The following is a 72089-nucleotide window of genomic DNA, read 5'->3' as shown; positions in this document are numbered from 1 at the left end:
TCTGTCTTTTGGGTGTCAAGAAGATTGACCTCTTTTATGAGGTCTGGTTCTAGGGTAGGACTGAATTCAGCCACGAAGTCTGCTAGTGCCTGAGATTTAATTGCCGTCCTGGGTTCAAAAGTTATATCATAGGTGCTAATTTGTACTGACCATTTTGCCATTCTACCTGACAACTCAGGCTTTCTTAGGACAGATTTGATAGGCAGGTTGGTTCTTACAATAATTGGGTGACTCTCAAAATAAGGTCGAAGTTTAGTGCAGGACATTACTAAAGCAAGTATATATTTTTCAAGTAAGCCATACCTGGTTTCTGCGTCTAGGAGACTTTTACTTACATAGTAAACTGTATGCTGTTGGCCATCAATTTCTTTGGTCGGGACTCCACTTATCATTTTTGTGTGAGATATGTAGACCGTCGGGGTTCTCCTTTGTCTGGTTTGGCAAGTAGTGGAGGTGTAGTCAGGTATGTTTTGAGCTCCTGGAAGGCTGTCTCGTGTTCAGGCAACCATTTGAATGCCTTGTTCTTCCTGAGTAGGTCATAGAATGCCTTGCACCTTACTGATGATCTGGAAATGAATCTATTCAGTGGCTGCAACTCGTCCCGTCGGTTTTTGAATATCTTTGGTCGACTTGGGGATTCGGTTCTAGTATGGCTCTTATTTGTTCTGGGCTGGCTTCTATTCCTCTTTTGGTCACCATGTAACCTAGGAATTTGCTCAAGATACTCCAAAATGGCATTTGGATGGGTTAAGTTTCATATTAAATTCTTCCAGGATCTTAAAGGTTGTCTCCAAGTCCCTGACATGATCTTCAGCTTTCTTTGATTTAACTACCATGTCATCCATATAGACTTCCATGGTGTCTCCTATTTGGTCTTTAAACATTGTATTGATCAGGCGTTGGTATGTTGCCCCTGCATTTTTCGTGCCAAAGGGCATTCTTTGTGTAGCAAGATATGCCTCTTTCCGTGATAAATGCAAAGTATGTTCTGATCGAGATGGGTGCATCTTAATTTGATTGAATCCACTTGAGGCATCCATAAATGTCAGGAGTTCATGCCCGCTTTGTAGCATCCACCATTGCGTCTATGTGTGGGAGCGGAAATGGGTCTTTTGGGCAGGCTTTATTGAGGTCTGTGTAATCTACACAAACTCTCCACTTGCCATTCTTCTTTTGTACCACCACTACGTTGGCTAGCCAGTTAGGGTACATGACTTCTCTTATCATCCCCATGTCCAATAGTTTGTCCACTTCTTCATTAATGATAGCATGTCTTTTGTGGCAAACTTTCTTCTTTCTCATTTTGGACAGGCTTATAAGACTCATCTATATTTAGTTTATGTGTAATAATATTGGCATCTATACCGGTCATATCAAAATGTGACCAGGCAAAACATGAAGATTTACCTTTAAGAAAATTTACTAATTTGGCCTCGATGTTATCGGGGACATCGAGATCCTACCAAGACGTGCCTGTCGTGGTACTCGTGGTCTAAAATTACTTGATCGTTTCCATTTTGGTTTTCGCCACATGAGTTGTCTGACAGGTACTCGTAATTGCTAGGCGAGAGACTTACCCGCCTTGGAAGGCTTCATGACTCAAAGTATAGCATTCTGGGCGATTTATGTTCACCTTTTATGGTTGCTACTCCCCATTCTGTTGGTATTTTGATGCATTGGTGATAGGTGGAGGGTATGGCCCTTACGTTGTGGATCCATGGTCTTCCCAATATGGCATTGTAGGATGACAGGCAGTCCAGGACTCCGAATCTTTCGTATGAAGATACTCCTTCCACGTATGTGGGCAGGTGTATTTCTCCCAGTGTGTTCCTTGTTTCTCCACTGAATCCTACTAGGACATTAGACTTCTTTATGATTTGGCTTTCATCAATCTTCATTGCTTTAAGGACATCAAGCATGATCAGGTTACTGAACTGCCTCCATCGACCAGGATTCTCATGACACGTGCAGTCCCTATTTGCATGGTGATGACCAGGCTATCATGGTGGAGGTCTGGAATGCCCTGCATATCAGTGTCGTCAAAAGTAATTTGAGGTAAATTGATAGGTTTAAAAGGAGATTTCATTTTTGACTCCCTGGCAATTTTCTTTGCGTTTGAAATGGTCAGCCACAAATTTCTGATCCTCCATTGATGAATTTGACTTCATAGATGGGTGGTGCAGGGGGTAAGTCACGTTGTTGCCTTTCTGTGTTTTTTCTTGTTCCATCATCTTCCTTGTTCATTGTTGGCATCAAGTCTTTCAGGTATCCTTTCTTTAGCAGGTAAGCCACTTGTCTGCGTAATCCCAGGCATTCTTCTGTTGTGTGCCCTATGTCCATGTGAAATTCGCACCACCTGGTGGTGTCCTTCCTTGAGTTGGGGTTGTCTGACTTCTTTGGCCACTTGGCAATGTCTCCCATATGGTCAAGTCTCTTGATCAGTCCTGCAATGTCAACAGAGAAGTTATATTCCTGGACAGGAGGATAAGTATAGGAGTTACCTCGTTGTTCATGTGTATAGTTGACTTCGATGTCGGGTCTCGTGTAGGGAGATGGCCTGGAACCGCTTCCTCGTGGTTAGAGCTTTTTTCGTTGGTTTTGTCATATCCTCGAGTTGTTGTCGCATTATCTCGCCTTGTAGCCTTTGTCTTCTTCGGCTGATATAGCCTATGGCTAATGCTTGGACATCTTCAAAGGTATGACAGGGGTTCATGGTCATTGCATCGTAGAAATCACTTTGTCCCGGGGGTAGCCCTTGCTGAAAGCTTCAACGGCTGTTCCAACATCACATCTGGGGATTGAAACCTTTTCTTTGTTGAATCTTGTCATGTAGGATCAGATGGATTCTCCAGGCTTTTGTTTAACCCTGTATAGGTCACTGGATCTCTTTTCTAGTTCCCCTGCCGCTTTGCAAACCGATGATTGAAAGAGTTGACCGGGTCGTGCAAAGGACTTGATGCTTCCATTTGGCAGGTTTATGTACCATTGCGGGGGCAGATCCGTTTGAGTTGTTCCAAATCCCTTACACATGCGGACTTGACGTAGTTCACCGGGAATTGATCTTTGCCAAGTATCCTTTGCTTGTAATAGGCAACATGGTTTTGTGGATCTGTGGTTCCATCATAGATTCTCATTGAGGGAATCACAAATTTCTTTGGCAGGTCTATTTTTGCTATTTCATCCACAAAGGGTGAATCAACATAGCTCTCTGGATTTGCTTCTTCAATTGGGGTAGGAACTCCTGGAATCTTTTCAAATCTCTCATGAAGTTTTTGGATTTCCTGGAGCATAGCCATCATAATGGCCGTGTTAGTACGATCGATGAGGTCTCTTCATTTTGGAGTTCTCTGAGTCTGTCCCTTCTCCGCTTTGGACTTTGATAGAGTAGGAGTACCAATATTGGAGAAATCAATGTTCCTTATGATTGAGGAGAATGGTGTGCCGGTGGACTTTCAACTTTGATCCTGAAGCTTTTTCTCCTTTTTTTTGTAATTTTAATTTGGATTCGATTCTTTCAATTTTGCCACTTCGCTTCACTGGACCATTTTTGTTTCGGTTGTTCCATCTCCAACAATGTTGTTGGCAAAAGCAGACTAATTGTTGCTCAACGCTATCTCCTGCCATCTTTTCTTAGTTTTTTGTGGTGTTTAGTTATGGGCTTTGATTATTTTTGAGCTAGATGCCCCACGGTGGGCGCCAATTGTTTTGTGGGGTTTTTACTTGATCTAGATTGTCTGCCAGGGATTTATATGTAGGGTGATCTAACTCAAACAACTCGTCTGATTGGTATAGTTAAGTGCAAAATGAAATAAATAATGACACAAAGATTTTTATACGTGGAAAAACCCTGGGAATAAGGGAAAAAACCACGGGCACCAAGCCAGGAGTGATTGTTACTATGGTTTTAGATAGCCTGACAGAGTGTTGTTATATCAGGCGTGACAGGCGAATAGATTGCTTAAGAATACAAAAATATAAGTAAAAGTGAGGGTATATCTGATGATCCTTCTGATCTTCTCTTCTTTTCTATTTATAGTTGATTTCCCCTTCCTTCTTATGCCGTTTAGGGTTTCCTGGTAAATAGGGAATGTGTCCTATTTACCCGGAGGTGGTTGCCTTTAGATTTAGCCGTTGCTTTGACTGCTTCCTATATCTTTGCTTTCTGGAATTGGTCTTCCTTTTTCGTAGGGAACATATATAAACTGCCTGTTTGTCACCTGCAGTAGCCTGGTGCTTTTCCTTTTCAGGCTGCTGGTTATCTTTCACCTGTCTTTTATCAACTCATGCTTGGTGCATGTCCGTGTTGAATCAATGCCTGGTTTCAGATGTCTTTTGCCTGGAAGTTGTCCTTGGCTGTTGCCTGGCCTATGTCAGGTCAGGCAGGATAATTTTGGGCCCAACAGAAGGTAAAGGTGGAGGCAACCTACCCGACACAGTGGTCAAAGGTGAAAGACGGGGTAGGTCGGGAAACGGTAAGGTCACGGACTCGGAGCCACGGATCTTCCAAGTCCGCTGGTCCTTAGCTAACCAAAATATCGCCTGCATGGCGTTAATATCTAGGTACACATCCTTATCTACATGTGTTAGGCCTCGGGGGAAGTCAGTGAAGAGGGTACGGGAAATTTAGGATGATATCCCCCCACAGGAAATCGTGCCCGTCCTCTTCTTCCCGACAACATTAAAATGTTGAGCTGTCAAATCAGCAATGTTAAGAACGAAGGGGCCAATGCTATCAATGTTCAAATAGCCCCCTAAAAATAAACAACTCAACGTTGTTAACGTTGTTAGGCTCGCGACGGTCAAAGATCGTCCCTCCTACGAGACGAAGAAAGTAACGGGCTGGGGGAAGATGGACGTGAGCCACCTTCCTCTGGTCGTAGGGAGTCTGTGCAATAGTAGGCCAAAGTAAAGATATGATCTTCATCCTAAAAGGTGTGCTTAATAGATTCAACTCCATTTGTAGAAGTACTTATGAGATGGGAGTGTGGATTTTATTAGGGTTCCCATGGTGAGTTGGGAGAAGGTTTGCTCACCAAAGGAGGAAGGGGGACTGGGCATTAAGGATAGTCAGTCCTGGAACATAGCTGCCATAGGAAAGTTAGTGTGGTGGATATACTATAGTCCAAATAGATTGTGGGTTAAGTGGGTCAACCAGATTTATCTGAAAGGAGCTGACTGGCAGGAATATCAACCCAGTGGGAACATGAGCTGGGGATGGAAATCCATTTGTAGAGTTAAAGATAGGTTAGCTTCTGGATATCAAAATGGTCAGTGGTTAATTGACAACAAAGGATACACTATGTGTAGTGGGTATGAGCTGGTGAGACATAGCTTTCAGTCTGTCCAATGGCATCAATATGTTTGGAATGGGTGGTGTCTGCCTAGACATCAATTCATTGGCTGGCTCATTGCTAGAGAAGATTTGCAGCTAAAAGTGAAATTATTTGCGCTGGGAATAGCTGCTCATGAAGACTGCCTGCTATGTGGTAGTGCTCCTGAGACTCATGTTCATTTGTTTCAGGAGTGTACTTATGGCAGGAGGGTATTTTCTGAGATTGGCAAGATGTGTAGCCTGTCTGTCCCTACGTCTAATCATTTGCACTGGGCTGGGAATGGGCATGGTTCACAACTGAAGAAGGGTATTCTTTTGTGCATAGTTATGGCCACATACTATCACATTTGGATGCAAAGAAACAAAGCAAGGGTGGAGGGATGTATCCTAAGACCGGAGCTTATTAGCAATCAGATCAGAAGAGAAGTGAAAGCAGGATTACAGCACGTCTTCTACCAGAGATAGATAGAAGGGACTTAGATTGGTTGAAGAGTGTAAAGATGTATTTGTAAACCCAGTATGGGTATTGAAATTGTATTTGTCAGAATGGTGTAATTTGTATTAGATTACTTGTTTTAATGAAAGCTCTTCCTAGGAGCATCCTGATGGCCATGATAAGACAAACCCAACCTCTTCCTGAACTCAGCTAAGGTCCCAGTGAAGGTTTGGTTAAATAGTCTAAAAGAAACATAAGAACTCTCCGAGTCAGTGGCATAGGCAGCGGATGAGAACGCAAAGGAGCTAAAGAAATCGAGGGTCACTTGCTCATAGGTCAATGCTCTCATCATGGTCAAACCCGTCATCCCCGTCCCGTTCAATAACTCAGCCACGAGTTCTAAAATCCCCAACTTATCTAATGAAGAACGACACGGAAATTTTGTAGAGGTAATGTACCAGGCCATCAAATGCTAAAAACGCTTACGGTGAAGTGAGTTAACGAAGCGTACCTCAGGATAGTCGGGAAGCGAGTCCAGAGAGTCATCGGCTACAAACCTGGCAGCAGTGCACCCAGCAGCTGTGGAACCCCCTCCTCGTCCCCGTCCACGTGAACCTGAGGCAGCGGTAGCATCTAGGGCAGAGGCAGCTAGGGCAAGAGCACGGCCAGAGACTGGTCGAGGTACGAGAGCAAACGGTGTAACTATGATAGAGGGTATCAACACAGCAGGGGTCGACACCAAGGATGGTACAGGGGCAGTAGTAACAGTAGTGGCAACAGGAGCAGCAACTGTAATAGTAGCAGTAATAACAGGGCTGGTGATGGTGGTGGCAGCAGGGACCACCGTCTCGGAGCTAGACGGAACAGTAGTAGAACTAGAGGCGAACAAAGAACTATTATCCATCCTATTAAACAAACTAGGTCCTAAAATCAGAGCACAATCCAACAACAAAACGATTTTTCCCATATTTCAAAATTTTCAAAACCCTAATGCTAAGTTAAGGCCAAAAAAATCAATTAAACAATAAGAAAAAGGGAGAAGGGCTTACTTGTGAATTACCCAAGAAGAAATTACAAATAAAATCAACAAATTAAGCACAAAATCAATCGGAAACCGTTCGATTTTTCGAACCCTAGAACCCTCAGGAAACCGCAATAAACACGAATTTTAAAAGGAAATTAAGGGGCTTTAGTCGAGATTATTGCGAAGAACAAATTGTGGGTAATTAATTTGGTAAAATAAGAAGAAAAATGGGTATTTGGGGGATTTGGGATGGTTTATCGTGAAAAATAAGAATAACGAAGAAGAAGAAGAAATAAAATAAAATAATGGAATTAGAGATTCCCTTGCGTGTTATAAGCAATAGTCACTTGATCGAGTGATTTGAAACCACTCGATCGAGAGCTTTCTTCTCCAGTCTACTCGATCGAGTAAAATACCTTTCGATCGAGAACCTTTCAATTAGGGCCCTTCGATCGAGAAAAAGAAACCTCTCGATCAAAACCTTTTCCTAGGCATTCCTCTCGATCGAGTACAAAAAGTGCTCGATCGAGATGGTTTCCTTTGGCACACATCCCAATGCAGTGTATCTTCCTCAAACCTGGATAAAAACAAAGCAAAATACTTTCTGAAAATACCAAATCCAAAATACGCAATCTATATTCGGTCTTACGCTAAAAACTAACTACGTTATTGTCTAAAGTCTAAAAGCAAATTAAAAAGTCTAACAAAAATTCAAATTACAAAGTTTTTACAACGGGACATTTCCCGTTTATCTTTCGAAGCACTTTAACAGCCCAAAAGAGGGCTTCTGACTGGAGGAGGTCCCCACAACATCGCAGACCATCCTCTTGGATCGCCATGAGCTTGAACTGGTTGAAGAAGAATAGTTCGCGTCCACATACGCTTTCACTTTCTTCTTTCCTTTGTCTTTCTTGTTGGCATCTTCCTTGGAATCATTCCCATCAGTGAGCTTGACTTTCACTGTACCATTATCGACGGACGCTCCAATGTCCATTCTGTTCATACCTGTAACAATAGAAACAACAGAATGGTCCTACATATTACTCTCAGTCTGAGGCGGAGGTGTCAGTATAGCAGCACATGACTCAATATTATCAACTGGAGAATCTGTGTCGGGGTCTATAGAGGGTAGGGCATTACAAGGTTGAACCTGCATAGGAGCCCTACGAACATTGGACTGATAGAAAATAAGCTCCTCATCACCTACCTGAAAAGTAAGGGTCTTCCCCCCAACATCGATTAATGCGCGTGCAGTAAATAAAAATGGTCGTCCTAATATGATAGGAGTGTAAGAATCCTCGAGGATGTCTAAGACTACAAAGTCAGCGGGAATAAAAAATTTCCCGATCTTTACAAGTATGTCCTCTAAGACACCTAGGGGCCGTTATAAAGTACGGTCGGCCATCTGCACAGTCATATTGGTACAGTGAAGTTTAGCCAAACCCAGTCTCTTGGCGAGAGACAATGGTAGGACACTCACGCTAGCTCCCAAGTCACATAACGCATTATCAATCAGATGGGTCCCTATATGGAATGGAATAGAAAAGTTACCCGGGTCAGACAGTTTGGGTGGTGTCTTATTTTGAATTAGGACAAAGCCCACTTCAGTCAAAGCCACCATATCGTGGTCATTAATATTTCTTTCATAAATTTCATGTAAGAGGGTACCTGGGTAAGCAATTCCGAAGGGAACATTGACGTGAAGGCTCTTTAAAATATCAGTAAATTTTCCGAACTGTTGTTCAGCCTTCCTGTTCTGCAATCGTCTCAGGAAAGGGACCGTGATGGGAATTTCCAAACCTTTATTTCTTTCTGCTAAAGTTTCAACACGATCAGCAACAATTTTACTCGATCGAGCATGCTTGTCATTCGATCGAGTAGTTTCTTCATCATTTTCACTCGGTCGAACACTATTACCCGTTCGATCGAAATCTCTCTTTTCTACATTACTCGATCGAACAACAGAACCATTCAATCGAGCATCTTCCTTAGCAGTTCCTCTCGATCAACCACCTGAAATGAGTCGATCGAGTACTTTTCTCGGGTTCAGCATATTTTCATCCAAGGACGACTGTTCACGCTCAGCAACATTGATTTCCGGGTCTGATTTGTCCTCATCTGTCGACATTCTAGGTCCCTCATAGGAAAGACCGCTTCTCAAATTAATAAAATTCATCGCCTCATGATGTTTCTTATCTGGTTGGGACAGTAAATGACCCGGCTGCCTCGAAGCTTGATTAGTGGCGAGTTGAGCTATTTGTGACTCGAGTGACTTGATTGATGCATCTTTTTGTTGGTCACTCTTTTACAATTGAACAGTCAACGCTTGTATCATTGACTTCAACTCCGTCATCTCACTTATACCACTAGAGGAAGCACCTTGTTGCGGCGGTGGAAAAGATGGAGGCTTTTGAAAGCCTTGTTGAGCTTCATGAGGTGGAACATAGACTTGTTGTTGTTGATGTGGTGGAGGTGTGGGATTCAAGACATTCTGACTAGTCCATCTCAAGTTAGGATGGACTCCACTCTGATTGTTGTAATAGGAGCCCCTTGCCTATATTGTTAAAAGGCATAAACCTGCTCCTTCTCAGCTAGACAGTCAACAGCACTGTGACCATCTTCTCCTCCACATCTCTCACATGAAACGGTTTCTTGTCTAGTCAACAAGTGAACCGTCTGTTGATCTCCCGCATTCTGCAACTCCAACTTGTCAAACCTCGCATTCATGGCTTTCAGCTGAGCCACAACTGCACTATCAATAGAAGAAACTGTTCTAATTCCTCCTCTTGGGTTCCCATATTCAGCACAATGGGTAGCCATCTCCTCAATAATCCCCCCATCCTTTGTCATCGTCATTATTTTTCTGGAATCGACCATTTGATGAGGCATCCAAAATAGCACGATGATCGTCATACAACCCATTATAAAACTGGTTGCATAGAAACCACTAATCGAAACCGTGATGAGGAAGAGACCGCACCAATTTCTTAAACCGGCTCCACGCTTCATAAAAGTTCTCATCTGGCGTTTGCTTGAAACTTGTAATCTTTCCTCTCAGCTGATTAGTTCGTCGTGGAAGAAAGTAGGGTTGAGCAAAACCGGTTACCCGACCCGGTTTTGCAAATCGGTTCGGTCCCCGGTTTTAAAAAACCTTAAATTTCTTAAACCTCACCCGCACCTCTTTTAATCCGGGTAACCGGTTTTTCTGAAATTTTCATACCGGATTTGAAAAGCGGTTACCCGAACCGGTTTCCAAACCTGGTTTTTGGTTGAATGCTCTTGAATGGAACAATAATTATGCTGCCAATTTGACTTTTGAAGTCCGTCGTTGTCAAATGTTAAAATTACTTCATAAAAAAGTCATATATATTAAAGTTCAAAGAGTCATAGACATGTAAATGGTGTTCAAAACTACAATTAAAGAGTCACAGACATCTAAAATTACTTCATAAAGAAATAGGCTTTTGATGTTTTGGGCCTAAGTCTTGGCTTGGGTGTGTTTAACTCATAAATGAAATTATGTTTATGAGAAAAAAGTCAATCCGGTTTTAAAAGCGGTCTCCGGTTTGGTTTTATTTAGACCAGCACCCGCACCTCATTTATGCTTAAAAATTCGGTTCGGGCCCCGCACCGGAAAAAACCCGAATTTTCCGGTCTCCATTATTCGGGTTTCGGTTCGGTTTCGGTTTAAAAATACGGTTCGGCTTTTTTCGCTCAGCCCTAGAAGAAAGTACCTTTAATAGAAAGCTAGGGACAGGGTCTCCCTAATACTAAAAAAACATTCATCCAAATGACTAATAAAAATGCATTATGGAAAATGCCATGCTAAATCGTCTTACTTACCAACAATGATCATTGAGCTTGCCTTGACGGAATTTTTACCAATAAAAATTCATAATCAATTCTTAAAACAATTTTAAGACTTAATAATCATACTAATCTGGTCTAATATCAAAATAATTATTCTCAATAATTAATTTGAATTTATATGGGATTTAAAGAATAAATTATGACAAAAATGATATAATAATTCACAATTATCATATAAAAATTCCATTTAATTAAAGAAATTTATGGAAAATAAAATTTCAAGGCCATGAACATTCTGGTCTTGCACCAAAAATGTCATGCAATGGAAAATTTTTGGTTTTAAAATTTATTTAAAACAATTTTACAATTTAATCGGTAAAACGACAATTTTTACGATTTAATTCTAAATCAAACCATAAAAATTGAAATGACTTAAAATAAAATATTTTATATTTTGGAAAAATTTTCAGGAGATAAAAATTCAAAAATTTCGAGCCCTAAAATTAAAGCAATATTTATTTGCAAAATAACCATTATTTACCAATTTTTATCAAGTAAAAATCAATAAACTACCTAAATTAATCACATTAATTTAAAGTTTCTATTTTTCTCATAAATAGAACATGCATGTCAATATTTCTAAATAAATATGCATAAAATCCAAATTTAATTAACTCTTAATTAATTTTAATGCATTTTTACTCAATTTTATGTCATTTTAAGTTATAAAAAGTGAAAAAATATAACAAAAATAAAATTTTCGTCCGATATCAATATAAGACCAGATTATTTACATGCAAGACCATATTATGTGATAAAACCAATTTTAATAACATAATATCAATTTTATTAACTTATCTCATAAATTACTAAAATCGTCTTAAGACAACAAGCATGTATTTAACAATGCTCTGATACCACTTGTTAGTTATTTAGACCAAATAAGACTATCTTAGTGATAATAAAATTACATACTAATTTTATTATGTGGTTTAAATCTACATGCATGCAAAGATTTAAAGGATAGAAAGTTTATTTACATTGGGATAAGGCAAATTTGGGCACTACAAAGGTCTCCTACCTTTGTAGTTCTTGAGCTATAACAAAAGGATGATCCTTCTTAGTCTTCTAGTACTCAAGATAGAGTACCTCATATGGTGGCACCCAAGAATCAACCCAAGAGTACTACAAATAATATTAACTAGATATTATTTGAGTATATATATGTATATTTGATGTACTAATAAATATTATTAGTTTGATAATATTATTAGTTAATATTTATATGTGTTTTTGGAAGAAAATGATGAACAAAATAAGAAGAAAATTGATCTTCAAATGAGGAAGAAAGAACCGAAATTTTCCACTCTCAAAAGACCAAATTTTCTTCAAATTTTTCCAACTAGTGAAATGGGTGAATAGTTGGGTATTTATAGGCAAATAAGGGGACAAAAGGAAGTGCAAAATTGCCACATATTGGACACATGGAGTCCTCTAAAAACCAGTATATGTGGACTACTTTTGGTCCATTTCGATTTTCGATATTTGCCCCACAAATGCTTATAAGTCTTATATTTAATTATCTTACATAATTAAATATTAATTTAATTTATTTAACACTTAAATAATATAAATTAACTACCAATGATTACTTAACTATTAAGTAATCATAAGACCATTTTATCAACATACAATGCATCAATATTAACCCACTTAGCTAATTTTACAACCTCTTGTAAAATTTAATAGCTAATTAATTCCACCTCAAAACATATACACATATCGTATAAAATTAATTAATTAACAATTAATTAATAAATTCTAATTAATTTATTTATTATTTAAATATCACATAATTAAATAATAAATCTCCTTGTCCCGAGTTCGTAACCCGTCATCAAATAATACATTTACGTGACTAATTAAAAGTCAAATAATACAAGGAATTAATTATCTCGTATCTCATACAAACAATTAATTCTTTCTTTTCTTGGGTATCATCCTATAGGTGTGACCTAAAGGGATCAGCTGATCACCGCCGTCACACGACAGTAATGTCAAACTCTAGTCAGCCAATCATTACTGATTAACGATGACCAGCTGACAAATAAATAAATAAATCCATGATATTCCTTTTACGAGATTTAATATGTAAACGCACTTAATGTGGAGGACACTACTCCAACAATCTCCCACTCGTCCGACACAAGTGTGCGTTACCAATTCTCTTGTCCAATAATATCTCCCACTCAATGCAAGATGTCTTTCAGGTCGTTCTTGCACGTGATCATATCATAAAGTGGTTTCCTCGATTAGGAGAATGACTGTCTGACCGGACAATCTACTATAGATCTGATCTGAGCGTGGCCACGCATTTAAAATCACCTCTCCTCGAGTGGCCTTGAGATAAAATATGACATAAATGGACAATCCCGTTGACCTATTTCCTTCGTTCGATACGGATCACAATGACCCAGTAAATGCTCATCGGCCTCCTTTTACGGTGCGACCTAGAACAAAAACCAAAGCCACCGGAAAACCGCACCAACTCAGACAAATAGTCATCAGTCTAAATAATTGACTCGTAGGAATATATAGAAATCCTCGCCACGACCCAGCAACAAAAGGACTCTACAAACGGTCACTGTCCGACAAATTGTCTCACAATCTGCCTATGTAATCGGCCAGCCATCACTATGACCATATGACAGTCGAACCTGTCATCTATCGCCTTACAATATAGTCACTCCGAGACGTCACCTCATTAAGTAACTAGGGACAAAATACAATGTTAATCCAGTTCACTTTAATATGGTTTGACATTGTCACTACAACCTATTTGGATAAAAACAAAGTATATAAAATTCGGACATAAAACTGAATATAACGATAAATGCAACTATCATATATGAAATAATAAATACAATATTTTGATTATTACATATCATATAATTTACAACAGTTCTGGCATTCGTCTCAACCCCATCGAAACTACATGACTATCATGTTTAGCTTGAGACAAAGGCTTGGTTAAAGGATCGATGTTGTCAAATTTGTCTCAACCTTACAAACTGTAATTTCTTTCCTTTCGATTAAATCTCTAATTACATGAAATTTCCTAAGTACATGTCTAGACTTGTTACTAGACTTGGGCTCTTTTGCTTGAAAAATAGCCCCACTGTTATCACAATACAAAGTGATAAGATCCTCGGCGGTTGGAACTACCTTCAGTCCCTCTAAAAATTGCCTAATCCAAACAGCTTCCTTTGCAGCTTCAGAGGCTGCAATGTACTCAGCTTCCGTTGTAGAATCATCAGTCACAGACTCCTTGAAACTTCTCCAGCAAACCGCCCCTCTGTTCAACAAAAAGACAAAACCAGCCTGGGATTTCAAATCATCCCTATCGGTTTGGAAACTGGCATCCGTATAACCTCATATACGTAATTCAGATTCTCCTCCAAACACTAAGAATGAATCTTTAGTCCTTCTCAAGTACTTCAGAATATTCTTGACGGCTATCCAGTGATTCTCACCTGGAGTTTTCTGAAAACGGCTCGTCATACTTAAAGCATACGAGACGTCAGGACGAGAACACATCATAGCATACATGATCGATCCAACAGCGGAAGCATAGGGAATCGATTTCATGCGTTCAATATCCTTAGGCTCAGTAGGACACTGTGACTTACTCAAAGTGATCCCACTACCCATAGGTAGAAAACCTCTCTTGGAGTTTTTCATATTGAATCGGTCAAGAATATTATCGATATAGGCTTCTTGACTCAATGCTAATATCCTTTTGGATCTATCCGTATAGATCCGGATACCCAAGATGCGCTGAGCTTCTCCCAAATTTTTCATTTGGAAGTGATTTCCTAATAACCACTTCTTAACAGAAGCAAGCATATCTACATCATTCTCAATGAGTAATATGTCGTCCACATAAAGAAGTAAGAAAACAACTTTACTCCCACTAAACTTCATGTATAAACATGGTTCCTCAACACTTCGAGAAAAACCATTTTGTTTAATAACATGATCAAAACGATGATTCTAACTCCTTTACGCTTGCTTAAGACCATAAATGGATCTCTTAAGTTTGCATACTTTGTTAGGATTTTTAGGATCCACAAAACCCTCAGGTTGTGTCATGAACACTTCCTCTTCTTGAAACTCGTTCAAGAAAGCGGTTTTGACATCCATTTGCCATATCTCATAATCATGAAATGCAGCAATCGCTAACATTATCCGAACAGATCTAAGCATAGCAACTGGTGCAAAAGTTTCATCATAGTGTAAACCATGAACTTGAGTTAAACCCTTTGCCACCAATCTAGCTTTTTAGGCATCCTTATGTCCATCCATGCCGATTTTAATCTTGAATATCCACTTACACTGAAAAGGTCGAACATCTTTAGGTAAGTCAACCAGGTCCCATACCTGATTATCGTACATGGAATCCATTTCGGATTGCATGGCCTCGAGCCATAGTTTAGAGTCAGAACTCGTAATAGCTGCTTTGTAGGTCTTGGGTTCATCACTTTCCAAAAGTAAAACCTCATAGTCACCATCTTCCTCGATAACACCAAGGTATCTATCAGGCTGGCGACTAACCCTCTCTGACCTCCTAGGTTCAAAAGGAACAATAACCGATTCAGACGTAGAAGGAACATCTTCCTGCACTGTCACATCAATTTGTGGCTCTTGAACTTCGTCAAGTTCAAATTTTCTCCCACTCTGTCTTCTAGAAATAAACTCTTTTTCTAGAAAGACAGCTTCACGAGCAACAAACACTTTATTCTCGTTACTATTGTAGAAGTAATATCCACAAGTTTCCTTAGGGTAGCCTACAAAAATAAATTTTTCAGAACGAGGTGCAAGCTTATCGTCAGACTTGCTCTTGACATAAGCATCACAACCCCATACTTTCATGTATCGCAAATTCGGGACCTTCCCTTTCCATATCTCATATGGAGTTTTGTCAGTTGCTTTAGTGGGACTTTTATTAATTGATCGTACAGCAGATAAAATGGCAAAACCTCAGAATGCCTTAGGTAACTCTGTTTGACTCATCATCGATCGAACCATATCTAATAAAGTTCGATTCCTCCTTACAGCCACACCATTTAATTGTGGTGTGCCAGGAGGAGTTAACTGAGATACAATACCGCAGTTTTTAAGGTGATCTTTAAAGTCATTGCTTAATATTCCCCACCACGATCTGATCGTAATGTTTTAATCTTCTTATTTAATTGGTTTTCTACTTCATTCTGAAACTCTTTGAACTTATCAAAAGCTTCACTTTTATACCTCAATAAGTAGATATATCCATATCTACTCATGTCATCGGTAAAAGTAATGAAATAGTCATAATTACCTCTGCCAGTTACTGTCATTGGACCACATACATCGGTATGTATTAAACCCAATAACTCACTAGCTCGAGATCCTTTTCCTAGAAAAGGTGAACGAGTCATCTTTCCAAGAAGACAAGATTCGCATGTACCAAATGATTCGAAATCAAAAGGTTTAATTATACCAGACGATACTAGTCTTTTAATGCGTTTCTCGTTAATGTGTCCTAATCAACAATGCCATAAATAAGATTGATCGGGATCACCAGTTTTGAGTCTTTTATTATCTAAATGATAAACATCGTTGCAAGTGTCTAGAATATAAATACCATTTATTGAAATAGCTTGGCTATATACAATCCCATTAGGGAAAAAATACAACACTTGTCTTTAATTACAAAGGAAAAACCTTCTGTGTCTAACACAGATACTGATATTATATTTCTAGACAACGTTCGTACAAAATAACAATTATTAAGATACAACTGCAACCCTGAAGCTAAATTAAGTACATAAGTTCCTACTGGGACGGCGGCTACTTTATACCCGTTACCCATTCGGAGATCAACATCACCCTTGTTTAGCTTTCTTATGCTTTTTAGGCCCTGCAAATGATTGCACAAGTGAGAACCACAACCAGTATCTAATACCCAAGTTGTATTTGAAGCATAATTTATGTCTATCATAAAAGATTCGGTTGAGAAATTACATGTTGGCTTCACAATGCCAGCTTTGATGTCATCCAAGTATTTCGTGCAATTACGCCTCCAATGTCCCTTGTTATTACAGTAATTACAAGTATATTTAAGAGGATTACCCTTTATAGGTTTAGGCTTGGTAGAGCAATTCGCAATTGCTTTACCTTTGCCCTCCACCTGAACGGGCTTCTTACCAGCGTTCCTCTTAAACTGCTTCTTCCCCTTCGCGTTTATCGCAAGCACATCTTTCCTCGTACTCCCACTCAATCTCATATCCTTCTCTGCTTGCACAAGCAGAGAATGGAGCTCATGTAAACTCTTTCTCATGTTCGTCATATTATAATTTACCCTAAATTGAGTAAATCCTTTGACGTGCGAGAGAGAGTAGAGCACTCGGTCCACCACAAGTTCGTCGGGGATCTTGCATCCAAACCCCTCTAAAGTTTCCACGTACTCAATCATTTTAAGTACGTGTGAACTTACAGGTTGACCATCTTTGAGGTTAGCCTCAAAGAAACGAATTGCGGTGTCATATTGAATTATTCTCGGGGCTTGAGAAAACATAGTTGAAAGCCTCGAGAATACTTCATGTGCATCACGAAACTTGACACATTGCTTTTGTAAAGCAGAATTCATTGAAAAAATCAAAACATTTTTAATGGCAGCGGATTCCTTTTGATAATTTGAAAAAGCCTCCCTTACATCGGCAGTGGCCCTAGTACTAGGCGAAGGGGGAGAGGGATCGACAAGGTAGCGTAATTTGCCATCACCTGCGGCAGCTAATCAAAGTTGTTCTTCCCAATCTTTAAAATTACTACCGTCGTCTTTTAAAACATATTTGTCCATAAAAGAACGTAGCCATTAATCTCTAGCTATAGTGACGGTTTCACTAGTAGAAGTCATCGTGATTACTACAAAGGAAATGAAAGGAAAGATTAACATTTATCGTCTTAAAAAAATTTTTAACTTGTGAAATATTTAACAAGTTCTCATTTATATAATGATCTCCCACTGAATTATATAAATGATTCCAAGATCCAATTTTATATAAACACGGGCACGGTGGACCGATTCAACCCATATTTATATAAATTTGGTGAGTCAACAACTTTGACTGATTCTACTACTAGAACTCTTGGTCGACGGATTTTCTTAAAATCTATCTTTTAGCCCCAGAAATAATTATGGGCACGGTGGACCGATTCAGCCCATAATTATTCTGTTGAGTCCAACCAATTTTCACGCGTAATAACTTTTATTACCCTACTTACCCAACGTAAAAAGAATGTACCTCGGTGATCCGAACCTACCTCTAATGAAGAAGGGATTCATAGGTGTTATTATTTGGTAAGGCTTAATCTCAATTTTAAACAAATGTGAGAGATCTTATCAGTTTAATTGTCTATCACTTTTAAGTGAACGAAATTGGTGAATGCTAGACAATTAAATCGATAACAACAAAATAAAAACATGTAGTGACGATTTGGCATGAATGCATAAATATAAACAACCAAGTCCTAATATGGCCACCTAGTTAATCTAATTAACTAAAACTATTACATATCGGAAACCAACTCCTTGGTCCCTTGAGTCTTCATAAAATGGCCTCCTTCTTTAGGATTTCGGAACGCCTTTCCGAAAACACCGTCTTCATGAAAACAACGTCTTTAGATGCTTCATCTAATTACTAATAATTAAATTACATAACAACATTCTATAATACAATTTGTAATAAAATTAAATTAAAATCTATTAATTAATTACAAATTAGGCGATACGAAATCGCAAATAATTACAAAACAAGTCGACATTCCCTTACATTACGGGAAATACCAACTTCTACCTATGGCCATATTAGGAAAAATTACATAATTAAAATACTAAAAAAACATTCATCCAAATGACTAATAAAAATGCATTATGGAAAATGACATGCCAAATCGTCTTACTTACCAACAATGATCATTGAGCTTGCCTTGACGGAATTTTTACCAATAAAAATTCATAATCAATTCTTAAAATAATTTTAAGACTTACTAATCATAATAATCTGGTCTAATATCAAAATAATTATTCTCAATAATTAACTTGAATTTATATGGGATTTAAAGCATAAATTATGACAAAAATGATATAATAATTCACAATTATCATATAAAAAATCCATTTAATTAAGGAAATTTATGGAAAATAAAATTTTAAGGCCATGAAAATTCTGGTCTTGCACCAAAAATGACATGCAAGGGAAAATTTTTGGTTTTAAAATTTATTTAAAACAATTTTACAATTTAATCGGTAAAACGACAATTTTTACGATTTAATTCTAAATCAAATCATAAAAATTGAAATGACTTAAAATAAAAAATTTTACTTTTTTGAAAAATTTCCAGGAGCTAAAACTTCAAAAATTTCGAGCCCTAAAATTAAATCAATATTTATTTGCAAAATAACCATTATTTACCAATTTTTATCAAATAAAAATCAATAAACTACCTAAATTAATCACATTAATTTAAAGTTTCTATTTTTATCATAAATAGAATATGCATGTGGTTATTTCTAAATAAATATACATAAAATTATCATGCAACCAAATTTAATTAACTCTTAATTAATTTTAATGCATTTTTACTCAATTTTATGCCATTTTAAGTTACAAAAAGTGGAAAAATATAACAAAAATCAAATTTTCGTCTCATATCAATCTAAGACCAGATTATTTACATGCAAGACCATATTATGTGATAAAACCAATTTTAATAACATAATATCAATTTTATTAATTTATCTCATAAATTACTAAAAATCGTCTTAAGACAACAAGCATGTATTTAACAATGCTCTGATACCACTTGTTAGTTATTTAGACCAAATAAGACTATCTTAGTGATAATAAAATTACATACTAATTTTATTATGTGGTTTAAATCTACATGCATGCAAAGATTTAAAGGATAGAAAGTTTATTTACATTGGGATAAGGCAAATTTGGGCACTACAAAGGTCTCCTACCTTTGTAGTTCTTGAGCTATAACAAAAGGATGATCCTTCTTAGTATTCTAGTACTCAAGATAGAGTACCTCATATGGTGGCACCCAAGAATCAACCCAAGAGTACTACAAATAATATTAACTAGATATTATTTGAGTATATATATGTATATTTGATGTACTAATAAATATTATTAGTTTGATAATATTATTAGTTAATATTTATATGTGTTTTTGGAAGAAAATGATGAACAAAATAAGAAGAAAATTGATCTTCAAAGGAGGAAGAAAGAACCGAAATTTTCCACTCTCAAAAGACCAAATTTTCTTCAAATTTTTCCAACTAGTGAAATGGGTGAATAGTTGGGTATTTATAGGCAAATAAGGGGACAAAAGGAAGTGCAAAATTGCCACATATTGGACACATGGAGTCCTCTAAAAACCAGTATATGTGGACTACTTTTGGTCCATTTCGATTTTCGATATTTGCCTCACAAATGCTTATAAGTCTTATATTTAATTATCTTACATAATTAAATATTAATTTAATTTATTTAACACTTAAATAATATAAATTAACTACCAATGATTACTTAACTATTAAGTAATCATAAGACCATTTTATCAACATACAATGTATTAATATTAACCCACTTAGCTAATTTTACAACCTCTTGTAAAATTTAATAGCTAATTAATTCCACCTCAAAACATATACACATATCGTATAAAATTAATTAATTAACAATTAATTAATAAATTCTAATTAATTAATTTATTATTTAAATATCACATAATTAGATAATAAATCTCCTTGTCCCGAGTTCGTAACCTGTCATCAAATAATACATTACGTGACTAATTAAAAGTCAAATAATACAAGGAAATAATTATCTCGTATCTCATACAAACAATAAATAAATCCCTGATATTCCTTTTACGAGATTTAATATGTAAACGCACTTATTGTGGAGGACACTACTCCAACACCATTTTGGGCTCCGTCAGTCAGAGAGAAAGGAAATAAAACCTCCTTAATCTTATCCTGCATCACTCCCTTAGTAGCGGGAATGGTAGAACAGTAGTACATGAAAACCTCCATGTGTTTTTGCGGATCATCTCCAGCTACTCCACGATACAAATTTCTCTCGACCAAGTAAGACGGCCGAATATCGAAAGTATTGTCATCCTCTGTTGCAAGGTTGAAACCTTTAGGGATTGATGCAGCTGTAGGCTCAGAATGACTCGCGATGTTAGGCATTCTCACAAAACTAGCAGCAGAAATAGAATTGGCTTCTTCGAAAGACTGGTCTTCTGCAAATAAAAAGTGTTCAAGATCGGGTTCAAAAGTACTCAAGGCTTCCTTTTGATTTTTTCTCAGCAATCGTTGTCTATAGCGAAAAGTCCGCTCCGGTTCAAGATCAGCTGGCACTAATTCTGACCTGTTAGACCTGAGCATAAACAACACTAGAGAAAATAAATAAGAACTGTCTCAAGCAATTAAAAATTCCCTGAGACTGAGACAAATGAAAATAACAGATAAATAGGCTAATTGTCTCCCCAACAACGGCGCCAAAATTTGATATCGTCGTTTAGTACCAAAAATAATTACCTAAAACTACTAACAGAAGCTAGTGGAAGTAGGGTCGATCTCCACAGGGAGGCTATTATATCTATCTGCTAATCTAAGTCTGTCTGGTAACAATCGGGGGTTTTGAATTGATTTCTAACTACTAAAAAGATTAAGGCAAGAGAATAAGACAAAAGAGCAGTAAAAGTAAAGAGGATTAAAAATGTGATCAGATAAAGAGAAGTATGCTAGGAATTCGGTTCACCATGGCAATTAATTAACTCTGTTGTAAATAGCTCAGACAATCTAATGTGAGAAGGGTAAGGGAAAGGTCCTTCCGGTCCTCTATCCATCCTAAAATACAACTAACTTAACTTTCGTCCTCATTAGGGTAGTCTACTGTTCATAACAGGTATGTTCATTCCAATCTTCCAATCTAGGATTGAATTTAACCAATTTAACGGGTTTAGAAGCGTGCACTCAACTAAACGATTACAGTTATATTGTTAATGAAACAGTTCTCACAATTCAATCATCTAACCTATTCATAACTTCATCAACTCACTACCATGGCTCCCCTAATCCTAACATAAGAGAATTAGCTACTCATGCTATTAATGATACTAACAATAACAACGATGAATAAACTAACAAGAGACATAATAGAAAAGATCAAAGGAACAATATTGCATAAATTAATAACAATGGTTAAACGGAAATTAAGAAACGAACAATTAAGAGAAAACAAGAGGAACTAAATTAAGAGTAAAGAGTAAAGAGTAAGAAGGATTACAAAGGTAAGGATCCGGCAATAAGAACACAAGTAACGTAGCAAAGGAGAAAGGACGAGCAAAGTGTCTGCTTAAAGAAAATTAGGGACTGATTAAGAGTGTAAAGTATGATAAAAGATGATGATTTAACCTAATGACGTCTTCACCTTATATAGGGAAGCGTTTATTAACTAAAACACAAACTAATCACGGAATAAAATCCCGTGTAAATAAGCAAAGTACTCGATCGAGGCATTCGAGACCTCTCGATCGATTAACTTCCCATCAAATCCTCTCGATCGAACAGAAATGGCCTTCGATCGAGAGCTTCAAATTCAGCCCACTTCGATCGAGATCAGCAGGGACTCGATCAAACTCCAGCAACCGTCAAAACCACTCGATCGAGTAAAAGGGCTCTCGATCGAGTACTCAGCAACTGAAAACAGCTTGATCTTTGTTTGGTCAGCTTCCAAGGACCTCCTTCACGCTTCCCGAGGCATGGCACTTTCGCTCTAAATCTTCCATCTCCATAAATGCATGCTAGGAGGAACGAATAAGGCACAATTTCACCACTTTGAAGTCCGTTCCTGCAAATGAGACGAAACAAACCAAAGTAGCCTATTCGGGGCATTTTGCAATACAAAACAACGAGAATGATATAGAAATGCGTGCAATAAGAGGCTAAAAAGACTATATAAATTGCACATATCACCAGTATGTTGTTTTTTTGTGTTTGGGCCTGTTTGATTTGAGTTTCGGAATTTTTAGGGGTTGAGTATCTTGGGTTGGGTCTATTGACCACCGTGCTACTTGATGTATGGTGACGGTTTTTTTTCATTAATATACTTTCATTTTAACGGAAAAAAAATCTAATAATCAAATCCGAAAAAAAAAATTATGAAACTTACAGGCCACAAAGAACACCCGTAAAACATTTTTCCAGCATTAACCCCATTATTCACGCGCTTCAAAACAGCGGGTAATTGGTGTTTGCATAACACCTCTTTTCTGACATTTGTGCTCCTTGAGTATGAAGAAGACATCAGATTAGCTTCATCAGATTAGATAATGATATTTGGTTGAAGAAATGAATGAACAAATCTGGGGAACAATGAAGGAGATAAACAAATTTGGGGAAAGAGTAAAAAGAAAGAAGATGAAGATTTTTGTTTTGTTGGAAATTAAAAATGAGGGAGATGAAGAGCATATAAAGAGTAGAAGAGGGAGAAGAAGGTAACCTAGAATTAATGGCATAACACTGGTTACAACAGGTAAGTTAATGAAGGAAGGCGATAAAAGTTAAATCAAGAAAATCGTTAGATTAATTTGGGATTATGTTTAGCTTGGATTATTTTGAGCAGGTCAGCAATAGGTTGGATTATTTTTTATCAAAAAACCCTATACTAAAAAAGCAGACCTATCAATTAATACAAAGTGCAACCATCACATGTTATATCACTTCACCATTCTCCAACTCCAAATTTTTTTACTCTTCTTCAATCACATCAAACCAATTCAAATTTTTAAGCATATTCAAAACTAGTTGTTATGTGGCGCGCGAAGCGCGCCATATCCCAAGATATTATATCAGAGTAGTTTGATTCCTTGAGCGTAGCGATGTCATAAAATTCACAATAAAAGGCACGCGCAATAGAGACTATTTGTTTTTTATAAGTCCAATTTATATACATTTTATCCCCATATTGTAGCTCATTTTGTATGACTTTATGCACTAACCTTAGTGATTTTGAGCTAATATTGTATTTCTAGTTGCTTTTGCATGTTCTATCATATTTTGTAGGTACTTAAGCTTTAAGGAGCTTAATTCCACATATTTACAAGCACTAGGATACAAAGCTAAGTTAAAGAGAAGTATGGACTAGCGTGAAGATAATGTATGGGCTTACATAAGCAAAAGTGATGGATTAAATGAAAAAATGCACAACAAAGTCAAATGGAAGTCAAGCCCAAATGCAAAGTCCACAAAATGCAAACATAAGATGCTAAATATTTGATGTTACTTTGGATTCTTTGAGGAGCTTGGGATGTCAAAGTGTGATTAATCGGATGATTAAACAAGCATTAAATCATAAACATTGGATATCATTTGATAATTAATCACAATTGAAGACAAACAAGCGAGAAACACACGACCCCGATCGAGGTTGGGTGTCCCCGATCGGGGTTACCCTTTCATTGAATGTTTACGTTTCCCTTTGACACCCTATAAAAAGGGTGTTGATCCGGGACATATGGGACACTTTTTTTACACCATTCACATACACAATTTCTCATAATTCTCTCTAAGTTTAGTAGTTAGATTAGTTTATTTATTAGCTTAGCTTAGTTTAGATTTACTTTATGTTATAAACATTTCAATACAATTTCCATTCAAATTATATTCCAAAGTTTCATTTCAAGTTATTTCATTACAAGCATTGTTCTTCCATTTCTAGTTCATTTCCATATTACAAGGTAATTTCTATTTACATTTCCATTATGTTTATCATTTTAATTATCATTAGTGTAGTTTACATTTTCATCATGTTTGAGTAGTTACATTTGTCTAGGGAATAAAGGAAGCCATGCATGATTAAGTAATATGTAAACTAGTTTAGATCCTGCGCAATGAATGCGCGGTATTTATAGACTTTTTATTTTTGTATTACTTAATCATGCTAAAATAACACTTCATTAATTTTTCATATTTCACGTTATTATATTTTGAGGAAAAAATTGAACTGTAAAATTATTTAAGAAAACTAAGTAAAATTGAACTGTTAAATAATAGTGATATCTCATTAATTGTTCATTTTTCTTGTTATTATATTTTGTTTCGAGCAAAAAATAAATTAAAACTGAAAATTAATCCAAGGTGATTGAGTAATGTGCTGAAATACATTTTTTTAAAGTATTTTTTATACCATAACGCTAATGATTCCAATTTATAAATTTTCTCAACTTTTTTTTATTATGAAAGTAATCAAAACCAGTTATAGTTTTGTTTATACATAGTATGAATAGTATGAGTCAAGTCATTATCAAATAACAATATCAATAAAAAATTTAATAGTTTATAGTCTTATATTATTTATACTTTAATTAAAATATAAAAGTTTAGTGTTTAGTGAAAATTATATAATTTGATGAAAAAATTAATTTTAATGAAAATAATTATATAATTAAATACATTATAATTACTCCGTATTAATTTCCTTATTTAGTGAATACAATTAAATTATCAATAACTTCCTTATTTAAAAAGATGCTTTTAGGAGGGAAAATTTGTGAGTTCACCTATTCATTTAGTAAATAGGGGATGTCAAAATGAGGATAAGTTAATATTATATAATTGTTTCTATCACATGTTTGCATCGTCACGTTTAATCTATGTTTAAAGGCCTTATTCATCGATTAAGTTTGTTCATTCGTTCTAAAGTCGAGAGGTACGGAATTGAATTAGACTAAGCATGTGTAGTAGGACGACCTAGTCATGGACGAGAGTTTCTCTAGGACCCGGTCTATAGTTGACACTAATATCGTAAGGTGGGTGTCTTTAAGCCTAATCATTTATCGTAAAATCAACTTCCTAACTTGACATGAGCATTTACATAATTAGCATGCGTGACCCGACCTCCCTAGACATTTTCTTTATTATTGTTTTATCGTTACATCACTTCAACCCAATCAATCAATCGATAATCTACCAAGGTAAAATTCAATCCATAACAATTAATTAATAACTCCCGTCTCCTTTGGGTTCGACCCCTAAGTACTGCATTCATTTGTTGTCTAGGGTATAAATATTATCTTTGCATAGGTGTGCGATAGCCTATCAGTTTTCTTTGCGATCGTCTCTATAAAGGGTCTAAATGCAATCTTGGGACCAGTATCATTACCAAAATTTCATTCGGGTTATACAATATAGATCTTTGTGTGTGAAAGCTAAGATACACATTCATCAAGGTTATACCATTAGACCATCCTCAAGTAGAAGGTCGAGTTGTTGGGGCACCAATATTTTTTCTCTTAATCACACGTTAATTATCTTGACCCACTTTCACCCTCCAAAGCAGAAGGTCACGACCTAGGTCAGCAACCCAATCATTTTCCACTTTTCAGTCAATGAGAGAGTGCCACCTACCGGGTCACCATACTCAACCAAAGGTCACCTTCCCTTTATTTTGACGGTTGTCCTTTTTTTTGTTTCCAGCCAATGGGAGAGTGTCACCTACCGAGTCACCAACAAGGTCATCAACTCAACTGAAAGTCACCAATTGACCTGAGTACATTAAGGTCACCAAAATCATCCCTTTAATCCTAATTTAAGATGTCATTAAGGTGACCCAACAAGGTCACGACCCAGTCGGTGACCTTGCTTGGGGAAGGTCTTACAGGGACGAGGTTCCTTTTTTAAGTGATGTAATTGTAGTAAAAACAAAAGAAAGCCAAGATTTTTATCATGCGTTGACAAATGTCAATACTTAAGTTTTGGCATTCAATATCAATAACTATATTTGAACGTGCGCATCTCGCAGTTCTAGTCTGAGATCAAAAATTAAGTTTGAATTACATCAAAGTTGTAATTCATATGTTATAGCTAAATTTTATAAGAATGTTGGCAAAAGCATGAAATTAACCATATGGGTTCTTAAAAACAACGTACTTAAACTTGAATAACTTTAGTTAAGTGTGCATTTTAGAAATGCTGAATAACTTTAGTTAAGTGTGTTCATTTTAGAAGTGCCTTGTTGTTCAATAGCATTGTAAGAATCTTGGGGCACTATATATACCTCAAGATATTTGAATCGGCGCAATTTGATTTCCTAGATATGCCTTTTTTTTTGTGTATATTATCTATTTGATCGAAGTATAAAAATATATTTGCGCAAAAGAATTTGGATGTACTTCATTATTTTCATTAATTCACATGTGAATGATGGAGCTGGATGTGTAACGAGCATCACGCGATGCACCAAGGTACTAGAACCTATCAAGTTTTATTCTTTGTGCTCGGTATTATTCTTGAAAATAAATCCCCTATTTACTACAAGAATAGGTGAAACTCTAAATTTTCCCGCCTAAACATATTTCCTAAAATAAGTTTAGTTTTCTTTAGCATATTCTATAAGTATGGTAGGCTATAATACACATAATCTTTTGGATTTATATATTTATGTCATTTAATATTTCACATTCTACACAAATTTATCTATAATATGTAATCTTTTTATGATATAAAAAAGAATTTTTTTTTTGTTTAAAGAATCCTACGATAAAAATTCATTGATTTTCTATGATAAAAAATTGCGGTAAAAAAATATATTATCAGTAAAATTTTGTAAAATAACACAATGAATCTCTCGGAAAAAAAAAGGAAAAAAAATATTATTGAAATATTCATTTCATGATTAATACAATTTTGGTTTTGATTTTTCAATTCAAAATATAACGATGAATAACAAAAAAAAATATTAGTTAATTTAAATTTCACTCAAATACCCATTGGGTTTGAAGAGTGGTTAGTGCACAGCCTCCCGCAAACCATGTGATGAAATTCTATCAAGTTATTGGGGTTGCCAGGATTCAAACCCATTGGTCAATGTAGCTCTAATATCATGATAGATGAACCATCTCAACAAAAACCTTAAGATAATGGTTGAGGCCTAACTATTATATTTATTCCTATTAAATAATATACTAAAAAAATAACTCTATATATACCGTACATACATTGCACAGGACTTAAACTAGTTGTCTAATGAAACAATAAGAAGGATTTAAAGTACCAGATTAACCTACGAAAAGGATTGAAATGAAAACAAATATTAAAGCACTGCCAAATTTGTCGAAAGTAAAATAAATCTGTCTTGTGTAATTTTCTCATAAAGACCATGTTATTGGATTACTTCCTCATAACTGAATTTATGATGTTGCTCTACACAAAACAATACCTCTTTTATACTACATTACTAGGTAGTATTTCGCGCTTCGCGCGGCCTGTTTTAAAATTTTATTATTATAATTGAAGAAAAATAATATAATTCGTATATAACCTTTAATATTTTTACCTATAAATAAAAATAAATTAATTTTTTTTCTCAAATTTTATTTTTTTAGGTTCAAGTTCAGTGTTTTAAAATAAAATACATATAATTTTAATTAAAACTAATACTAAGTTATAGTTAATTACGCATGATCAACGTTTTACAAAAAAAAAAATTGTAACTGATCAAATTATCACATTAATTAAAATAAAATTTATTCGAATAATGCAACAATCAACATTAAGGTATCAAATTATATCATTTCACGATACGTTATGTTCCAAATCAGTTAAAAGATTTATTCAAAATAATGTGAATATAATTTTATGCAATTTTTAATTTTGTATGTATAACGTTTGATATTTATGTATCAAACATATATGGCCCAAACTAAACTTATTCAAATGTTTTGGTTGTGTCTTACATGTGCTATGTGTTAAACATATCTATAAGAAATTTGCACCTTTTGTTTTTTTTTAACAACTATATATAACATGTTTAAGAGTTTACCGTAAATAAAATAGGTTGAATTTTCTCCAATATCATTTTTATTTTTTTTTGGTACTAATGAGGGGCAACGCCCCGAGTTTAAATATTAGCTATTACACGGGGAATAGCTACCCCAAAAATATCTTCCTGAAGGACAGAACGTAGCTCATTAAAAGGATAATCTAAGTGAGTGATAATCGTGCTGGAATGGACGCCTCGATTAGCTAACATGTCCGCCGCTCTGTTAGCTTCTCTGTAGGTATTTCCAATATCATTTTTATAAGATAACGTATAAAATATTTAAATAAAAGTAATATCTAGTTAGTCATAACTAATGTTTTGTTATTGACGTATACATATTTAACTAAAGATATTAAAGAAAAATCTAATGTGTATTTTACTTTTTCATGTTGTTTATATAATAGGGTTTTTCTACATGATACCCTTGTACTTATTCGAATTCTATGTGATACCCTTCGCTTTTCAAAAATACCCGTGGTACCCCTAAACATGATAAAAACATCTTAAAATACCCAAAATGCTCTAATCCGCCTCTTTAGAATGTTTAATTTATACATTTTTTATTGATTTTTTTGGCAATAATTTGTCATGTCATTAACATAAACATCGTCTACTCAATTGTAAACTTATTTTCTTTACAAAATATAACATATTAAAACGTGATTTTTAGCAGATTGGGTATTTTTATAACATTTTACTACATTTAGAGATACCACTTATATTTTCAAAAATATAGGGGTATCACGTAGAATGCGAAGAAACATGGGGTATCACGTAGAAAAACCCTATATAATATTATATTACTTAATAATCATTACTTTTCTTTTAATTATTCAAACTCATTCGTGATCACTGTGTACATACATACTCGTTATCACAGTATTTAAACCTCTCAAAATCTCATATGTATTCATTTTGTCGCAATATAATTTTTTCGTTCCCACACAATAAAAACTTATATCTTAGTAGTTTTTTTTTTAAGTTTTGTTTTTAATATATACAATAACTCTTTAAAATATATTTTTCTTAATAAAATTAATGGTCTAAGTTTTATAACTTTCTCAAAATATTTTTTTACGTAAATGTAAAACATTGTAAGATGCTCACTTTAATCATCTCTACATATCAAATTATGTTAATAAATATAATGAAAAGTATACTCGATTGAAAGCATTTTTTGCAATGAACGTTTTTATTTACAATTTAGAATTTTTATCAAAATATTTTTTTTAATAAATATAGAATCAAATCAACATAATTATTTAATATAATTTTATAATAAAATTTATTAAATTATAATTAATATTTACTGAGATTTATGTTGCATTTATTATGTTTATATTTAATGTTCAGCTGTAATTAATACTCGTATTTAATGCTGGGTTAATACGTGTCGCTTCCACAACGTTTCAACCCAGTTTTATATATATATATATAAGATAAGATTTATGCAATTGGTGTTGCAGTCCCCTATATTCTTGGAGAGTTGGTTTTTGATGTCGCTTGGTTATTCAAACTATCCAGCGTAAATTTGTAAGAAACTTTGAATCAGAAAATATAAATACAGGGATATAAATATGAATATAAATACAGGATGTTATATATTTACATTTACCTAAGCAATTCATAACACTACCATCAAATTTAGAAGCTTCGAGAATTTTGGTTGCTTATAATCCACTTATATTCTTAGGAGGTAAGACTATGATAATGACATGCATAGAGATTGTTGTAGCAATAGATCCCTAAAAACGTTCCTTTTCCTCTTCTCCCTTTTTCGCCATGCAGCTTCTACGATAAAAAGAGAGCAAATAGGTCAACGTTTTAGATGATGTACAATACGCCAACAAAAATTTACCTACTCATGACATGAACAATGCGCAAGATGTTCACTACATAATACTTTCCGGAATTAAACAGGATCCAAATTTTAGATTTAAATTTCAAAGCACTAACCCTAACCGACACAAGTCACACAACGCCCTTTGAGCCTCGTCATCTCAACGTGATCTAGCAATCATTTGAAATAGTAAAGGACCCAAGCTAACAGTGTTGAATCCAAGTATACATATTTTAACCAGCTACATATTAAAATATGATAGACCTATATCCCAGCCTCAAAGATAATTGCCCAAGGTGTAATTACACTATGATCGACTCATAGACCTATATCTAGCCTCAAAGACACAAAGATATAACTTTTCACATTTATTGAAGGAACCTTTACAAACTTCATTACATTTTATGAAACTTTATCTCTGCACACACTAATGATAAAATAAAAATAACTTTGAGTTACAACACTTCTAACACTTCTACACAAACTGTAAGAATGCATGGGAGTATAAGATCTTGTGGCTCCTATTAATAGCTCTAAGCTTCCAAAATATAATGTGAAAATCACCAACTAAGTCAGACTAATTCTTTGTTTAGATAAAGGGATTTGACGGTGAAGGGGAGGAAACCAAACTCTCTTGTTTGGTTAGCCAGTTGGTTTACAAGGATTTGAAAGGGAGAGAATGGATCCCTCCATCTCCCTCCCCTGCCCTCCCCCCTCAATGAGTATCCAAACAAAACGTAAATAAATCGAGGAATGTTTGTTCGCAAGGACGACAATTTTGGAACTAAATTTACAAGAGCAATAGCTTTAAAATGAAGCCCTTAAAAATTAGTGTTCAAGTGAATTAGAGATGGAGAGATAATTATAGTATAGTAACAGATGCATCTTACCTACAGGAGTGGAAGCTTCACCCAAGCCAGCAGAATCCCTGAAAGACTCTACGTACTGATCATAAGAAGCAAGCATTCCCATGTTCAATACCACTGCTTTCACGATTGCAGGACCTCGCATCTTTCCACATTGCCAAAAAAAAAAAAACTCATCAGAGATGATCTAGCAAAAGCATGGAATGCATTCTTGTAATGCCTCCATTGAGGAGCTGTTATTGGGCTCCTGTTTACCTACACAAGCGTATAAGGAATCTTTAAAAGGGTACGTGTTCACATCATATTCGAGCCTCTTATGTACTTCTTCACTTAGCCCCACTATATTTAATCAATTGAAAAACTGAATTTCTCATATAATCCCTAGTTAAGTACTAATAACATTAGGTACGAAACAACTAATAAACCCTTGCATTAAGCAACATTGTTATGATTACCTACAAGATCCCCACAACATCAAATAATTGATGTCATAAGAAAGTTTCATTCAGCCACAGGTAACATTCTAAATACCAGTTTTAAAAACTAAGAATTTTTTTCAACACAGTTCTGAAAATCATCACTTTCGAGTCATGCCTCTGTGCATCCTCCCCTCCTCTTCCTCCTCCTACCTCGTGCCCCTCTACCTCCTCCTCCTCCTCACCATCATCATTTTCCCTGCCCCACAGAGGTGATAAAATCAAGAAAAATTTAACAGATGTAAAATGATGGGAGGAAAACTAAACAAAATGAAATGATGGTGAAGACCAAAAAGGTGAGTTACACAAAGAATAAAACTCGATAGGTTATAATATCACCCATGGACGGTTCGAAAGGATGATTCATGTCAGCTGACCCCAAATCATTTTGGGATTAAGGCTCTGATGTTGTTGTTGTTGTATTGCGTGCTTGTTACACATCCTGCTCAATCATCATTGACTTATTACCTAATTAACTACTCTAAACGTGGTCGCAGCGAAACAAAAAGTAAAGAATTCGCTATAAAAGACAATGGTGGCAACTTACCTCATTTTCAGCCGATAAATTTCTCTCTTTCCGTCTCCAATTGAAGACCAGCTGCAATAGAAGCACCGACTCGTCCAAGTTATTGGCAAATCCAAAAATCAAATTTTAGGCTAAGTTAATAAGGTTACTTCTACCTATCAAACCAACTTTAATAGTTATGACCTTTGTTCTTAAACTAAAAGATAATAGTGCTTTTCTTCCTTCAGTGACAACTACTTGTTCACCACTCTCCTCACCCAAACAAACCACACCAAGAAGGTATCTCAAGGAGCCCAACAACATCTTAAGAAAAAATCTAAATAACTTCCCTTGCATTATATGCAAATCCCCAAAATACAGAGATTAACATTTAATAAAAAGCTTCTACCTTTTTAACCAATCAACAATCCAGGTAATTATCGCAATCAAAGACCATCAATCGAATGCTATTACTTTAAAGAACTTATTCCGAGGAATTTAAAATAGAGACATTGGAGAGTAACCTAAAGAGCAGATGAAGATTGGAAACATATTCTAGAATCAGGACACATGAGAAAGTTAACCAGGTAGTTCAAAACATTTCATTTTACTAACACTAGGACTTGAATTGTTTCTCACAGATCGGTTGTCTGGTGTATTAGCCATTGGTATTTCTCCGGAATCCTCACATATTCAGATTTAAGATTGATAAGCCAGCAGAAAAGTCCAACAAAAAAATAGTTGATAGAGGTATCTGGAATTATACGAATGAAGCGTCATCGGGTTGTTGACACATGCACGACAAGTCGCCAAAGAGAAGGGTCAAAGAAACATAGCTAATACCCACATCGTAACCAAACCAAACATTGAACAGTACATAGACGATGTTTACCTTGAAAGAGAGCTTCTAACAATGCAAAGAATAGGGAAAAAAAAGTAAAGGAACTACGAGTATAATTTTTACCAACCGATTAACCATGAGTTAGGAGAGGAATTGGCTGAGATTCATGCCTAGATGATGAAGAGAGGTCAATATCCTCTCCTTGTCATTGCTATTTAGCTTTGCTAGCTCCTCTGGCATAATTGATTTCATGCTCTATATCGTCAACATCCTCATCCTCATATCCTTCCACTCGAGGACTCCCTGTAAAAATTGCAGTATCAGCTTCACCCATCATAGGTAATAGATACTCCCTAGCTCCTTCCTATTATACTTCAACAGTCAATAGATGTTATCATGTTAATTTTGAACTTCTCAAAATATAAAGCAGCTATAACGTTTTTCAAGGGATATCATAAGAATATGTGATTAAGTTTACATTATATCGTTTATGTATACTTAGATAAATACATGGTCGTTAACATCATTTGATCATCAGTTTGAAGAGAATATAAATGGAATAGACGAAAAAAATGACAGCTAAAAATGACTGACCTTTGAGTCTCCTATATCTAGCCTTGCACTGATGACAACATTGGTTTCCATCTTTTCTCTCGTATTCATAGCAAGGCCTACAAACTGGAAATGCACATTCATCGCAATCAAAAAATTCGTTACCACTGGGAGTAACTCCCACAATAACCCCACAGATTTGACTTAATTGGCCATTCAAATTCTTCAAAAGTTCGGACTGCAATTTTCCACAAAAAGCAAACTCATATCAAGTCAATGTAATAGCAAAAACAGATCACAACTAACAACGCTAACAAAATAATCATATCATTCTGATACGCACCGAATATTTTAGCAATAATACTCAAAGGAAAACCCTTGTTTCTACCTAAAAATCATTCTTAGATGAACCAAAATTTTTAGCATTTATGGGACAAATAGAAAGCACCAGTTGTACCCATAGTCATCCCCAGCATGTCAACAAGCCTCAGTTGTAGCAACAATAACACCAATTTCAACAGTAAAATCAGAAAAAATTTCATCCTTGCGCCTTCGTCCGAGGTACTAATATGTGAACTTGCCACCCTAATCCCTATTGTGTACCTAAATAAGCATGAAAGAACACTGTAACAAGAGTCTGTCTGTGTTTGAGCCTTCGTCAGAGGTACTAATATGTGAACTTGCCTCCTTAACGTGTACTCGAATAAGTAGAAGCAAATAACTTGAGTACTTAAATACAACATAGCATAACAAACACGGTGACTTACCTACCTCTAATATTGATTCATCGGACAGAAGCATTTCGTTCAGACGGTCTTACAAATGAGACCAACTCACTACCCAAATACAGTAAATTAGGTATACTTACATATTTGGGTTGGTGCACACCTGATACTCTCTCGGACAAGACTCACTACACTCATCTATGATCATGATGATATTGCAAACCAACACAATAACATAATATGAAATAAACAATGAAAAAATGAGCAATCAGCAAAACGTGTATTCCATTCCCTGGAATAAAAATCAATATTCTCAATTGAACCCTTGAGAGAATGGAGAAGCTTTTTTTGTAACTACACCCACCGAATACTAATACGTTTTTTTTCTTCTTGTCATAATCATACATTTGTAACTGAATAACTTACCAAAGAATGACAATTTACTCCTATGCCTCGCATTTAATAATCTGAAAGAAAGAGAAGGAAGATGTACCCCTAAACCCTCAATTTAACACCAAAATCAATTAAATTAACAAAGATAGATGAAAATAATGTAACCTTGCGATTGCTTGGGTTGAGATCCTTGATGACATTAGCTTCTCCATTCATTAATTATAGATAGCAGACTGATCATGGAATGATGAAGATACCACCATGATCATCGATGTCATTATTATGGGATTAAATTTCATGGAAAACGGTGGCCACCGTTATCATCGGAATTAACCTCAGAATATGAGGAAAAGGGAAGGAGATAAAGTTGAGGGGAAAGTGAGGAAGGAGAGAGGAAAGGGTAGCTATTGGGTGTTAAACGAACGAATAACATGAACAAAAGGCCAAGCAAGGAGAAGTCGAAACATGGCAATGGTAGCTGGCAAACGCAAGATGTCTTTAGCTGTAGAAAGCTATTCGGCCAATCCCTTAATTTTATACCCGCCCAGCTAACTAGCTTAAGCCCGCAGTAAATCAAGTAAAGTCAACCAAAAAAACACTATTCATTATGAATAGTAACATGTCTTACCCACATTTTAGTAAGGGGTATAGATGTAAATGCGCACAGCACATCATTCAACAGAAACATCATCAAATTTCAAATAAGCAATGACTGGAGTTCCACATAACCAACAAAAAGTATAAGGTTTTAGGATTTTAAGTTAATATACCTGCGACGGTAAAAAAAAACGTGTCTTTGTTACTGGCAAAACCATGAACAATAACCCCCAATCCCAAACAAACAGCATATTGTGATAGACTCTCTCAAACATACCACAGTCCACAAATTCAAATCTAATTCATATTTCGTACGAAATGCTCATAATTTCATCAGAGAGAACTTGAACGAAAAAGGCGAACTTGAATGAGAAAGGCCAGGCATCAGTCATACCTTGACAGCCAACTGCAAACAGTTTCAGTCTTTCAGATAACCTCTTGGTTATAGCAGTTCACCAACGCTCTTGTCATAGTTGTCAAGTTCTGTACTCATGGACCGTCCTACAATCAAAATCAATCACTGGGGTGCTCATATCAGGAGAGATTCCACTAACCCAAAAATAATAATAGAACTTCAGTCTAGCAGGCAATCTTCGAAAAGAAGTGTGAGGATTAGGTTCGCTATTTATGCAATCACACATATAGACTTCAAAATGTACCAGGAATTATTTAACAACCTTTGAGGCTTTGACAAGAACCAGATATGGAAATCCTTTATAGAATGGAGTTAGTATGTTAATGACTGAATATCTCAAAGTTCAGGATACATTAGGCAGCTCATTAGGAAATTTCTCATAATTGAAGACTTGGAAGTAGATAGAGTCACTTTGTGATTGCTTAACCTATTTCATATTTTCATTTAACAAACCTTTTGTCCAGGTCTCTATATAAATGACAACCAAATCAAGGAAACATAATGTTGGAATAGCTGGTCAAGAAATCACAATGGCATTTAAAAAAAAAAAGTCAATCGGTGCTAATGTGCTATTCCCTCCGTCCCCGTCAATAATTTACACTTTCCTTTTTCGGGTGTTTCAGTCAATAGTTAACAGTTTCCGTTTTCGTTTCTGTTTTGTGTATGTTTTACTCTCTACTTTATCTTTTAGTAAGATTAAAAGCTATTTCACTCTCTCTGTACCTTGGGTCTTTTTGTATAAAGCAAATGTAAACATTTCATTGAGACACAAAGAGTACATAGCATAGCAGTGACATTGATGTTGAGTATGTTAGCCTGTCTGTAATTTCAACAGCTTTCAATCATTTTAGATCTTACTTGAAATTCCAAGGATGCCCAACCCAAATACAAATTTTAATGACACTGGAAATGGGGAAAAAACCATAGATAAGATCGTGGGCTCGTGGCTTATTCAGTTAAGGTAGATGAAATTCGAAGGAGACAAAAACAAAACACAGTATAGTACAATTATGTTCAAAGGCGTTGCCATTAACAATAAAATCAGTAAAAAGAAGCTTTTAAGCTCTTAGGAAACCAAGCAAAATAACGAATCATGACTACCATGTCATGTATAAAGCTAAATAGCAAGATTTCATCAAACATCCACCAAAGAAACTGACAAGGAAACAGGGGCAAGTTACACAAATAACTTATGAAACATCATACATAGCAGGTATAGATGACATCTTACCATTGATACGACATAACCTAGAACCTTGACTCTTCCGCGATCATCCTTGAAATAAACTGCATAAACATTCTCCCATATTTAAGTAGTATTTAAACTAAGGAAAGTCAAGGTGAGTTACAATCAAGAATGAGGAAAGCCCGGCTAATGAATTAGATTCGATTAGAATTAAAGAGAAAACCAAGAATCGTAAAGCAAATCAGCAACAACAGCCTCTAAAGCAAAAACCAAGAACTACCACCATGAGGATTAGATAACAGTCCATTCTTTACGCAAAACCCATGTATTCCCTTGCTAATTTCCACTAAGCTCGGCTGATACAAAGCCGAAAGCAGAGCAACCGTAGCATGCCATCAGGTTTAATGCACGTATTTCTCATGTCTGTAAACAACTTTAACCCCTCGGCCCTCCTCCCAAAACCCACAATACCCATAACCATTTAAAAAGCGAACTCCACGTACCCAAATCTGGTGCAAAGTGCAAACCCACCCTCAAATGCCTTCATAGAATCATTTACAAGACCCATTTTGAAGTAAACAGTTGCAAAGACATAACCACAAATCTAAGCCTTATCTAAACAAGAAACTATCACCCTACCATGAGCTGTTTTCTATATGAGAGAATTAAAATAGTTCATTGTTTACATTCTATTAGATTATTCATAAATCTTATATTCATTATAGCACATATTTATGGTAGTTCAAGACTTACAATACTTGCGTCTTAGGTTCAGCCCATCTTTGCTCATTTTTTTCCAGGCAAATGAAGTGATCAAACTCATTCAGTCTTTGTTGGAACTTCTTTCATGTAGGGTCTCTTCTTTCCATCCAAGTTCCAGCATCATCTTGCAAGATTCGCAATTGTAAAGAACTCTTCTTTTGAACCTTCTTGTTGGACTTGGCTATCAAATATATCAATCAAACTAGATTTCTTCACAGGGGTTACGAACCATGATGTGGTACAATCAAACAATGACAGTAACTCAATTGTACTATAAAGTGGTTCCAAATTCCTGATTGTTAGTCAGGAGACCTACAACTCCCAAATAATACAAAAAATAAGATAGCCAACAATCTTTGTTTAACGGTACACAATATCAAAGAAAATGATAGAATAAGTCCCAGATTATGGCATACCGTTGTTAACGGGACGACGTCCAGCGAACAAGTAAAGAAAGAAAAACAATCTCGTCTAGTCCTTTCAAATACAAATGAAAATTATCTAACAGAGGACAACAAGAGCAACATTTAACATATCAAAGAAAATGATAGAATAAGTCTCAGATTATGGCATACATTTTACTTTATTTTGTTTACGAGGAAGCAAACTCCTAGTTAAGAGATCAGAAACAAGGTTTTCTGCATCTTGAACGTAGCCAGCCTCGCCTCACACAAGCCATCTGTGAGAACGCCATAGAGCCATGTGTCAGGGGCAATCCCTAGCTCACACATTTTGTGCAATACGTCGAGGGCTTTGTCGATCCTTTGAAGTTTAAGAAAACCGTTGATCAAAGTAGTAAAAGTCACAACATTGGGGTGACAATGGCTTTTGACCATCAAATCTATGAGATCCCTTGCCTTGTCCATTTGGCCGCACGAGCAATATCCATCCATTAAAGCGCTATAAGTGACCACATTAGGAGTCAAACCTCGTTTAATCATTATCGGTAATATGGCTTCTGCTGCATCAGTCATCTTGTCCTTGCAGTGCATGTCAACCAACATGCTATAAGTAGCAACATTCGGTTCAATGTTGTTCTCCATCATCTCAACCAACATTTCCATGGCCTCTCCTTTACGACCTATGTCAAACATACCTCGCATCAATGAGGTATATGTGTATACATTTGGTTTGATTCCCTCGGTTTTCATGACTGAAAATAGGTTGAGGGCCTCTGATATCAACTTGTCTTTGGAAAGAACGTCGATAAGGGTATTATAGATGAAAATGTTAGGCTTGCAAAAAGAGGGGGCAGAATTCATTCGGCGGAGTAGGTGGAGAGCGCCTGCATAGTCCCCGGTCCTGCAAAGACCTTTCACCATGGTACTATACATAACTATATCTAGCCGAATGCCAAGCTTAATGACAGCTACATCCAACAACTTAATGGCTTCACTGAGCTGGTTGTTATGAACGTGACCATTCATTAAGGTCGTGAGGAGAATTAAATCAGATTTATAGGGGTAGCCAAGCTTAAGGGACTTGGCAAGGAGAGAATACCCGAAATCGACACGTCGTAAGTGGCAGTAACAATTAGCCAGGATTCCTATGGAATGTAAATCGGGTCGGATACCTGATAATTAGAGATCTGAATAGAGAGAAAGGATAGTAGCATGAGGATGTAGTCGTTTGAGTTTGAGCATTGCTGCTAATAACTTATTAAAATCAGTAATCGAAAGTCGGCGCACAAGAGACATCATTCGGTGGAACAGATTAATGGGAACTTGGAGATTATTAAACCCTGATTTTACTTGCTCTCCAACATACGCCACAAATTTATGAGGATCATCAGTAGCAATAAGCTTAGCATTAGCAGAATTGCAGAAATGACGATAATTAAAATGGAAATGATGGTGAAATCGAAACCCTAAATTAGAAAAGGGGGAAGACATTTTATTCCAGGAAAAGGAGAAAGAGAAGGAAGGAAGGAATGAAGGAATACCAGAAATGTAGAAGCTCACCAAATGATTTGCAGAAGCGGCGAGAGATTTGCAGAAATGAAGTGAAAGTAGGGTTGTGACTTGTGAGTTGTAACTACACTACTTGGTGAGCAGTCGGCTATATATGCTCTCAACTGCTTATGAGTTACTCCGTATGACTTTTTTTTTTTTTTTTTTTTTTTTTTTTTTTTTTTTTGACAATCGGATTAACGAGATCTACATTTTAATCGCACGCTTAGCTATCCTATGAGCGGCTTTATTACAAATTCTATGAACGGAAGCAAAAGAAATGCAATGAAAGTTTGCCGCTAGATCGATTATATCGCCAATAGTATTCCTAGTCCAATGTTTGAGTTGAGAGAACCGGAGGACTTGAGCAAGAACCTGTAGACAATCAGGAAAAATGTTAATATGAAGGATGTTGCGCGAAAGTGCCCACTTTAAGGCTTCCCTGATTGCCATAGCTTCCGCTTGTTCAGCATTCTCAGCCCTTCCTTTCATACAGAATTCAGACACAACATTAGAATCAAGAATGATGCATCCACCAAATCCAGCAGCAAGCTCCTTAGACCACGCCGCATCCACATAAATATTAGACCGACGGCAGCTCACAGAACTCTGAATCAAAGGAAATGAAACTCCATTCCTAAGTTTAGTCAAGTCCTCCTCCATATGTATTTGGGAAACTGTGGACCCCAATTTCCCATCTTCAACAGAAAGAGCTAAGTTAAGGGAGTCTTGATATAATAAGATAGCACCAATAGGGGAGCACTCGGTATTATCAAAAATCTTTCTGCACCTTACCACCCAAATAGTCCAAAAGGTACACAAAAAGGAGAGGCAAGCCTCATGCTTATTATCAGCCTTAAAGAGGACAGAGAGCCAATTGCAAACCCAAGACCGAAGACTCAAATTACCACCTGATTGTGCCCTAATCCCCAGGAGACTTCCAGCCCAAACTCTATTAGCAAATGAACAGTCCCGGAACAGGTGGTCAGGTGATTCCGTTTCTTGTGAATCACAAAGGACGCAAGTAAAAGGACCATCAAAGCCTCTCCTTAGGAATCCTTCCCCAGTGGGCAACGATTCAGTGAGAAGTTTCCACATGACAATGGTCCAGCTTTTCGGCCCTGGAAGGTTCCATAGGATTTTCTGAAAAACACCCATATACGCAGCAGGAACTCTTGAACGGTCCTTCGGGGAAGCTGAAATGTTCCAGGAATTTTGAAGAGCAATGTGATAGCCAATCTTAACTGAGTAATTCCCGGATGACGAAGCCGACCAATAAAAGTTATCGCCGCCTTGAGAGCAAGGAATCGGAATAGCAAGAATGTCATTCACTGATGATTCATCAAAAGACATAGACACGAGTCTATGGTCCCAACTGTTACTATTACAAATAAGATCTTTGATTCTCAAATTACACAAGTTGGGTGAATCCATTAGAAGCTCTACACACCGTGGTTTCAGCACGGTGCCATGAACCCATTTAGTATTCCAGACACCAAGATCAGAAGATGGAGAGATGTTCCATGCTAAAAGAGGTTTGATGAGTTGAAGGCCCCAAACAATACCTTTCCATCCCCACGAAAAATTACTCTTTCCATCATTAAAACGCAAGTCACCATCCCGCCACTTTAAGCCATATTTAACACCAATAGACTTACTGAGAATAGAATTTGGGTGAGTGAGCATCCTCCAACCAATCTTTGCTAGGAGTGCTTGATTGAACTCATTCATACGTCTAATACCCAAACCACCATTCCCTTTGGGTTGACTTAGGAAAAGCCTACTACACCAGCTAATAGAAGGAGATTTCTTATGACCCGACCACCAAAAATGTGACAAAATAGCATCCAATATTTTTGTCACACTTACCGGTATTTTAAATACCGATAGAAAGTAAACAGAGAGGGAGGACAAGACAGAAGAAATCAACGCCAATCTGCCCGCCGGCGATAAAAGAATGCAATTCCATGAAGATAATCGCTTCCTAACCTTATCTATGATAAACTCAAAAATTTCCCTTTTACTTCTATTCCCACCTGAGAGTCCCGCGTCTGTAGGAATACCCAAGTAAGAGCCTAAGTTAGTGCCGCACGGTATGTTGAAGGTTTTCAAGCATTTTCGAGCAAAGGATAGACTAGAGGACGAACTTATCATCATAGAGGACTTATTATCATTAATAACCTGGCCAGAGGCATGACAATAGTCCTTAATAACTTTGTCCAAGCTTTCGCAACTCTTAGAACTACCTTCAATAAAAAACATAGAATCATCCGCAAAGAGCATATGGGAGGTAGGGATACTGTTTCTACTGACCTTTATTCCTTGTATAAGACCCTCCTTCTCCATACGTAGAATGTTTAAAGAGAGAACTTCCGTACAAAGAACAAATATATAAGGGGAAAGAGGGTCACCCTGACGAAGGCCGCAACTCGGGTAGATACGTCTTGAAGGAACTCCATTTACCAGTATTTCATAAGATACGGTCGTGATACACTTCATAATCAGCTGAATGAAGTTAGGAGGGAATCCCATCAAGTGCAACGTACCCCTGATAAAGTTCCAGTCCAACCGATCATAAGCTTTACTCATGTCAGCTTTGAAGGCCATCCTACCCATCCTACCATTCCTAGATGAAGAAATTTTTTGTAATATTTCATTTGTATATAAAATATTATCACCAATATTCCTCCCAGGAACAAATGCATTTTGAAAGTCACCCACTAGTTTTCCCATGAACTTTTTTAATCGGTTAGTGATACATCTAGTAATGACTTTCATTATAACATTGCATAAACTAATCGGTCGGAAGTTCTCAACCGTTTCAGGGGCACTAGATTTCGGGATAAGAACTAGGAAGGTCTTATTCAGGAACTCTGGTGAACTATTACCATTAAGAATAGCCAAGACAGTCCCAACAACATCATGCTTAATAAAATGCCAACACTCCGTATGACTTAGTTGACTAAATGATTAAACTAAGTATTACAGATTTCGTTCAATTTACATGTACTGCTTTGCCTTCTAATTATATTCTCAATTTTTTTACCATGTCCATTTTGAATGAATATTGCACGTATATTTGAAGCAAATTGTTAAGTTATACTCCCTCCATCTAGTCATCTATTTACATATTGTGATTCATTTGTTTAAATTTCTTTGTAAGAAATAATTTGAGTGTAATTTGATCAATTATATAACCTATTATCCATAATAATACTAAAAAATGATCAATTAATGATAAGGATACTATCTTGTGCATTGGCCGTGTATAATTTTTTCTCGTCTAAGAAATAGTAAAGGTTAACATCTTTGACGCTTTTACTAATACTATCAAAAAAAGACCTACACAGCTAGACGTAATACAATTCCTATATAGTGATATATAAGAATACACACAAATTAAAAGTTGTTATCTTGCATATAAGACCATTAGTTTGGCCATAAATAACCAATAAACATAGTACATTAAAACATTGGGAGTAACTTAACTTAATCTGCAACGCAAAACCAAACGTGTGTGATACACTAGATACGAACAAAAAATTCGGTCTGATACTTGCATAATTACCACCATAAAATTAGGATGGAGGGAGTATTACATCTTTATTCGCACTTGATGGAAATAACGAAGTATATGTTGAGAATCCTTCTCAAATGATCTCAACAATATCTAAATAAACAATCACAAGCAAGGTTCACAACAAATTAAAAGCAACGCCATCTTACCTGGGAATAAGGTTAAGAAGCCGGATTCTTTTTACCTTTTACGTAGTAGATTCAAGCATTAATATACTACCAAGTACTATGTATATAATAGGTTCCTAGTTCACCTCAAATCCATAATTGTTTAATTACAATTGGTGTAGCCATGGGCGGATCTAGGGGGTCCCGGGTGGGCACGTGCCCACCATGAATTTTAGAGAGATAATTTTGAAAGTATCACATTTAAGCAATAAGTTTGCGTGGCTAAGTTGGTGAGCGTCCAAGTTGCTTGCCTCATCAAGGTACCAAGTTCGATTCTTGGTGCCCCTATTTTTTGTTAAATTGGACCACTTGTGTTTAGTGGTTTTTTAATTAGTAGAATATAATATCTCTTATTGTAAGAGATATTACTATCATTATCTACAAAGTAAATTTATTTTAATTTAAACATTTTGGAAGAAAGTTTTAAATAAAATATTAATTTTTAAATTAAAAAATTATTAAAATCAATTATTTTTCTATTTTATCGGGGGGGGGGGGGGGGGAATTTTTTTTGTGCCCACCTTACAATAATTTTCTGTGTCCGCCCCTGGGTGTAGCTCCAAACTCCCCGTAGATTGTGTTTTAGTATCCTACAAATTACTTGCGTGTGTACTACTCCTTATCATGCATTAAGTAATTTTATTATTTTTTAATTTTAAAAAATTATTTCGTATAGAAAGTAAGAAAACCACTACAAACATGCCAAAATATATACTCATTATATTAGTATTACAGAGTAATTACTCCCTCTGTCTCGATCAATTGTTGTCCTTTGATTTTGACACAAATACCAAGGGAAGAGGAGAGAATCAATTATTAAATGACATAAGGACCAAATTGGGTGTGAATGATCAAATTGTTCATCAAAGCATTCCTAAAATAAAAAGAACTACAATTGACCGAGATACCGAAAAATGAAATAGGACAATAAATAGCCGGGACAAAGGGAGTAAGAGCAAGTCCAATGGTAAGCTAGTTTCAACTAGCTTACAATTGCCACATCACATTTTAAGCTAGTTTATTTTTGAGCTACTAATTCATTTCAATGGTTTAGCCAAAAGTTTAACTAGCTTGACTCATATGTTAATTAAGCAAACTAATTCTTATTGGTTGAATTTTGTGGTAGGGTCATTTAAGCTACTAGCTTAATGAAGCTAGTTGCTTGGTTTAAGCTACCATATATGTACTTGGTTTGTGGCAGAGATTATGAACCTTATATGCTAATATTGTGGAACTTTATTAGTTAATCTCCTATCTTGCACTTTTGGCTTATTTTGTGAATCTACAATTTTCAGTTGTTGATTCCAATGTTAATTACGGTGAAGCTTCTACCTCTTTGTTTTAACAAGCCCTACAAGCACCAACTATTTCCACACCTACTACTCTTATAACTTACACACCGAGTGGCGACCAACGATGGATAAATAGGATTGATGAAAAGTTTACACCAGCGATTGGGAAAACATTTATTGACTTAGACTCGCCGATCTTTGTTTTATGAAACGTCTGTTTGTTTTGTGGGTTTAAATCAAGGAAATCTTCAAGCAAAAGGTTTCGTGATGATATTATCATAACAAAGTGCATGGTTTGCAATCGGGAAGGCTGTAATAAGAAGAAAAGACGACCGCCCTAACGGTGTTGCAGAAAAGGCGGATGAATCCGTTGCATCGAAATAACAGAAATAGGTGGTACAAAGAGCAAACCGAAAAAACCAATTTGCTAAACGTAGGGTGAAAAAAGGTGGAGGAGAGGCAGAGAGTTCCAACAAAGGGTCAACCACAAGAATAACAAAGATTAGAAGGTGGGGGGTGTCCAAAGAATGATAAAGTTCAAGTTCCATGAGAACAAGTACATGGTTGACGTGTTTATTGAGGGTCACAATCACCCGCTTGATGTTGTGAAAAATAAGGAATTTGAGAAACTTGCTGAAAATATCAATGAATTTCATATGTAAATGATTGTCAGCCATTCAAAAGCAAATGTTGGTCCTAGCACACCAACTATGCACTCAACAATTGGGTGGTTTTCAAAATGTCGGGGCAACAGTCAAGCAATTCAAAAATTTTCAGAGGGAAATGAAGTGTCTAATGAACAGTCATGATGGGGAAATGTTCAAATCACGCTTAGACACCCTAGCTGAAACAAAAGGGCTCCACTTTGTTTATGAAAAAGATTTCAAGAACGCATTGACAAGGATTTTCTGGACGGATTGTGACATGCAAAGAGCGTATGCTCTGTTTGGGGAAGGAGTTTCATACGACCCAACTTATGGTACAAACAAGTACAACATGACCTTCACGCCTTTCACGGGCATTGGCCATCATAAAAGGTCAATCACATTTGCATGTGCGCTTATAGAACATGAAAACGATGAGTCATTCATGTGGGTATTTGACCGATTTCTGGCGGCTATGGGTGGGAAAGAGCCTAACTACATCATCACCGACGAAGACCCAGGAATAATTAAAGCGAGCCTGGTATGTTTCGAAATTTGCAAATCGTACCTCTTAACTTGTGAAACTTCATATTAAATTGTGAATCCTACATCTGTTTTGTTGATTCTAGTTGGCACTGGAAAATATGATGGTTGTAATAATTTGATTGGTTTTTTGTTTATGTGAATCGTAGTGCTTATTATGCGAAACTAGATCATGAATTTGTGAACCGGGGTAAAAATATGTTTCACGTACTTATATCGCGAATAAGGCACAAAATTTATATAGTCTGAATCCGAGGATAAGACATGAGATTCACAAAATAACCCCCCAGATTTACAAAATAAGCTATAGGATTCACAAAATAAGCTATATGATTTATAGTCCGAATCGGAGGATAAGACTTGAGATTTACATAATAGTGCATCGTATGACTTTGTTATGTGAAACTGCGTGAATTTAGTTATTATAAAATGATGGTGACGGTCGATAATTTGATTTTGTTCATTGCAGCTAAGTTCAAAACAAATGAAACATCGGTTTTGCATGTGGCACATCATGAAGAAAATAACCGACAAGGTTGGGAGTAAAATTTGTAGAGATACCGACTTTTTAACCCGTCTGAACGGTGTTGTATGGGACGATGACCTGGAGCCCGGGGAATTTGAAGAGAAGTGGCTTAAAGTCATGAACGATTTCTCCTTGGAAGACAATACGTGGTTGAATGGGAAGTTCGCTGATAGACACACATGGATACCCGCTTATTTTAGAAATGTGCCAATGGGCGGTTTACTACGAACTACACAAAGGTCAGAGAGTGCTAATAGTTTCTTTAAGCGGTTTGAAAATAAATACGGGACATTAATCGAGTTCTTGGTGCGCTATGAAAGCGCCACCGACCACCAAAAGCACCCGCTGAAGCTCCGTGAAGAGGAGAATGCGAATTCAATCCCCGAAACATTGTATGGGTCAAAATGGGAGACACAAGCAGTGAGAAGCTATACCCATGCGATGTTCTATGAGTTCCAAAACCAGGTGAAGCTTTCAATAAATACCTGCAGTTTGGTTGGATACACTCCGCCAAATCCTGTGACGAACTTTGAAGTGTCGTTAGTTGAGGATGCAAAGAAAGGACTAAAATTTGCAGTTGAGTGCAGTAGAAGCACAAATGATGTAAGGTGCACATGTAAACTGTTTGAAAGGAGAGGTATTTTATGCAGTCACATCATTTGGGTTTGTTCGGGAAAGTTTAAGGACATACCTGATAAATATATTTTGCAAAGGTGGAGCAAGAATGCACTCAAAAGTGACGTTTATGATTGGAATGGGAATCTGATAGAGAAATACAACAATACCAGTACAAAACAGATTGGAATGTCTGTGGTGTGGTCTGAGATTCAGTTAACTGTTGGTATGCTCAAAAGGAAAGAAGAGTCGGATGTGAGAGAGTTTTCCAAGTTAATCAAGGAATTCAGGACAAAACTAGAGGGAAACACTCAACCGTTGACAAAACAACAACAAATTGAGCTTCTACTGGGCTGCAAGGTTCCAGAAGAAACCAACATCTTACCGCCTAATGTGTCTAGGAACAAAGGCTGTGGTAAACGGTTGGTGAGCAAGAAAAATAAGGCAATCAAGAAGGCGGAAAAAGCAAAAAGGTTGTGTGCTAACTGTAAGCGCAAGGGTAACCACGACAAAAGGAATTGTCCATATGATTTTGCAGACCGTCCTCCAGTGAATCAGGTTTGTATTCATCTACGCAACTACATCTGATATTAATCAAGTATTTTATTTATCTGTTGGAGTGGCAAAAATGGTTTAATTTAGGTTAATGTCATTCAAAATAGGTGGTTTTGTTTCGACCTTGGTTTGTGAGTCTTAGATCGTATTATTGGTTTCCTAAAAAATCTGGACATCTCATCTGTTTATCTTATTTTGAGAATCCCAGAGGTTGCTTTGTGAATCCCAGGTCTTAATTTGTGAATCCTGGGTCCAATTTTGTGTAGGAGACAATATATGAATCGTGGGTCTTATTATGTGAATCACATATCTTTATTTGTGAATCACAGAAATGAGACTGATTGTATGTAGTAACCTGATATAATTCCTCACTTTGTAACATAAATGACAACAGTTGGCTTATATAAGATGAATGTGATTCACGCCGTGTCACCCAATTTTGCATGATCCTCACTTTTATTATTGTACATCTAATGTTTGTAAACATCTTTCTAATTCCAGCTTTGTCTTTTACGTAGGGAGAGCTACCGGACGAAGAGGTAGAAGAGGAAGGGGATGAGGATGAAGAATGATGGAAAGAGTCTTCTTAAGCCTTGAGAAATAGATATGATGATTGAAGAAGACACTGACAATTTTGAAAGGAGCAGTCTTTTAGTTTGGCAACATATTATTGGTTTCCAAAAATATGGACATCTTATTTGTTTATCTTATTTTGTGAATCTGAGAGGTTCTTTTGTGAATGTAAGAGGTTGTTTTATGAATCTTAAATCTTAATATATACAAAAGACCAGGAAATCTTATTTGTTGGTATTAATTTGTGAATCCTAGGTCTAATTTTCGCGATTATTAGGAAGATTCGTAATCTTATTAGAAAGGAACGGTCGACTGGCTAAACGGTCTTATTTTGTGAATGACACAATTTAAATATCTTACTTGGCTTATATAAAATGGATTATTGTGAATTATAGACGTTATTTCATGAATCTTACCGTGTGAATGACAATATATAAATCCGAGGTCTAATATTGTGAATCGACTTGTTTTGTGAATCCATCTTTTGTGAATATCGTCTTTTTTGAATCTCAGACATTCTTTTGGAAATCTCAGGTCTCATTTTGTCGACTTGTTTTGTGAATCCATCTTTTGTGAATATCGTCTTTTTTGAATCTCAGACATTCTTTTGTGAATCTCAGGTCTCATTTTGCGAATCAGACGCTTTATAAATCATATGGCTTATATAAAATGAATTATTGTGAATTGTAGACGTTATTTTGTGAATACAAGAGGTAAAACATCGTCACGAAACAGGAAAATAGCCTTTCTCCCACGTCAAATTGAGATACGAGGACGAGTAAATGATTTCGGTGTGTGATGTATGTTTTCGTGTGAAAGACACCGAGAACCACCAAATCCAAATAACCCGAAAAATAGGAATTCCTCCAGGCTGGAGCCTTCATCACCTTAATAGAACAGGTAAAAACAGTCCTACTCCTACCTTGTTACAAAACCCAAGAAAATTCCAAACTTAACCCTCTATTCAACTGTATATAACACCTTTCCTAACCACCAACCTCACAAACTCTTACTATAACTTATCAAAACTTCCCACTAATCATTACAGAAACATTAATTAACCATGATTAACATCCTCCTCCCCATCCTCGTCCTCGTATCTCAATTATCCACCTCCGAATATCATCCACGTCAAATTTCACAAATTCAAGCGACTAATCAATTCTATTGATTAAAATCAACTATTACAAAAGGAGATCTACTAAATAAGCAGATTAGCACCCAACTAAATGACTAATAACATATTCACTAGAATACTTGATAGATCCTGCATATACCATCTAATACTATACTAACATAATACTTGATTGTATCCACCACAAGTTAAATTCCACGCATAAGGGACAAATGCCTCCGACGAACCAACCAGAGATAAGTAAGTATACACTGCATAACACCCAAAACTCACAGCAAAAGAATAAATGCTGCCCCGTTTCTACTACACGCTCACAAAGACAATCATGAAGAATAAATTCCCAACCAGAGAAGCATACACTGAAGAACGATCTCCCTACTTCACATCATCTCACCACCATAGACAAGCACATCTTGCTACTTATACTCCTATATCAGAAAACACGTAAAATATTTCAAAATATATACACGGACAAGCATGGCTCGCTACTATTCAAAATATCGCGGATACTATGAATGAATGGGGATTTGATATGCAAAAGTTATTAAAGAACCGGGACTGTACCGTTCTAGTATTTGCATCCCATGAAAGTAGTTGCATCATTACAGACTTTCGAAAATCTGGCATTCTCTGCAATTGTAAGAAATTATAGTTGAAATTAATGAACAACACAGTTTCAAATACAGATTTCATGTACGTATACTGTTCAACTTGTTTCTTACCTAATAATTGTCCGGATTACGCAATCACCGAGCTCACGAGTCCAACATACTCAAATACCTCAACACGTGAGCTCCACAATCAAAACTGAATGTAGTATAGTGTTCAATTGTTTAGTAAACAATATTTAATTTCCGTAAAGCGGACACATTAGGGAATAACTTACTTATTTGATTGTTGAGGAACTTTGAGAGTTATAACCCTGTGAGAGTGCAGAAACCGCATGGGATAATATGACGGGGAACTCCTTGCCAAAATAGGAGATAATTTGGCCACCTGAAAATGTTTCGAGTTAATGCGATTGTACACTAAAAATGTTTTATATACTCTGATTCACAAACTGTCAAGGGTTAGATTAGGCAAATAATTAATACTGTGTCTATGGTTGTATTATGTACATCATAAGACTGTACTTTCGCGCTTGAGTTGAGGATGTAATTCGTTTTACTCTCCATATCGCATATACAAGCCCACCAATGTCTGTCTTTGATCAGCGGTATAAAAACCTGATATAATAAAGATTAGTCTCCAATTTACAGCCCTACATGTCCGCCACAAAAAAAAAAAAAAATATTGTTGAGGGACCAGACCTTTCGGATTGTGGCACCATTCACCGGTTTGTATGTCCCCTTGATGTATTGATTCCAAATACAAGGGTTTTTCTTCTTCGTACAGTTCTACATACCACAAAAGGTGATTTTACAAACCATATCAATTTGGGATAATCAAGATACTTGAATATTAAAACAAGTTCAAAGCTAACCACGATGACAGTCGATGGCAAGTACAGAAGATCTGGTCGATGAAGTGTCGTCCTAATCCCAAACATATCAATCACCTAAAAAAATAATATTAGGAATGAAACAAAAGATTACAGATAATACAATGAAATGAACGCTGATAGTAGTCTACTTACTTGATCCATAACCCACTGACGCGGTCTAAGCGTAGATAAAGCCGCTCGTGTGACTTTCATCCACTCAGTACGCACCATAGCCTCGCTGTAGTAAGGCACATTAAGAAACATTACTAGAATTATCCAAATAAAAATAAAAATAAAAGTAAAGGGGCAAGGGAAAAGCACAAAAAAATAAAAGTAAAGGGGAAAAATACTTACTGTGTGACTGTATCTCTTCCTTTGCGGTGCCAAATAAACTTCACAAGGTCGTCTTCAGAATAAGGTAGACGCCGGTAGCCCCTGTCAAATATTAATAAGATGACTTAAGACTGTGATTCACAAATCAAGATCTTTGATTCACATAATAAGACCCACGATTCAGAAATTAAGAACAACATATAAAACCAATAATAACATCTAAGATTCACAAAACATGATTAACAAGGGAATAGGTCATACATAGGCACACAATTCCACTCTTCTGCACTTCGTTCGATAGTAGCTTTCAACATGTTGTCACCGGAGGTCATAATTCGAAGGCATAACTTCAATGCATAGCGTTTCAGTTGACTTACCTATAAATGCAAAACAAAAAGTCCTTATAATTATTCCAAAGTTCACAGAACTGGCCCTGTGTTTTTAAAAATTAACTCCAGTGTCGACAAATCTAACTCTCGGGTTCACAAGGTTAAGTAAAGGTATCTTCTGAAGTTATAATTAAAGGACAATCGTTTTGTTCCCTTTGTAATGCTCAACAGTGAAACAAATAGACGCCGGTATCCATTTCACCAGACTTCAAAATTGAAGGAGGGATAAACAACTCAGGCATCATGTCGCCCATCTGCTGCGAATCTTGGTGAAACCCAATTAATGAGCCTGTCTTTCTGCACAGACACAACCTAAATTAGCACTTAATTATGTGGATGTGTTACATGCTTGTCAAACACTTTGATCGTGAATTCACGAAAAAAAGTAAATTCACAGCTTTGCATAACCAGAAATGGAGGAAAAGACGCACCGTAGGTTGCACATAATCAGAATAGTTAACATCTACTCCATTAATAGGGTGTATGACTGTCAATTTATTCCATCGAAGGTCGAAACAAAAGAAGAACGGTGGGCATGATGTAGACATGATTGGAGTGCAAATCTGAAAACAAGACAAGATGAAATGAAAAGAAGAACATAAAGATGAAAATAGGTTTCACAAAACATAATAACACCAAACCAAAACTTACTAATTGAACTGAAGAAACATCAATATTTTCCAGACAACCCGGGGGGGAACTAACACCGTCATTGGAGTATGGAACAAATAAACGAACAGGAGAATCCGGTGATTTCAACTTCTCATTACTGTTTAGGATCTCACACCAAATATTTACTGACTTGAGAACATACTCGATCACCTTCAGGTATAGTCCTCAACATGCTCCTTGTCAATCTCTCAGTGTTACTTTGAAAAAGAATATCACTGCACGCAACAATCAAAACAATCGATTCGCAAAAACAAGCCGTCGATTCGCAAAAACGATCTATTGGATTCACAATATAAGCCCTACGATTTATAAATTGTCTGATTCACAAAATGAGACCTGATATTTACAAAACAAGTTCATAGTCAAATACCTTTGTCCTACTGTTGAGCAAAGCCCGAAATCCAACAGTATTTTCTCCTCCCTATTAAAAGGAGTATAACACCGATGTTTCTTTGGAGATACGGAGATCGATAGGCGTGAGCTGGAATTATCTCTCTTCTAGGACGCACAATGGCAGGAGTATTGACATCAACATTATTGACATCAACATTATTGACATCAACATGATCAGAAACTGATGGTACCGGGAATGTAGGAAATCTGGTTCCCTCATCCTCTTCCCTCTGACACTGATCTATTCTTTCCTCGCCTTTTATGCTTTCCTCACCTGGTCCCTCTTCTTCTGCTTTCTGGCATGGACCGGTGGTTTCATCACCTGACAAATGGTTTCCACGACGACGACGAATGTACAGGTGAGTGACCAATGGTTTTTCAGGCAATTGCTCAGATTCTTCCACACACAGTTTCGGAGATGCTGGATGGACGACTGGAATCATTGGAGTATCAGGTAAATCAATAACAATTGGGGTTTCGGCTAGTTCGATAACTGGTGTTGGTGTTGGCTGGGACTGAGGATCAATAGAAGATCTGTCTTCTTGAGAAGACAAAAAATGATCGTCGTCTGCAGCAGCCTCCACCGTGGGCAATCTCTTTGGGGTTGGCAATCTTGGTTTCGACGTTTCGAATGGGTTTGCTTGTCACTTTGGGATCGGTGGACGAATCGGTACAAAAGTGTCATCCATAATTTCCAATGCCGCACGTAAATCAGCGTCGGACCATCCACCCATCCTGTCCACATCGTCATTAACAACGTGCTCATTCTCCACAACATTCGCTGCAATGGATAACGTGTTTTCAACGATATTATTGACCACGTTGTCCAAATTCAGTTCACCGTCCTCATCCTTCTTAGCATCCTCATTATTACCATCTCTATATTTTCCTCCTTATTCCCATCATCGGCATTTTCTTCATCCCCAACATTCTCATCAAACTCATCTTGTTGGGATGAAATATACCCGTCCGCAATACCATTAACTACCTGCCACCATAGTAGAAACCGCTGCTTGAGGAAGGTAGCTTGATCGTAGCTTGAATAGCAAGAGATCTGCAGCTAAAAAAGTGCGCCTGCATTGCCTTTGCGGCTTGACAAGTTTGTGAACAATCTCACACTTACTATCACTAAGGCCATCAGTTTCCTTGTCACCACAATGTGGAATATCAGACCCTATATCTGGTTTGCCTTCTTCGTGGTATTGGATGGTTGATTTGAACTGAACATGCTCAATCTTTGTGACCGGTGGCTGAGGTGCGGGTGCGAGTGTATGGTAGCTCATGACAAGGGGAGGCTCCACAAAACCTTGACCGAAACCTTTATTTGCCTTCAACTCCTGTTTAATTCTTTTTGCAATTTTTTCTTTCGTCCAATTACAACAAGTTGGAAACTTTCTTTTGACCAATCTTGATTTGTAGACGAAACGGTCCAAGTAAATGTACACGAGCACCATAATGGGTCCACCAAAAAAATTATCTCCTTTCAAGCGTTTGACATCTCTCCACTCCTCATTTTGCCAAGACTCAACTTGGTAAGCCAACTTCTGTTTGATGAAATTGCACCAATTGAATTAGGAATCGATGAAGTATCACCTAAACTTTTTAAAATCCTCAAATTTGCGCGATTCCCTTGCACACCACCCAACAGAGACGAGAATATGTAAACGATGAAATTTCGTTTAAAGTCATCTCCACCATCTTTCTGCATGGATAATTTGTTCAAGACGTGGTGATCATCGATATATTTGTGTGGATATTGCTTTCGGAAGTTTTCCAACGTAGCTAAATAAGCAGGACACTTATCCACATGTGACGCTTCCTCAACAGGTCTTGAACCCATTGGAATGCTCATGCAAAGATGGATGTCCTCCTCTAATACTGAGGAGTTTTTGTCAAATAACCATCCCTTTTCTTTGGGTTGTAATTTGACACTAGCCAATAAGCAAGGTCCCTGGGAACCTTTCTGCATTTCAATCATTAATGACCGCCAAAGCCCATGTCTTTTATAGCTTGAATCTGCTGATCGCTCGGTGGATTTTTCGTATCTTTCAGAAAGTTGTACAACCCTTTTGGCGACATTCGAGTCCTCACTGTAGGCAGTCCCTTTGTACGCACCCTCCGTTTTTTTGCTGGCGGAGGAGCGACAGCTTGCTCAACAATGCCTGGTGCAGAAGCGCTTGCTTGCACACCCGCCTGTGATGGTCGCTTCATCTTGTAGCCTGTTTCACAATAATCATCTTTAGCGTCACAAAATAAGCTGAAAGGATACACAAAAATAAGAACTAAGATTTATATAGTCTATTTTGGGGGGATAGGACCTGAGATTCACAAAATAACTCTCCAGTTTCACGAAATAACCTCAAGGATTCTTTTCAATAAGGCATAAGATTTATATAGTCTGAATGTGAGGAGAAGACCTGAGATTCACAAAATAACTCCCCAGTTTCACAAATTAACCTCTATGATTCACAAAATAAGGCATAAAATTTATATAGTCTGAATCTAGGGATAAGACCTGAGATGCACAAAATAAACCCCCAGTTTCACAAAATAAGATATAGGATTCAAAAATAAGCTTTATGATTTAAAGTCTGAAACTGTTCTTGATCCAACGCCAAGACCAAAAGACACCCTAGGAGGGGACGGGTGAACCCTTTTTGGGGGACGGGGTTAACAGTAGGGGCCGGATGTCCTAAAACGGGACGGGAAAGGGTTTAAGGTTGGGTTAGGCGGATCTGCTACCGCGGATCCGCTTAATCCAACCCTAAACCCTTTCCCTTGTACATAGTCATTCGACCAACGCCAAGACCAAAAGACACCCTAGGAGGGGACGGGTGAACCCTTTTTGGGGACGGGGTTAATGAGAGGGGCGGGTGTCCTAAACGGGACGGGGAAAGGGTTTAGGGTTGGATTAGGCGGATCCGCCTAATCCAACCCTAAACCCTTTCCCTTGTACATAGTCATTCGACCAACGCCAAGACCAAAAGACACCCTAGGAGGGGACGGATGAACCCTTTTTGGGGACGGGGTTAACGAGTAGGGGCGGGTGTCCTAAACGGGACGGGAAAGGGTTTAGGGTTGGATTAGGCGGATCGCTACCGCGGATCCGCCTAATCCAACCCTAAACCCTTTCCCTTGTACATAGTCATTCGACCAACGCCAAGACCAAAAGACACCCTAGGAGGGGACGGGTGAACCCTTTTTGGGGACGGGGTTAACAGAGGGGTAGGGTGTCCTAAAACGGGACGGGGAAAGGGTTTAGGGTTGGATTAGGCGGATCCGCCTAATCCAACCCTAAACCCTTTCCCCTGTACATAGTCATTCGACCAACGCCAAGACCAAAAGACACCCTAGGAGGGGACGGGTGAACCCTTTTTGGGGGACGGGGTTAACAGTAGGGGGCCGGAAATGTCAACGGGGCATGAAGTTATTATTGAAGTTATTATTGAAATTGTCATTCGAAGTTATTATGAAACAATAGGGAACGCAAGGATTCACAAAAAATAAAGAACACAAAGCAAACTTCATTAATAAAACATAGTAGTCATACATTATATTTATAAACTATCGACAATAGAACACGGCAAACAAGATAGCAACGTTCGGTCGAAAATTACAAAGATAGTATTTTAGGAAAAGGGATGCAAATGTAGGCTATAGGTCCATAATAGAAGGTAAATCAATAGAACATGCATCTATACAATTGCGAAATAAGTTGACAGCAATAGCAATTGCAGTGGCTCGTTCGAAAGAGACATCATCTTTGGAGGTAAAGAACGTAAGTTCTCATAAATTGTAGCGCGATCAATAGCATTCAGAAGGTTCATGGCACTTGGATGGTTATATTGGTGAAAATGAAGGATGAATTTAGTGACATATTATCATCGGCAAACATTTGCACGTTTGGAATATTAGGTTAGCACCCCTATGAATAATTAGAATACCCTCCACATGGTTGATTTCAAGAGAAAGCGATATCGGTGGTTACAGGGAGCATTGGGATGAATAAGAAATAAGCGAGACCAATTCGACACACAATAGCCATATTTGCCTTGTCTTCAAAGGCATCAAGTTTAGAAAATATATTATGCATAACTCCTTGAATATTGAAAACAGAATGTTGTGAGTGATAGCGAGGGGAAGATAATTTAACTTCTGCCAAATCAGCTTCCTTAAAAGACAAACTGATTGCGTTTTGTTTTTTGACAGACATAAGCTGCACGAAATGACGATTCGTCTTCTTCAAAAGCATTCACGACACACCCTTTGCACCAAGACTCCATAATTCACTAAAAATAATAATAGGAACGCATAGTAGGTGAGTAACTAAATGAATAAGTTTCACAATGGCAGATCTAGGTTTCACAACAACTACTCCAAGATTCACAAAATCAAATATAGGATTCACGTAATTATGAATCAACATTACAAAGATCGAGAGACGAACAGAATCTCATCAAGTGCATGCCAGATAAATTATTATGAAAGTTGTATTCGAAGTTATTATGAAAGATAGATGCTCGAGGATTGACAAAATAAAAGGAAAATAAACTTGATTAATAGAACATAGTATTCATACATTATGTTGATACAACATCCGAAATAGAAAACTACTGATTACATATTTATACAAGGGTGCCTTAGCAAGTATACAAAAGTAAGATTAAATACTAACGGTGATAGACCTAAGTACACCGACCGACAACTAAACATAATAGGTTCATTTGAAATATAATTTAGTAGCTACATCCCTATCACGCGAGGGTACAACTTTAAGTCCTACAACTGTGTTCATAAGGTATTACTGTCCTCATATTCAGCCTGCTTCTGTACAATTCCTTGTGTTATATTATAAGGGCATTGTAGGCAAGCTTTCTTTAGATGTACAAAAAGCAAATATATCAAAGATGAAGATGAGGACGATGAAGATAATCGATTCCTCCAAAACAAGTCTTTCTCATGACATATATGTTCTGCCATATCCCACAATTTGGTGTTGCTCATTTAGCCAGGAAACCGTCACAACTAGAAGGCCGGGCTAAATGAGCAACACAAATGTTGGGATATGGCAGAAAATATAGGCCGTGAGAAAGGCTTGTTTGTAGGGATCGATCTTCATCGTTATCATCTTCATCTATGATACATATTCTTTCTACTAGTACATGGAAAGAAAGATAACCTAAAATTCCGTTTTAATACAACCCAAGGAATTGTACAGATGAGGCAGAGTTTGAGCATAGTAATACCTTAAGAACACATTTGTAAGACTTAAAAGTGTACCCTTGCGTGATAGGGAATGTAGCTACTAAATTATATTTCAAAAGAACAGTACTAGTCTATCCCTACAGTCAGCAAGTCTGTCCTAAGCAAGATAGCATATCCATTTAATGAGCTCAAACTCTGCCTCTTCAAAGATATCGACTACCCGACCCGTACACCAAGTGTCCATAGTTGGCAATGTATACGCAGACGGGAGCAATTGACCTAGGCATATAAATAACTAAAACAGTTCAGACAAAAATAAATGAAAATAACTAAAACATAATAAGTAATACATTCCATACACATACACAAAATGTCATGTTTCGTATAAGTACATTCCAGATAAGTAGGATTAAAAGCCATATCAAAACAAGGTAAAGCATTCAGATGAAGTTTTACAAATGACCAACTATGGACAAAGTGGTCTATAGGTTTCGCAAGATAAGGTCTATGCTTCAGACAAGCATTCACATAAACTCATCATAAAAAGATTACAATCATGAGGCAGGTTTAACTTCCTGCATTATAATGAGAATGATTCACAAAATATTCCACCAGATTCACAAAATATTCCACCAGATTCACAAAAACGACTCCAAAATTCACAAAATTAACTCAGGTTTAACAACAACACATCAGACCAATATTCACAATATCACCTCCAAGTTTCATGATACACAAACACAGAACTATATCGACATTGCAGAATCAACAGAGCACCACAACAACAACAACAAAAAAGCACAATATTAACAAAAACGAAACATATTAAGCAATGAACAATGAGAAAAACCTAATAAACAAAAATTGACGAAGTAAGTATTGAAGAGAGCGAACAGGACATACAAATAGTAGATCGAAAATGCTCCGAAATTGATTTTTTGCGTTCGACTTGATCGGATAATTCTTCGAGGATGATTAAAACTCGCATTATAATGAAAATGATTTAGCAATACATTATCGAAAAAATAGTAGATTGAAAAGCGTCTGAAAATAGTAGATCTACAATAATTGATCGAAAATGAAGAAAAATAGTGATACGAATGAGAAGATCACATACCTAGATCCGAAAAAGGACGACCGAAAGAGAGATGATGATGATGACGATCGCGATCAAAATATCGAGATGATGAAGCTGCGTGTGATTCGGCGATGATGAACGGCGTGTAATTCGGGTGATGATGAACGAAGTTAATCGCAAATCGGTAGTTGAGTGTTGAGAGTGAAGAGAGTAAGCGAGTGAAAGAGAGAGAGATAGAGAGAGTAGAGAGAGAGAGTAAAATGTCGTAAATGAGAGAATTGGCTGGCATTTGCTTTGAGTGTATGATTAAATAGGGATACGTGGCAAAGATCCGGAGTATCTTTAGTTATTAGATCCGAAGGTTTAGAAGGTGTCCACCGCCTCACCCTAAGAAGGGTGCCTCACATGATTCAATCTCCTTCTATATATATATATATATATATATATATATATATATATATATATATATATATATATATATATATATATATATATATATATATAAAAGTATAATAGAAGAATCACTATGTCACTTGTCCTATGGAGGTTCCTTCTTGAAAATGACTTTCCCGCCTAACTCCTTATTACTACTAGAACTAGTTTTGTGACCCGTGAAATTCACGGGATGTTTTGTTTTTAGTGTAACATTTTTAGAGTTTCTAGAAATTGAAATTTTGTAAAATAGCAAACCACATAGTAAGATCACCTCATGAATAATTGGTGATAGATATTGTACTTAAATAACGGGCATTGACATATCAGTAATTAGTACGAATTAACCAACAAAATAATTGTGTTTTATTAGAATTTTGACGTTTATTTTTAAATGTAAAATTGAACACCAATGTTTAACTTTGATTATAAATGTGTAACAAATTCTTGCACAAATTACGATATATAGTACAAGACAATTACGTCTTTTTTAAAAAAATACAAATAGTTTGAATTACGAAAATAAATATTTTTTGTGTCAATTACGAAAACAAATATAAGACTATGAAATAAATTATCGTTATTTGAATAAAATTGTTATTCAAAATTTGTTCCAGAAACTTTCCAACTCATTGATATTTAACACAAAATATGCGCTCTTTTATTTGAGATTATCTACTAATAAACAATACATTCATAACTTATGAGTTTATACCTTACATTTTCTTTATCTTTGATTTTACCTCATTTTTGTGTCTTTTGTATTTCTTCCCTCTTCTAAATTTGAATTCAGATATAAAGCAAACAATTCATAAAAACCAAAAACATAAAAATTAAAATATACTTTGTAGGATTACACCATCACCACCACCACAACAACAACAACAACAACATACAAATATATGTTCTCATCCTATTTAAATAAATAAATTAAACCATAAAATATATAGCCCACAACTTAGAAACTGATGGGTAAATGGACAATAGATATTAAATAAATAATTGAAGTGAATATAAATGATTATAGGTATTATTATAGGTTTTATAGCCATTACACAACCATAGATTCCAATATTTAAATTTTATTTTTAATTTATTTTGTTTTATGGTTGAATAAGATAATTGAATGTCGAGAAACTCAAGAGGTGAATTAAATAAGCAAAAATGTTAATGAAAATGGCGGGAGTTAAGCAATATGAAGAGTTTTAATCAATTTATTAACATATTTTATTATAAAAATTAATTAAATAGGAAAAAAAATATTAATTAATTTTGTGGGTGTTAAGTATTATGAAGAGTTTTAATCAATTTATTAACATGTTTTATTACTAAAATGAATTAAATAGGAAAAAACACATTTAATAGAAATGCTCAGTGTTAAACAATATGAAAACTTTTAATTAATGTGAACTTTGAACTTTGATATAGCTTTGATATGAGCTTTGATAATTCATGTTATATTTATTCCCCATGCCACATTTAAATTTGCCATGTCATGTGTAGTAAGTGACGTGGCTTGTGGCTTTTTGTTAATGCTAGGTGACATTGTGTACGTGGCATTTTAAGTTCCCCTTTTAATAATATTGTATAGATATTCTGTACACATTATTTAGATTAGATAATATTTGGGCAAAATTAGAGCCTAATTTTTCAACGATATAATTTCTAGAAATAATAGCACTAATTAAGTATTAAAAATAGATCACGGATCAAGCATTATACAAAATATATTTGACAGAAGTAATTCCACCAAGAGCTAACTTTATTTAGGCAAATATACACGAATTATTCTTCTAAATTAGGCAAAAAAAAGCAAGTATAAAGTGAAGATTATATTACAGAATAGATAGTTACACTGTAATTTTTAGTTGTCTTTCTATATTCTACTTCCTCTTATCTGTATAGTTGATTCACACCGTATTTTTCTACCAAAATAATGTCAAAACATCTTTTTCCAATACATTTTTGCAGACATTTTTATCTTCAGGAACTCATCCATGTCGTTTTTATACCTATTCCATTTTTGTCGTGTCCTATGGTAATTTGATGAATCTAAATCGTATCTACAGAAACTATTTGGTCAAATATTAATTGAAATCTGTTTTTATCTAATTATATTTGCAAAATGGGTATCAAAGTACAAATTAGATAGGTATATTTTAAAGAATTATTTCATATGAATAATCCATCATATTGGTGTTCATCCTACATTAATCCAACCTTCATATTAACCCATAATAATACTAACTATCACACAATCTTCCTAGCTTGCACTTGCCTACTTAAGCGACCTGCAAATTCCGGTTCTTCTTATTTAATATGGCTGCCTTCTTCTTCTCCATTCCATCTTATTCTTTATTCTCCTTAACCTCTCAATTCAACCAAATCATCTGTCTTCTTCTTCTTTTTCTTCTTCTTTTTCATTTAATCTTCTTCTTCTTTATTTAACACTATTTAATTATCTTTTTTATCCCCAATTTACATCTGATCCCTCTTAAACCCTAACTGCCTCATCATTCTCTATATTATAATTTCATCCCTTTGCAAACACTAATTCAACTAAATCATCATCATCATCATCAATGGCGGATAACAATGAAGATTCACTCGTCAATGGCGACATTAACATCTTCGCCGAGGCTAAACCTTAGGCTATTACTTTAAGTAAAGTAGTCACATGCCTATGAGGGTAGGCCTTGGGCTCCAAGCAAAAAAAATCAAGTTGTCAACTTGCCATGTGCCTAGGTGATGAGGTAAATGATAAATCAAAGTGGAAAGAGGAATAACGAGTGTGGGTCTTGTTCGCGGATTTCTGCGACAACCTTTCGTATTTCGGGCATAATTTCCTCTATAGAACTCCGATTGAAGTGTTTTCGGTGGCGTTGGAAAGCTAAGAGAAAGATCTACAACTTTAATTTTATGATAAAGATCTAAATCTGTTTTTAAAATACCTTAAAATTAGCATCAACGACGAAGTAGTTATTTGTCGGCATAAGGAGTGTAAGTTTAGGATGGGTATTTGGATATCATTGTCGAAAAATAATAGATTTTAAAGGATAAAATCTATTGTGAATCATTCTTATTATTTAAAATAGGAGTTTTATTATATAGGATAACGTGAAAATTACGGGGTGTTACATTCTATGTCACCTATCCTATGGATAAGAAGTGGTCTGTTGTACTGTCTATAAGGAGTAGAAGGAGTAGTCCATCCGATAATGGTGATGATGATCAGGATGTCGTTTTTGAGGGAATGGATCACTCTACCACTGTATCTTATTTCGACGATGTTGACACTGATCCTGAGGACACTGAAAGCATCTATATGCGTGATGACCATGGTGAAGGTATTTGGGTTAACGAAGAAACTATGACATCCAAGAAACGTCCCCGATCCTGAGATGGTCCATAATGTAAGTTATTACTTCCTCCGTTATCATATGATCTACCCACTGTATCTTATAATCAAATAGTAGCTTTTATTTTTATTTTTTAAATATATATATCTTCCTTTTAGGTTTTTTTTTAAATAACTATCTCCACTGAACAGATTAGTAGAAGGAACTGCATATTTAATACAAACGTACTGGAAATCTTACAGGGTTACACATTATCTTTATTTAAGTTGCCTTTTCATACAGGCCCACGACACTGGTTATGATAGGCAGATACAAACACACACAGTTTGACACTCAACATATAGCACACGACGTTGCTTGGAAGTTTCAGCCACAGACATCGACGCACAGTTTGACACTCAACAAATAACACACGACTTATGATAGGCGGATACAGATACAGACAGTTTTAGTGGTACATTGCTTGGAAAATAGCCACAACCTGGTTGTAGGCATCGATGCTTTCTGACCTGGCCGACTGCTGCCCATCAATGATGGTCGCATACGGCACTTGGACATAGTCCACGGTATTCTTCAGAAGCTCAACATCCGAGTCTGTGGCTACCCAGAGGTATGGTTCGAGTGTTGACCTATTCTGAGCATTCCAGTCGTTCCTGCCATGGCCTACGAGTTGAAATATCATGTCAAGCTTAAATGCGATTCGCATATGCGGTGATGTTCCAAAGCGAATGAGTAGAATCCCTTTGAATCCCCATGGCCCCCCATTGTGGCTTAACTTTGCTGACCGAGTATCCCAGCTCAATAAGCTTATTCCTCAAAGGATTAAAGCTCTTGGCAGCAAATTTTCCATTGTCTATATCTATGTGGCCTGGGGCATTCATCAGGACACAGTGATATGGACGACCAACATTTTGAGTCATTTTCAGACCAGTAATTTGATGGTTTAATTTATTTGTGAGTTGTGGTGAGCTAATGGGATGCCTCTTTTCTGAATTTATAGCAAGTTTGAGATGTGTTGTATGTCTTTAGCTTTTGGTAGCTTTAAAAAGCCAAAAGAACCAATGGTCATTGTTGAATAAAGATTCCCAAATTTGCATGACATGGTAAATCATGTAGATATGCAGTATGCATGCATGCATGCTGGTGTTGTCTTATTTTCTTGATCTTATTATTAGATGTGGATGTTGTTGTTAAAATTGCTGAATAATGTTGCAGTATATAGTGCTTCACATTACGGTATGTATTATTCTGAGTTTGACCTGTAATGGAATTACAGTAATTTTAAAAAAATAAGGTTCAACAATAACAACGGTTATATTTAAATTACTCGTTGTTAATACTTTCAACAACGGTTATATTTACATCACCCGTTGTTATTACTATCAACAACGGTTATAGTTACATTACCCGTTGTTATTACTTTCAACAACGGGTGTAGTACCCCTACCCGTTGTCATTGATTTTTTAGACATATTTCATTTTGGCGCAAATTTGGTGAAAATATATTACAACGGGTATATTTTAACCGTTGTAATAAAGTTATGACAACGGTTGACTTTTATTGACCCGTTGTTATTAACATATAAAAACGGTTTTGTTTTGAGGACCCGTTGTCAATAGTTTGTCTTAATAAAAAACTAATTCACAAACACATACAACATACCACACAAACACACACAACACCAGTTCAACCGTTGGTATCATGAGTTTATTATTCTCTCTCCCCCGCTTTCTACATTCTCGTTGCCGGCCGTCGCCCAGTTTCCGACGCCCAGATTCCGTTGCCTTTCTTATCATCCTGCTCGTTCTCTTTATCATCATCATCATCATCATCACCATCAGGTATGTTCACTTTAATTTTGTGTTTCGTCATTAGGGTTTTAAGACGATCATCTTTTTTGTTTTTCATGCATCTGTTTGTTTTTCGTCTTCTTTGTTATCTTTATCATCCTGTATCATCTACTTCACTCCTATTATTAGGGTTTAGGATTTTAGAAGCTCAAACTGTTGTTTTAAATTTTCATTCCTCTTTAGGGTTTTAGATAATACTCTGCATGACGTTGTTAAGTTGTTCATTTACTATTTCATTCATATTTGGGTTTTAGGATTATCATGGGTGAAAAACGGAAAAGAAGTCAAAAGAATAATAAGCGTGGGGATGATAATAAGCCTGGTGAGAGGGGTGCTACGAAGTGCCCGCAAGCCCTTGCAGCTATAGCCGCTAAAGAGCCGCTTAAAATAACATGGAGCTCGAAGGGTTTCCCTACTGGTCCAAATGCGGGTTTTTTATCCAGTTGGATTGGATGTTGCACAAGACAGTTTGTGCCTATCCATTTAGATGATGTAAGAAATTTGAATCCAAAATTGGCGGAGTTATACTTGGCTCGTATAAAGGAAGCCTTTGATATTGCCGATGAATGCCATGATAAGTATTTAATGCAGAAGGCAAGGGGTGTCCTAAGGCAGTGGAAGTGTGACGTTGCTAGGGATTGGTTGTATGTGGACAAGGCAACGGGGGAGATGCGTAAGAGCCCACCGGCAAACAAGTGTCCCACCATCAGTCAGGAACAATGAGATCTTTTCAAAGCGATGAGAACTAGTGATAAGTTTCAGGTTAAATATCCTCGCCTTTTAACGATTTACCTATCGTTTTTTTAATTAATGAGTTCTTTATATAATCTTTTTATTATCTCATCTACTTGCGCTTTTATATAATTTGAAGGCCGTTAGCAGAAGAAATCGTGCTAACATTTCATGCAAGAAGGGGAAATGGTATGGTTCTCGAGGCGGTTACAGATTGATAGAGGACAACCTCGTAAGTAGCATGCATTCCCGTGTGAGATTTGATTTTTTTAATCACACTTGGACTTGATACACATTTACATGTATAACTGTTACCATGTTAATGTGTAGGTGGTAAAGGGAGTGACCGACTTGGATCAACATGTAACTTATAAAGCAGGGCACACGCCTAAAGGATCCCGGTCGCGTGACAAATATGATGAGGAAGTGTTGGCCAACATAGTAAGCATTATTTTATTAAGACGAGTTCATTACTAACTTTATTATTTTAGTCACAAATATAATTTGAAGTTTATTTAATATATTATAGGACAAGGTATTGAAGGAGGTAGAAGAAGGGAAATTCACTCCCAATGGTCGTGATAACGTTCTTGCTAGAGCGATCGGCCGACCCGAATATCCAGGTCGATTGAGGGGCGTCCCGTTACAGGTTGGAGTAACGAAATATTATGGGACAACTGCCCCGAAAAAGAAGAAAAGAAAGACTAAGGCTGAGAAAGCTGACATGGTACCATTTATTCTATTATTTTCATTTAAGTTCAATTCACATGTTATTGTTGGGATAAAAATTGCTGAAACATTACATTCTTGGCACGCAGGTTCAGTTATTGGCATCCATACTACTAAAGATGAATGCTGGAGGCAAGCCTTCCGAAGAAGAAGTGAAGATGATGGAGGATGTCATTAAAGGGAGTAATAAGGTACAGCAGATTGGTCAAGAGGCCGAGAACACTACTACCTTGGCAATACATGAGAAGGAAGTATCGGTCAACGAGATTCAGAAAGATCAGGTACCTAATGCTTCTGAAGTTGTAACAACTAAAGCCGATCAGGTACCTAATACTTCCTTTTTTTTTTTTTTTTTTTGGGTAAGATCAGGGGGTGTGTTCTCTGCCAGCTCTAATGCTATAACTTCTGACATCGTGCCATTGGTTAATTTTATTAGGTAAATAATGAGTCTGAAAAGGAGATGCAACTTGAGAAGACGGCTAATGGAAAACAGCATACATCCCCTTCAAGTCAGTTCACTGTTTTCAGTAAGGTATGCATGAAGTGTTTAATTAGTTAAATTTATATGAATTCTATTAAATTTTGGGATATAATAATGTACGTGTATTCTTCAGGCCGTAAACAGGAGGGTAGTTATTCTTGCTGACTCTAAATTCGAGAAACCAATTGTGCGTGTTGGCTGGGCTCTCGTAGAAGTGCCCACCAAATCAGCCAAATGAAATCGTAGTGGTTGTTCATGGCGAAAAACTTTTGCCGAATCATAGAAAAGTGGAGATAACTGAAGTCTTTCCAGGCCATGAAAACTTTCAACTGCCCGTCCCAGTTCGTGACGACATTACCATTCTGGGAGATGCGGTTGGAAGTTTCATCCAATGGCCTGAATCTCACATCTTCCTGGCTCGTTCGTCTCCGCCTCAGCCGAAAGCAGTTGGGGTTAGAAAAAATACCTTTATATGTTAAATTTTTAATTGTTGAATGTTTTTATATGTTAAATTTATATGTTATTTTTTTTTGTAGGGAACAAAAAAGCCGGCTAAGGCGGATAAGCCTAAGTCCACAGACATGTCAACTACCTCGTCGAGACAACAACTTGATGAGGTATTTAATTAACTTCTCCATTTTTTTGAAAACCTCCCTTTATTTATATTTTTTCTGTATTTCTAAAAAGCATGGAAATTTTTTGTAGGGAACAAAAAAGCCGGCTAAGGCGGATAAGCCTAAGTCCTCGGACATGCCAACTACCTCGTCCAGACAACAACTTGATGAGGTATTTAATTAACTTCTCCATTTTTTTTAAAAACCTCCTTTTATTTATATTTTTTCTGTATTTCTAAAAAGCATGGAAATTTTGTGTAGGGGACAAAAAAGACGGATAAGCCTAAGTCCCAAGTCATACCTGCTACTACTACCTCATCATTGAAAGAGCAGGTTGATGAGGTATTTAGTTAAGTACTCTTTTATTTTTACTACTCCAACTAGCTAGCTAGGATATGTTACCTTTGGATTTTTTATTATTTTAATTATCTACATGTGTAAGCTGGTGGTAGTAGCACAAAATCAGAGAATCATTATTTCCCCGAACTGAAAGATGTTAGGAGTTTAAACTCCACAAAATATTCTGGGAAGGATTACATGCTAAAAGTAAGAACGGTGACGATGAGGAAACTGCATGAGGAGGCTTGCAAGCGCATAGAAAACGAGCAATTGATAATTATTCCGCTCGAGGAGCATATTGTAGGGATTGAGCGCGAAGCAATTATATCATGGGAGATGCTAGCCATTTGGGCTGGCCTAGACGAGATTGATGTCCAACACCTATTTGTTTGGATGAAGTAAGTTTCTTAATAAATAATTTCATATTCTAATATTCTGACTACTAGATAGTGTTTTAAATACCGGAATTAATACCGTAATAATGTAGGATATTGAAATTGAGAGTGATCCCCGAGAACAAGATTCCATGTGATCAATACGGATTCCTGTGCCCCTATGTTTTATCTATGTTTATCACGATTTTTTCGTTCGAAGATCGGGTAGATTATATTGCTCAGCAATTGGCGACAACCAAGAAGCTGGTTTTTGCCCCTTATAATGAAAACGGGTAATAAACAAATTAATATTACGTTTCCCCCACAATTGCATTTTCATAACTAATATATGTACTTGTTAATAATGATGATGTCTCTTGATGTAGGACTCATTGGGTGCTAGCATCCATCATGCCGACGAAGAAGAAAGTTTTTTGGTTGGACTCTATACATAATCAACCAAGCGAGACTTTTAAGCGCTTGATTATTAAGTAAGTTTATAATACTGATTTATTTATAATAACATTAATTTTCAATTTTTATTTATAGCAAAAAGCTCATTTTTGCCCCTAAAAAATGAGTTTCTGCCTCCTTTTTTTTTTTTTTTTTTTTTTAAAAAAAAAGGGCCTTTGAGAATAAAAGAGCTAACGAGCAGGATCAACCCACGAAAGATTCTGATGATGGCTCTACTTTTTTTACGATAACAGGGGTACGTGCTCAAATACAATACCTTAAGGTAGTGTTTGAAAACACGGAATTAATTTCATTTTCATGATTTCAATTGTAGAAATTGAAATGTTTGAATTCAATTCCAAATCCAATTCCAAAATTGTGTTTGGTAAACCCGTGGAATTGGAATTGGAATTGGTATTGAATTTGGGCGAGACAGATATGGGTTGAGGCCCTTGGATGTTTTATATTTAAAAAAATAAAATATTGTCTCGAAAAATATTTGCCATCGGAAAAAAATATCATAAATAAAAATATTGTGATGAAATTTGCGTCACAAAATAAAACGTAAGAAGTCATGGAATTGAAATGACTAGTATATGGTAGGTATTTGAGAACCCCAAATTTTAACTAGCTTGGAATTGATAAGGAATTGAGTCAATTTCAATTCCAAATTTTAAGAGTTCCCAAACACTTGAAATGTCTCAATTCCATAATTCAATTCCAATTCAAGGTTCCCAAACATAGCATAAGTGCAAAAATCTGTGTTTAATACTAATACAATACCTAAAGTTCAAGATTCTGATGTGAGCCTTCTCTCGTCTGTTTGTTTTTATGTAATAATAGGTCCCTCGCCAGCCGGATAACATACAATGTGGATACTACGTTTGTCGGTTCATGTTGGAGATTATTATGCGAAGATATATCCTTATTCCAGAAAAGGTTAGTAATTTAATAATGTGTTTATTACTTTTTTTAAATTAGAGCTGATGTTGTCTCACTTGCTGCTATACCATGATGTTGCTATGCTGAATGATGTATGTTGTTACAATAATGTCTTGTCTTTGTTTTTTCCGCAGTATGTAATCAACGCGCCACAAGACCTTCAGCAGTACAAATGGCAACATATAGACGAGGTAAGGGACATGTAGGGCAAATACGTCTTAGAACATAGCAATGCTAAAGGCTAAATGCATGATACTCAGAGCTTAGATCAGCTTAGTAAATTTTTTGTTGAAGTTAGGGAATGATCTTAGTTCATGTAAATTTAACTCCTTGTAAGTATATATATATGATGCTGCTGTTGTGGTTGAATTGAATCTATTGAGTTCTGATGAACCCAATTTTGTGATTTATCTTTGTCTTTGATATGGTGTCTTTGCTTTGATATATGCGAGGTTTTGAATGGCATGAAACAAATTTAATTTTTAAAAAAATTAGGAGTTCGTAATAAAAACGGTTACTAAAACAAACACCGTTGTAAATACCTTTCACAAATACCCGCCATAATATTCAACAACAGGTTTTAAAATAAGAACCGTTGTAAATACCTTTCACAAATACCCGCGCATAATATTCAACAACAAGTTTTAAACGAAGAACCGTTGTTACTACATCTTTCAACAACGGTTATTTAGCGTATACCCGTTGTTAAAAGTCTTCACGATTTTGGTGGGAAAGATACAACAACGGTTATTTATATGATAACCGTTGTTATATTATTCCCACCAAATTTTTGAAACACTTTCCACAACGGCTTACACGCAACAACAACGGCTTTTAACCGTGGTGAATACTTTCGACAACGGTTTTAGTAAATAACCTAACCGTTGTAAATACCTTTTACAACGGCCGCTTTAACAACATCCGATTTTTGTTTTTACAACGGTTTTTACCCGTTGTTATAGCCTGTATCTGTAGTAGTGACAGTTCTATTATTTATACATAATATATTCACCACACCTACATTATTTTTCAATGTGGGATATATAACATACTAAAAAGTACATTTCTTTTATATCAAAAAATTTTGGGTTACTACCTAAGTTTCAAGAATGTCTCCTATTTATATTTATAGAGTCGCCCTATCGTATACTATTCTTTCGATATGAGATACATAATTTAATTATTTAGACGTAGTATGTTCATCATGCCTACATTATTTTTCAATGAGAAAGATATAACATACCAAGAAGTACATGTCTCTTCTTACAAAAACCACTATTGTATACATATTATTTTTCTTTGAAGGTAAAACCACTTAGTCTCGATCATTAGATAGGGATCTCTACATCGTACATATAACGACTCATTAACGCTCTATTACTGCATTCAGAAGACAACCATTAGTAAAATCTTTAGTTTTGTACTATGTCAAGAGACTACCATTAGTAAAATCTTTAGTGTTTTAAAAGCCAAGTAAATTATTTATATCTGAAAACTGCCAATTTTTTATTTTTTTTTGATAAAAAGTAAGTAACTTGTAACACCCCCATATACCAAGGAGCCTTATCAAGACCTTCCCTAGCATATAAAGGCGTTACCATCTCGGTTGCCCGAGAAAAGCAATCATCAAAAGTCGATAAAAGAACATTTATAATTTATTACAAGTGATTAAAGCAAAACTACTGATACAAAAAGTACAACTCAACATCCTTATGTGAACTATCATTGACGTAACTTGTGAAAGACCTATCTGTTAGAAATCTAGATCTCTTTACTAACATATTCATATATGTTTTTGTTAATTTAGTCATAAAATTAAATGGTGATCTTATGCATGCAAACAATAAACAATTTAAAGAAGAAATCTTCATCTTACATTGGTATTTCGGTTTATATGGGCACAAGAGAGTTTTCCTTCTCTCTTGTTCTTGTGCTCTCCTTAATGGATGAACTAGGATCCAAGTGTAGGATCCCTCCCAAAGTAAAATACCCAAGGTAAACTCTTAATCAAATTAATATTATGTATACTAGAATAATATTAATTTAGTGTAAAAATTGACCCAAAAATATTATTGGACTCTCTATTATTTTGGTTAGAGAGAATGAAGAGAAGGAAGAATTTTATCTTTCTAAAAGTTCTTATTTTAGATGATGAATCAATTAGCTAATGCACTAAACTATAATGTAGTGCAAATGATAAATTATAAGGCAAAACCCTTGGCTTTGCTCCTATGAAAAACCGGGTAAGGGGAAGATGAGGGACCAATGCATGCACTACTTTGTCTTCACAATGACAACTAGGTTGCATGGCTAGTTTATTAGGGAAATGATTATGTTTTCCACTAACATAATCAACACAATATCATCCTAATACTCCCCTTAATTTCGGCACATATGGATAATATGGACTCCATATTATCTTTGTCAAAAATGTCAATTTGTCATATGTCACATGTCACATGTCACATAAAATTGTTATGTATTTTTAACATATTAAAAATCAACGTATTAATAAAAATACGTCACATACAAAAATCGACTTAGTAATTCATAATTACTTGTACCAAAATATTTTTACCAATTATAAATCACAATAACCTGTATTTATAATAATTTATTCATTCAAATGCAATTGTTTCCTAAAACAATAATTTCATCTAAGTAATGAAACAATTCGATTACTTAGACCGTATCTTATTTAATCAGATTATAATGAGATACGTAAATTTTACTTCCAAAATCGTCCGTCAATTTTTAAGAAATTTAATTGACCCGTATCGTCATACGATCAATTAAATGATCAATTAAGAGTGTTACCCTTTAGGTATGACCTAAGGGGATCAACTGATCACCACCGTCGCACGACAGTAATGTCAAACTCTAGTCAGCCAATCATTACCGATATGTGTGGACCAGTTGACAGTAAAATATTACTTGCCTATTGTATTCTTTATA

The 72089-nt window shown here is 36.1% G+C and overlaps 4 protein-coding genes across 15 annotated transcripts; 2 read left to right on the top strand and 2 right to left on the bottom strand.

Annotated features, from left to right (window-relative positions):
* The first annotated feature begins 5005 nt into the window (after positions 1 to 5005).
* LOC141631207 (uncharacterized) lies at positions 5006 to 5797 on the top strand. The gene has a single exon (XM_074443909.1). It carries the CDS (start codon positions 5006 to 5008, stop codon positions 5795 to 5797), a length of 792 nt encoding a protein of 263 aa, XP_074300010.1.
* A 24234-nt stretch (positions 5798 to 30031) lies between these two features.
* On the bottom strand, positions 30032 to 39727 carry LOC141633620 (uncharacterized). Of its 12 annotated transcripts, none has more exons than XM_074446051.1 (9): positions 39661 to 39727; positions 37691 to 37880; positions 36983 to 37038; positions 35731 to 35856; positions 33664 to 33859; positions 33193 to 33372; positions 32271 to 32321; positions 31272 to 31392; positions 30032 to 30332 (listed from the first exon to the last, which is right to left on the bottom strand). In XM_074446051.1, exons 6-9 carry the CDS (start codon positions 33205 to 33207, stop codon positions 30244 to 30246), a joined length of 276 nt encoding a protein of 91 aa, XP_074302152.1. In that variant the 5' UTR covers positions 33208 to 33372; positions 33664 to 33859; positions 35731 to 35856; positions 36983 to 37038; positions 37691 to 37880; positions 39661 to 39727; the 3' UTR covers positions 30032 to 30243. The 12 variants fall into 12 exon arrangements, 6 of the variants coding, with proteins under 6 accessions (XP_074302152.1, XP_074302151.1, XP_074302154.1 ...); XM_074446050.1 differs by having other exon boundaries at positions 35731 to 35837; XM_074446053.1 differs by having other exon boundaries at positions 33664 to 33747; positions 35731 to 35837.
* Positions 39728 to 39855: 128 nt separating this feature from the next.
* Positions 39856 to 42381, bottom strand: LOC141631206 (uncharacterized). The gene has a single exon (XM_074443908.1). It carries the CDS (start codon positions 42379 to 42381, stop codon positions 39856 to 39858), a length of 2526 nt encoding a protein of 841 aa, XP_074300009.1.
* Positions 42382 to 45211: 2830 nt separating this feature from the next.
* LOC141631205 (protein FAR-RED IMPAIRED RESPONSE 1-like) lies at positions 45212 to 48139 on the top strand. Its single transcript, XM_074443907.1, has 4 exons — positions 45212 to 45266; positions 45358 to 45869; positions 46341 to 47570; positions 48086 to 48139. The coding sequence occupies exons 1-4, from the start codon at positions 45212 to 45214 to the stop codon at positions 48137 to 48139; spliced, it is 1851 nt and encodes a 616-aa protein (XP_074300008.1).
* The last annotated feature ends 23950 nt before the right edge of the window (positions 48140 to 72089 follow it).

This window comes from Silene latifolia, chromosome Y (assembly GCF_048544455.1).
Source record: "Silene latifolia isolate original U9 population chromosome Y, ASM4854445v1, whole genome shotgun sequence".
Classification (NCBI taxonomy): Eukaryota; Viridiplantae; Streptophyta; class Magnoliopsida; order Caryophyllales; family Caryophyllaceae; genus Silene; species Silene latifolia.
The sequence above is the reverse complement of the archived record's forward strand: the minus strand, read 5'-3'. Positions and strand labels throughout refer to the sequence as shown.

Bases quoted from the DNA above. Each gene is read 5' to 3' on its own strand.
- LOC141631207 (XM_074443909.1), top strand. From the start codon at position 5,006: ATGGTGAGTTGGGAGAAGGTTTGCTCACCAAAGGAGGAAGGGGGACTG.
- LOC141633620 (XM_074446051.1), bottom strand. The intron at 31,393-32,270 runs GTAAGTTGCCAC...CAATGTGGAAAG, and splicing joins ATTTATCGGCTGAAAATGAG to ATGCGAGGTCCTGCAATCGT. The intron at 30,333-31,271 runs GTAAGATGCATC...TTTTTATCGTAG, and splicing joins TGAAGCTTCCACTCCTGTAG to AAGCTGCATGGCGAAAAAGG.
- LOC141631206 (XM_074443908.1), bottom strand. From the start codon at position 42,381: ATGGGAAAACTAGTGGGTGACTTTCAAAATGCATTTGTTCCTGGGAGG.
- LOC141631205 (XM_074443907.1), top strand. From the start codon at position 45,212: ATGATAAAGTTCAAGTTCCATGAGAACAAGTACATGGTTGACGTGTTT. The intron at 45,267-45,357 runs GTCACAATCACC...AATGATTGTCAG, and splicing joins GGTTGACGTGTTTATTGAGG to CCATTCAAAAGCAAATGTTG. The intron at 45,870-46,340 runs GTATGTTTCGAA...TGTTCATTGCAG, and splicing joins GAATAATTAAAGCGAGCCTG to CTAAGTTCAAAACAAATGAA.